The 72,089-nt window shown below is 43.6% G+C and overlaps 1 protein-coding gene across 1 annotated transcript; it reads left to right on the plus strand.

The window, feature by feature from the left end:
• Positions 1–1,256: 1,256 nt before the first annotated feature.
• Positions 1,257–54,839, plus strand: LRP4 (LDL receptor related protein 4; the record flags this gene model as incomplete). Its single annotated transcript, XM_089675918.1, has 34 exons — positions 1,257–1,373; positions 5,362–5,490; positions 5,737–5,856; positions 7,980–8,105; positions 12,187–12,312; positions 13,811–13,945; positions 14,978–15,103; positions 15,605–15,835; positions 17,534–17,690; positions 19,355–19,572; positions 19,860–20,036; positions 22,021–22,143; positions 22,855–23,063; positions 25,855–25,936; positions 27,180–27,285; positions 27,398–27,599; positions 27,688–27,877; positions 28,250–28,381; positions 28,474–28,614; positions 29,111–29,197; positions 29,294–29,465; positions 30,167–30,329; positions 30,835–31,060; positions 32,312–32,615; positions 34,194–34,412; positions 34,783–34,917; positions 35,013–35,121; positions 36,459–36,603; positions 36,743–36,856; positions 39,628–39,748; positions 41,838–41,902; positions 43,196–43,283; positions 45,093–45,234; positions 53,748–54,839. Coding segments are annotated over 34 exons (5,270 nt in total), but the record flags the coding sequence as incomplete, so codon positions are not given.
• Between the last annotated feature and the right edge of the window lie 17,250 nt (positions 54,840–72,089).

Raw genomic sequence — 72,089 nt, forward strand, 5'->3', positions numbered from 1 at the left:
ACCGACACCCAAAGACGGGCCATTGCTTATTCCCACTGATGTCAGGAGCTTTTCTACTCAATGGCTACAGTCTGGACCCCGCTAAGTCTGTACAGTAAACCATCCCTTTGTTTTGAATGTTTGGAGAACCCCTGTTCTATTAGATGAGCTCCAAATTGATATAATTGACTGATGCGCTGATGCTGTGCTAAAACCAAAGCACAATTGCAATCCATTTAAAACTCCTCACATCCCTGTGCTGCGGGTGCAGTGCATTTTGAAAATTCCTTCTTGCTTTTATCTTTTGCTGCGGTTTTCAAAACTGCACCGAAAATGCAGGTCCTCATTGTAACGAATAGCAAATATGTCAAAAACGCATTTTTTTGGTGCATTTCTTGAGTCGCCTTTAAGTTTCACAGTTGAATGCTTGGTAATAGGCACCCAGAAAATGCACTGGAAACACGGAAAAAATGCATATGCGTTTTTTTTGTTGGAGCAGCATGAAAGCAGCCCAAAGCAGACCGTCATGTAGGCGGCAAAAGGTGAAATGCATATGACAGATAACGGCTGTATCATCGATCTCTATGCTGTGAGCACAGGTCTTGTATGGAAGAAGTTTGTTGTCATGAAAAGGTGGTTTTGTTGAGTAAAACCTGAAATTTCACTATAAATGATCCTGATGATGGATGGAGGATGATGGATGGAGGATGATGGATGGAGGATGATGGATGGAGGATGATGGATGGAGGATGATGGATGGAGGATGATGGATGGAGGATGATGGATGGAGGATGATGGATGGAGGATGATGGATGGAGGATGATGGATGGAGGATGATGGATGGAGGATGATGGATGGAGGATGATGGATGGAGGATGATGGATGGAGGATGATGGATGGATGGTTGATGGATGGATGGTTGATGGATGGATGGTTGATGGTGGATGGATGGTGGATGGATGGTTGATGGAGGATGGATGGTTGATGGATGGATGGATGGTTGATGGATGGTTGATGGATGGATGGATGGTTGATGGTGGATGGATGGTTGATGGAGGATGGATGGTTGATGGATGGATGGATGGTTGATGGATGGATGGTGGATGGTGAGGGATGATGAGGGATGGATGATGATTGATGGATGATGATAAAAAATTGAATTCCATAAATGTGAGCTATAATTCTGTCCATTTGTTGTTGCACCTGTCTCTGTGCTTGCATTGGTTTAGAAGGTCATAATATGATCCAATCTTTGTATCTTGTATCTCTTCCCATAGATATGAGGAAATGCTCAGAGAAGGAGTTTGGGTGCTCTGATGGCAGCTGTATTGCAGAACACTGGTTTTGTGATGGAGACACAGACTGCAAGGACGGATCGGATGAAGAAAATTGTCGTAAGTAAATCCAAATATTCCAGAAATCGAATGGCAATTAAAGCCGTTCTTCACCCTGGAAACAAAAATGTAATAGCAGCTACTGTTGCTGCTGACTTTTTTAAAAAACAAAAAACACATGTCCATGGATCCAGCACCGCCCTCACCCAGGCCGGCTCTTCACCGCTGTTTGGGTCACCGACACCAGCATGTCAACTGTGGGAAGCCGGCTGTGACTCTGCATCCTGAATCACAGCCGGATCCCCACTGTGCATGTGCAAGCTGTGCTGTGCCCTGTGAACGGTCCCACAGCCTCCTGAGAACTGTGACTTGTCCCAAGAGGCTCTGAGTGTGAGGGAGGTGCAGATTTCCATTCCAATTGCCTAGGCAGCCTGAGCGGAAGTAGAAGCAAGTACCTCTGAAAACAAGGTATTCTCCCCCTCCCAGATAAAAATTCCAAATATTGGGGAGGAGGAAGAAAAACGGAATATCCGCTTTTGGGTGAGGTTCCACTTTAACTTTCAGAGAGCTTCTGAAGCCATAGAGAAAGAATGATGTTCTCACTAATAATAATATGGAAGATAAGGATCCATATCTAGCATCCAATTTGCCAAATTAATATCCCAGTATATATACCGCCATTTGTAGATGCTGTAACCTTCATGTAAACCCGCAGGCCAGAGTACTGGGTGTCATTCTGGACTCCAACCTATCCTTCCAGCCCCAAGTCCAATCTTTAACAAACTCATGCAGACTCCACCTCCGCAACATCGCCAAAATCTGCACGTTCCTAACCCCAGAAACCACTAAACAGCTCATCCACTCCCTCATCATATCACGACTCGACTACTGCAACTCCCTCCTCACTGGCCTGCCTCGCCGCTGGCTATCCCCGCTTCAGTCGATCCTGAATACGGCTGCCAGACTCATTCACCTTTCCAACCGCTCCGTTTCCGCCACCCCCCTCTGCCAATCCCTCCACTGGCTTCCGATTGCGCAACGGATCAAATTCAAAATCCTAACACTGACGTACAAAGCTGTCCACCATACTGCCCCGAACTACATCACTGACCTAATATCCAAGTACCGCCCAACATGCACACTCCGCTCCTCACAAGACCTCCTTCTCTCTAGTTCCCTGGTCTCCTCCTCCCATGCCCGCCTCCAAGACTTCTCCAGGGTGTCACCCATCCTCTGGAACTCCCTGCCCCAACCCATCAGATTATCACCTACTCTCCTCTCCTTTAGGTGCACCCTGAAAACCCATCTCTTCAGGGAAGTCTACCCCACCCCCTGCTAACTTGCCGACCCCCTCCACTCTTCCTACCACTCCGTCCCCCACAGCTATCTCCTCCTGTACCACCATCCCCTCCCTTCTAGATTGTAAGCTCGAAAGAGCAGGGCCCTCGATCCCCTCATGTTTTGCATTGTATTGGTATTGTTCTGTCACATGTTCTGTCCCCCTTTGTAATGTACAGCGCTGAGCGAACTATTGGCGCTTTATAAATACTGTATAATAATAATAAAAAAACAATTAATATACACTTAGTGGGATTTTTTTTTTTTTTTTTAGCAAAGACATGTAGCAGAATACATTTTGGCCTAAATTTATGAAGAAATGTTACTTTTCAATTTTTTTTTTTTACTGGATATGTTTTATAGCAAAAAGTAAAACATATAGTTTGTGTTTTTACTTATTTTTTTTGTTTTTTTGGGGTTTTTTTTTCCCCCCAAATTGTCATGGTGGTTTGTTTTATAGCACAAAAAAAAAAACAGAGGTTATCGAATACCACCGAAAGAAAGATCTATTTGTGGGGAAAAAAAATGACATAAAATTTCATTTGAGTGCAGCGTTGCATGACTGTGCAATTGTTAAAATAACACAGTACCACATCGCAAAAAAATGGCCTGGTCAGGAAAAGGGGTAAATTCTCAGGAGGGCAAGTGGTTAGAGAAGAAATGTGAGCAAAAAAAAAACATTGCATGGGTTAAATGCTCATTTTTCTTTAGGGGTTCGGAGAGTGGAGACATACTTACTTAGTCCTCTGATCCTCCGAGAGCAAGACCTGTCATTCCCCCCCTGTACACTAGAGGTCTTGTGAATGGACTGTTCCTGATGTCATAATGCCCATAGACAAGCTCTGGAAGTGAGGACTGCAGGAACAGTCCACTGCTGAACATAGGGGTGTGCTGTTTTCCAGAGGATCGAAGGATTGTGCAAGGATAGCCTTTCTGTGCACCCCTGGACAAAATGCGCCGTTAACCTGTGCACAGCAGGCACAGCCCCACTACATGGGAAAATAAAAAAAAATTAACTGGAGTTTTGCTTTTAAAGAGATTTTCAACATTTTTGTCTGTGTTTTCCCTTTCTGTCGTGCTAACCATGTTTTTTCTAGATGGGAAGTGAAGGTAACTCTCCAACAGAAAATAAATGCTTTTCTTTAGTAGAGTAGGTGAACGCTGCAGCCTCTTTCAGATTTTTTTTTTTTTTCTGTTACTCCTGTAGATTTTCCCTAATTTTCTGTCTTGTGAAATGGTTATCAGCAGAACAGGAAGTGGGAGAAAATCTCACTAATAGTGCCCCAGATAGCCGTAAAAACCCAACAAGACTTGTGATCCTTCCTGGTTGCCAAGGTATCTGTGAGTGCAGATAGGTTATCAGTACTACCACTGACAATGGGGTAGGAGCACTACCATTGACAACGGGGCAGGGGCACCACCATTGACAACGGGGCAGGGGCACCACCATTGACAACGGGGCAGGGGCACCACCATTGGCAACGGGGCAGGGGCACCACCATTGGCAACGGGACAGGGGCACCACCATTGGCAACGGGGCAGGGGCGCCACCATTGGCAACGGGGCAGGGGCGCCACCATTGGCAACGGGGCAGGGGCGCCACCATTGACAACGGGGCAGGGGCGCCACCATTGACAACGGGGCAGGGGCGCCACCATTGACAACGGGGCAGGGGCGCCACCATTGACAACGGGGGCAGGAGCGCCACCATTGACAACGGGGGCAGGAGCGCCACCATTGACAACGGGGGCAGGAGCCCCACCATTGACAACGGGGGCAGGAGCACCACCATTGACAACGGGGGCAGGAGCACCACCATTGACAACGGGGGCAGGAGCACCACCATTGACAACGGGGGCAGGAGCACCACCATTGACAACGGGGGCAGGAGCACCACCATTGACAACGGGGGCAGGAGCACCACCATTGACAACGGGGGCAGGAGCACCACCATTGACGACAAGGGGGCAGGAGCACCACCATTGACGACAAGGGGGCAGGAGCACCACCATTGACGACAAGGGGGCAGGAGCACCACCATTGACGACAAGGGGGCAGGAGCACCACCATTGGAAACATTACAGCAGAGACCAAAGTTCCACTCCCCTTCCAGGAAACCTGTACACACAGTGCACTCCTCTACCTATAAATAGCAGAAGCTTAAACAGGCCTCGTAATTTCTAACAACATTTTAAACATTTTACAGCCTACAGTTCCACTTTAAAGCTGATTTTTGTGCATACAAAGCTTTTATTTAAATATATTCCTCCATAGCCACCAATGATATCCACTAGGTGTGCACCTAATGCTTTTGCAAACCCAGACATTGCTTTGTAAAAGTAGCAGTGACATGGTCACTGTGCTGTATATGGCCTGTGCGGAGAGCAAAGCTGTAGGAGGGGCCTAGCCGATTCACCCATTGCAGACTTCCTGCAGAAAATGACAGGAGGGGTGGAGACAAGACCAGTCACCCTGCACAAGGAGAGAGAGCAGCAGTGACTGGTCTATCAGGAAACTCCTACACACTGGATTATTGCACAGATCTATGAGAAATACACCAAGACAGGAGTAAGAATACACATGACTTTGACAATATTTGCATATCCCAGATTTTGACTTGCAGTAAACTGAATTCTAATTGGTTGATGCAAGTTATAGCACTTGACTGCTCCCAGTAATGCTTATAAACCTGGTTTGGTTTCTATTTTAGCTTCTGACGTTCCTGCTCCTAGCTGCAGTGCAGAGGAGTTCCAGTGCGCCTATGGCCGCTGCATCCTGGATATCTATCACTGCGATGGGGACGATGACTGCGGAGACTGGTCTGATGAATCTGATTGCTGTAAGTGCTGCCGATACGTTTTGTCTCACCTAGTTATCAGTTCTTTGCGGCTTCCTCCGGGTTCTTTGTACCTCTTGTCTGATCTGGTCCTCAGTCAAGCCGTCACCTGCTGCCGCTGTCTGTTCTTATCACCCGGAGCCTGGATGTTCTCTGCTGTTTATGCCGCAACTACACACATTTCCTATTTGCAGTTCTTCTTAATGATATTACAGAAACATCCATTTGCCTTTTTTATTTGTACCTTAGCATCGCATCAGCCATGCCGTTCAGGAGAATTTATGTGCAATAGCGGCCTGTGTATAAATTCTGGATGGCGCTGTGACGGAGATGCGGATTGTGATGACCAGTCGGATGAAAGGAACTGCAGTAAGTACCATAAAGAAGACTTCTGCACAGTAATTCAAGTCCAGTTTGTTGGACCTCATTTACAAATGTACCAGCACTTTTACTGGATAAATAGCTATCCACATTTTGTACTGTGCTAATGGGGTAATATGGTACTAGATCAGGCCTTAAAATTTCAGGTCCTGAGCTACTAGCCAAGGCCTTAGAGTTACTCGCCACCAACAAACACACAGACATGTACATACACACACACACACCTACACACACAAAAAAAACATGTACATACACATACAGACACATGTATACACACACAGGCACGTACAGACACGCATACACAGAAATACACACGCACAGACACATGTACACACATACAGACACATGTACGTACATACAGTCACATGTACGTACGTACGTACGTACGTACGTACGTACGTACACACACACACACACATGTACATATATACACACATGTACATACAGACACACGTACATGTACATGCACACATACACGCAGACACATGTACAGCTACACACATGTACATGTACATGCACACACCCCCCTATAAAAAGTTGCAGTACTTCCTTACCTTCACTCACAGATCCGAGTGCTGCACTCTAGGGGGAGGCAGAGAGCACAGCACACACTCTTTCCTTTGCTTTCACTGCGCTCAGCTATTGAGCAGTCTGACGGCTCCCAGTGCCAATGACAGATCCGGCCTGAGCTCCGAGCCTGCTCAGCAAGACGGCCCTGGGGGACACTCGCCCCCACCATAATTTCCACTCGCCATTGGCGAACAGGCAAGTGGAAATTTCAAAGCCTGTACTAGATGATGAGTTGAAATAAATACGTATTTCCTATGATTCTTAGCTTCATCTACTGGCTATATTGTTGGATTTTTCCCAAGCCATTTTTTTTTTTTATAAATTAAAGTAGTACTAAAACGAAAACTTTTTTTTACCTTTTTGATGCATTGCTTGCATTAGGGTAAAAGTGTTTTGTATTTGTTTGTGCTCCCCCTTCCCTGTTTGAAGAAGAGAGGGAAGAAGAGATCAGCTCTGTGTCTGGCTGCATCTCCTCTCCCCCATCTTCCTCTTCACACAGGGACTCGAACAGCAGCAGGAGCCATTGGCTCTTGCTGCTATCAATCAAATGTAGTGAAGAGGAATTGGGGGGCTGGGCTTTTCCCGCTGTGTATGTCTATGGAGCGTGGCTCCCTAGATACACAGGTCGAGACCATGCATGCAGCGTGTATCCCATAGCAAATCGCTTCCTATGGAGACACACAAAGAGGAGGAGCCGAAATCGCCGGCAGGGGACCTGAGAAGGGAAGGATCAGGGCTGATCTGTGCAATACCATTGCACAGAACGGGTGATGAGTATACCATGTTTATTTTAATTGAAAGAAAAATTCAGACATTAGTAACACTTTTAATAACTTTCAACCTGTAGAGCAAATAGCCTGAGAGCATTTAAATATGCCCCAGTTAGCAGATTGAATGCATGGACGGTTTTACTGGTTGAATAGCTATGCAAATTTCAAAAGATAAAATATTAAACATATACATTATCCCCTGCTACAAAACATTCACTGTATATAGGAACTCTTGAAGTGGACTTGATCAGCCACTAACTTTGTAGCATCTGGTAGCTGACCATTGATTTTACACTTAAACTGACCAGTGGTTCCTGCTGAAATTCACTGAATGCGTCCAGGGCCGATCACTTGCGTGTAATCGCAGGGTGACAGATTACATGCCATTGGCCGAAATTGACTGCAAGAGCTAGCAGCCTTCCATTGCTTTCAGTAGGGCTTCCTCTCACAGCTAATCGTGGGAAGACACACTGGGGTTCTTCCATATAACTGCAGGCAGAGTGCATTCACAAGTGTGATTGCACCCTTTATCACCCCATTGTACATACACGTTGGGCGACCTTCCTTTGTCTCTGTAGACAGTGATGTCTAGTAGTGGCCTTCCTCTTCAGCCATTTATAGTAGAAAATGTTTAAAACTTTCCATCCTGTAGAGTGTTCAGAGTGTTTACATCAATATATAATGGATCCTAACCGGACTACCTATCAGAGATCTGTATTTTATTGCTTTAGTATCTAATGGAAGATCGTCTTGTGTGTTGTATCCCCACAGCAACTTCAGTGTGCACAGCAGACCAGTTCCGCTGCGGTACGGGCCGTTGTGTGCGCCTCTCCTGGAGGTGTGATGGAGAGGACGATTGCTCTGATAACAGTGACGAGAAGGGATGTGAGAAGACTGGTGAGTAGGAACTGTCTGAGTAGGGGGAGTAAGAAGGCAAGGAAGTAACGGAGAAGAGTACACAAGGTCAGGTCATACTAAGAATGTAAGAGATCAGGTTATACTGTGGAAAAGAATGTACAAGGCCAGGTTATATTAACAGTGCCAGGGATCGGTTATAACAGAGAATGTGCAAGGCCAAGTCATACTGAGAATATAAGGGGCTGGGTTAAAGGAAATCTATACTGAGATCGCCATGGAGGCTGCCACTTCTGACATGTCTTTTCAAAATTGCTTATTGCCAGTTTTTAATGCAACCAAAATCAGTTCCTGAAACATACATTATTTTGCCAAAAGTATTGGTCTCCCCCTCCAAATCATTGGATTCAGGTGCTCCAATCACCTCCATGGCCACAGGTGTATACAATCAAGCACCTAGGCATGCAGACTGCTTCTACAAACATTTGTGAAAGAATGGGTCGCTCTCAGGAGCTCAGTGAATTCTAGCGTGGTCCCATGATAGGTTGCCACCTGTGCAATAAGTCCATCCGTGACATTTCCTTGTTACTAAATATTCCACGCTCAACTGTTAGTGGTATTATAACAAAGTGGAAGCAACTGGGAACAGCAACTCAGCCACCAAGTGGTAGGCCACGTAAAATGACAGATCGGGGTCAGCACATGCTGAAGCGCACAGTGCGCAGAAGTCTCCAACTGTCTGCAGAGTCAATAGCTAAAGACCACCAAACTTCGTGTGGCCTTCAGATTAGAACAACAGTGCGCAGAGAGCTTCATGGAATGGGTTTCCATGGCCAAGCAGCTGCATCCAAGCCTTACATCACCAAGTGCAATGCAAAGCGCCAGATGCAGTGGTGTAAAGCATGCCGCCACTGGCCTCTAGAGCAGTGCAGACGTGTTCTCTGGATTGACCAATTGGTCTTTTTGTGGCAATCTGATGGACGTGTCTTGGTTTGGCGGTTGCCAGGAGAGCTGTACTTTCCTGACTGCATTGTGCCAAGTATAAAGTTTGGTGGAGGGGGGATTATGGTGTGGGGTTGCTTTTCAGGGGTTGGGCTTGGCCCCCTAGTTCCAGTGAAGGGAACTCTTAAGGCATCAGCATACCAAGACATTTTGGACAATTTCATGCTCCCAACTTTGTGGGAACAGTTTGGAGATGGCCTCCTCCTGTTCCAACATGACTACGCACCAGTGCACAAAGCAAGGTCCATAAAGACATGGATGAGCAAGTTTGGGGTGGAGGAACTTGACTGGCCTGCACAGAGTCCTGACCTCAACCTGATAGAACACCTTTGGGATGAATTAGAGCGGAGACTGTGAGCCAGGCCTTCTCGTCCAACATCAGTGCCGGACCTCACAAATGTGCTTCTGGAAGAATGGTCAAACCTTCCCATAGACACCGTCCTAAACCTTGTGGACGGCCTTCCCAGAAGAGTTGAAACTGTTATAGCTGCAAAGGGCGGGGCCAACTCAATATTGAACCCTACGGGCTAAGACTGGGATGCCATTAAAGGTCATGTGTGTAAAGACAGGCCGACCAATACTTTTGGCAATATAGTGTATATTCAATTGAATTTCCCATGTCTATATGGTGCCTAATTGTGTGGCCCCTTTACTCCTGGTCACAGTTGCTTTTGAGTCTGTTTGAGCCAGGTACTTGTAGTTTAGGGCAGGTTCACCAGATGTACAAACAAGAACTGTGGGGCAGCACAGTGACTAAATGGTTAGCACTTCCGCCTGACAGTAAAAGGGTCATTGGTTCAAATCCCAACCACGGCACCACCTGCCTGGAGTTTGCATATCGCCTGCGTGGGTTTCCTCCGCGTACTCAGTTTTCCTCACACACTCCAAAGACATGCTGGTAGGTTTATTGGATCCTGTCTAAATTGGCCCTAGGATGTGTATGTATGCGAGTTAGTGATCTTAGATTGTACGCCCCGTGAGGGTTGGGAACAAATGTGAATGTACAATAAAGCACTGCATAAATTGACAGCGCTATAGAAGTACCTGTAATAAATAATCATGTCTATAATGCATTCCATAATTTGCTGAATAATACAATTTTGCAAAAATCCCCGTGAGGCACTTCTCAACCTAAAACCTGAGGAAATCACAAATGCCTCTGACTAAAAGGATTCCTTTAGGGGCTGGCGGTCCTTTTTGACTACAAAACGCTCAGCCACTTTTCTACCTACCCTAATCCCATCACCCCCCCCCCCCCCCCCATTTACTTTATTTACTTTTTTATTTCATTTCCCATGTCTTACTGTATTTGAATCAAAGGATAGCCACAGGATGGTACTCATTAATGTGCTATACTACAGCAGATCCCTACATTGTCTGTATTACCTTCCCAAAGGGAACTGCCACCCAAAGTTTGAAACCTAGCTAAAATAAAGCAAAGGTGTTCCCAGCACACCTACTAGCTAACCAGCAGAAAACCCAAATTACTCAAACATTTGCAAATGTATGTGGAAGCCACACTACCTGGTCAAGGCTTCTCTGTAAAGTGCGGTCCTAGCTCTAATCTGTGGGACTCTTTGCAGGAGCATATATAGTAATAATATAGCAATGGGTACATGAAGGAATGGTCTTCCTACAGGCATGCCTACCCTTAATGTATCCATTGCTATATATTCATGTGGGGGCATTGATGATGAGCTCCATCGTCTGGCACCTGAAACCAGAGATGGGTGGATTACAGGCTATGAGCAGCAATTCCCTTTGGTAAGGTGATAGACAATCTAGGTGGCCTAGTGTATTGGAGCACAGTAATTAATACCATTTTCTAGTTGTTCAAGAAAATGCTAATTGCCTGAATGGTTTGCTGATTCTTTAGCTTCACTGTTTGTTCTTCTAGAACAAATATGCAGATCATTTGGCTCTAACTTCACTGGTTGCATGCTTGTTCTGGCAAGTGGTTCAGAGAATGTCCAAACCAGAGCCCACCAGGCAACTAGCATTTTCAGGAGTTGGGAAGTAGTGTTATCCCCCATATCTCTATCTGTACAGGTCTCCTTGAAACCGAAGGGGATAAATGTACAGGACCGGGTCATATTAAAAATGTAAGCAATTGAGTTTAACCCAGGAGGACAATACAGCAAGGGATGGTCATACAAAGAATGTAAGGGATGGAGTTCAACAGAAGAGGGTTGGATCATTGTAAGAATATATGGGATTGGGTTAAACTCGACATAGAATTTCTAGGCCTTGTAATATGAAAATTATAAAGGACCTGTTTGTGTGTAGGGGGAGAATGTACAAGGCCACGGAATACGGAGACTGGGGGGGGTTAGGTTAAGCACAGGAGGAAAGTATTCAAGGCCAGCATATAGTAAGAATATGAGGAATCCGGTTAAACTGAGGGGGAGAAAATGATAGATCCATCATACAGACAATGAAGGCGTATAGGAAAAAACTGAGGCGGGCAGTGTTCGTGAATCAAATGTTACTAGCACAGTATAGGCTTCTTAGAACACAGAATGTATTCATATGTCTCATTCCATCACACATCCCAAAACAGAGGATTATTCCTAGTTTCATGTCCATGGATGCTGCCGTGCAAATTCTTCCTTTGCACCCCAACAGTCAAATGCGCACCCAGAAACCCCGGTGTATAGTGCACATAAAGCTTCATATTCTAGAGCCATTTTAGTCCAAACTGCATACAGCTGTTTGAGGATTTCCAGTTATCATTGGGGCAGTACATGGAAACCATGACTTCTGTGGAGTTCTGTGGGACCCAAAGGTGCAAGAGAGGAGTGGGTTGTAGAAGGTCAATGAGAGAGGTCATGGCAGACCATGTGAATGGGGCCTGGTCAGAATTAGAAGGAAAAGGTGAAAGATTGGGTCAGATGGAGAAAACTAATGTGAGCAGTTTTTAGAAGTAGCAGCAGCTGGGAAAGGTCAGGCCAAACCCAGCTAATATCGAAGAAGCATGATGTGAAGGTGAGGTTGGAGTGGTTAGGCTGATGGCGGAGTCTGGAGTGTAAAAAAACAAACAAAAAAACCTAAAATGTTAAGCAGCTATTGTTTGGGTTCTGTTATCTTTACATATTATTTCTTTGTTTCTCGTCCATCACAGGGACCCCACAGTGTGCTCAGGACCAGTTCTTGTGCAGTAATGGCCGCTGCATTGGACAGAGGAAACTGTGCAATGGAGTAAATGATTGTGGTGATGGCAGTGATGAGAGCCCACACCAAAACTGCAGTTAGTATTTCTATACTATGCTATGTACAGCTGTCCCCTGATTTTTCCATATGAACAAATGGGCCAAATGATAATGTAGTGGTATGGCCTTATCACAGCCACGTGGATGAAAATTCTTTTATTCTGGTGCATTTAAAAAGCACAGTGGTGCTGTTGCATTAGGCATTCTTTACCCATGCTTCATGTATGTGCGGGCCACAATTTGTGCAGCCATGAGAGCCTATTCATTTGAATGGACTCCCATGCCCCGGGACATGCAGGGAAGAAGTCCCTGCACTACTTGGGAAATTGCAGCTCGCACGGGAACAGAGATTCCCAGTATGTTTGTGATTTCCAGTGCGGGCGGCGTGCCATTACAATTAATGGCAACCACCTGCGGGTCTCGCATTCCTCTGTGGGTGGTGCGGCTGCAGATATTTTTGCGGGTCTTTTAGCGGCACCACCTGCACAGATGTCAACCAAGAGTTAAGGAGGCTGCTTTTTTACATTGCCCATTCATAGACATGACAAATTCTCCAACCACTTGACTACAAGCCTGTAATACTTTTTTTTTTTTTTTTTTTACCAGGCCAGTTTTCAGTGCTGTGATACTGTAACTTACAATTAGACATACAACACTGTATTCAAATAAATTTTATACAATTTGTTGAGACAGATATTGCTTTTGGTGGTATTAATAACCGCTGTAATTTATTTTTTTCTTTTTAACTGGAGAAAAAGGCAAAAAAAACCCCAAAAGTTTCCCTTACTTTCTGTTAAAATTGAAATGCCAAGTATCACTCCCAAAAATACCCGTTTGGAAAGTAGACAACCCAAAGTGATCTTCTCTTTTGCCACAGGTTTTTGGAAATGAAGAAACATGCTGGTATTAAAGGGGTTAAAATATGGAGCTTGGTAATGGTGCACCAGATACAGCGCATACAGGTCATACAGAGAGGGTGGAGGAGGTGAAGGGGCACCCCTTCATCTGCCCCAATGATACGTTCCTTTCCTGTGCAACCCCCAACACGCCATTCTTCACTTGTAGTATTGTGATCATCCCCCCCGCCATGATACTTGCTTTCCTGTGTGACCCCCCTGACACCCCAAAACCCGTGTAAGCTCTGGGTTTATGACCGTCTCCTCCCTAAACATAAAAAAATTAAAACCTGGCTATTGGGTGCTAAGGTCTGAACACTGCTGCATGCTGGAAGGATGGGTTGGGGGGGGGGGTCACATGATTTCCCGTTCTCTGAAGTACTATTGATGTTTCCTGAAGGCTGGGATGGAGCATGCTGAAAAAATCAGTAGGTGAAGGGTTGTCCTTTACCCTAACTGGGCACAGTGACAGTATCTTTATTAGTGCTAAAATCCATGATGTTTAGTAACCCATAGCAGCCAGTCAGATTTCCATGTTCAACACTGAAGGTGCAGGCTTTATGGATTCTGCACAGCGAGTGCCATTGCTTCTTGTATTGTCTTGTCCGTGAGCCAACCTTGTTATAATGTCTTTCCACAGGGCCGCGCACCGGAGAAGAGAACTGCAACCACAACAATGGGGGCTGCGCCCAGAAATGCCAGACAGTGCGGGGCCTGGTACAGTGCACGTGTCAGACAGGATACAGGCTCATGGAAGATGGACGGTCATGCCAAGGTGAATGGAACTGGGGTGCACCTTTTCCAAATGTACAGATAATCTGCATTCATTTTTAGCATTAAAAGGAGAGGGTGCTTTTGCAGTCTTTTTTTTTTTTTTTTTGCAGGAATCTGAATCAGAGGGACTGTAGCACAAGTGTGGTGATGTCATTGCGCTTGTAGTCCATTGATGTCTCCTTCAGCTCTGTAACTAGAGTAGTCTGTACCCCTTTATAGACTGGGAGCTGGAGGAAGAGAGTACAGACTCTAGAGCTATGGTGACACTGTACTGCTAGGGTGACAGTATGTAAAAATAAATAAAAAATATAAAAAAAAAATAAAAATGTAAAAAAAAATGTTTAAATATTATAATTTTTGGTTATATACTAATTTGGATTTTTTTTTTTTTTTTTTACTAAAAAGATAACGGAATACATTTTGGCAAAGATTTATGATGAAATATTATTTATTTACAAAATTTTATAAAAAGAAACACTTTTTTTTCTAAATTTTTGGACTTTTTCATAGCAAAAAAAATTAAAATCCCAGCGGTGAATAAATACCACCAAAATAAAGCTTTATCTGTCTCAAAAAATGGTAAAAAATTCATTTGGGTACAGTGTTGCATGACTGCGCAATTGTCATTCAAAGTGCGATAGCGCTGAAAATTGCCCTGTCAGGAAGGGGGTAAAAGTGCCCGGACTGGAAGTGGTTAAGCTTTCTAAAGAAAGGGCCAGTTTATTGTCCTTCGGATTTTAGAGGGCCGGACTTTGGCTATTGGGAGCAGAAGAGGTCCTGATGTCAGTTGGAATAGACAATGCTCCATCTTTGGTGTCAGAGGAAGGAAGAGCACCCCATAGTTTGTGTCAGTGGGAGGACTGTGACCCATCATTGGTGTCACGGGACCCCGTTATTGTTGTTTTTTTTTTTTTTCTCAAAGACCACATCCTGCAATTTTTTTTGTACTGTGACCTTTGGTGCCCAGTTAGTGAGTTGTCTGACAGAGGACATAAATGTGACACTTTTGTAACTGTGATTCTCCTTCACCCAGATGTCAATGAGTGTGCAGAGGAGGGATATTGCAGTCAGGGATGCAGCAACATAGAAGGAGGCTTCCAGTGCTTTTGTGAGAGCGGGTACCAACTACGACCAGACAAGCGCAGCTGCAAGGCCTTGGGTAAGGTTCACATCTTACTTTCTGTCCTATAATCAATCGTGGGTACACTCCAAACCATGCCGCATCCCTACACTGTGAATACAACAAACTATTCTTCCACTAATGAGACTTTAAAGGCATACATGTCACAACATATAATGAACATTTATTTCATAACCCCATACATATATATGGCTTACAAAAAAATCATGCCAACAAAAGCAATATAGCACAACTGTTATACATAAATCATATAAATGATTATGATATGATTTTATGTATGACAGTTGTGCTATATTGCTTTTGTTGGCATGATTTTTTTTTGGTAAGCCGTACTGTATGTATGGTTTTTATAAAAAAAAGTTGTATTTTAAAGGCATACATGTCACATTTTGTCAGTCATTTTATTAAAATCCCATTAGGGGAAAAATAGTTTGCTCTGTTACTCTCCTACTGCATTTCTGTGCTATCACTGAATCATACCATATTATTATGCAACTTGTAATATGCTTTCTTCCCTAGGACCAGAACCGGTTCTGTTGTTTGCCAATAGGATTGATATTCGCCAGGTTCTGCCTCATCGTTCAGAATACACGCTGCTTCTCAATAACTTGGAAAATGCCATCGCTTTGGATTTTCACCATCGCCATGAGCTGGTGTTCTGGTCGGACGTTACTCTGGACCGTATTATGAGCGCCAACCTGAACGGCAGCAATGTGGAAGAGGTGGTGTCTACGGGTCTGGAGAGTCCAGGTGTGTTGGATTAAGAAGTGAGAGATGGATAGAATATTTCTTCGGCACAATGAGACGATTAAAATGACAGTTGCCACCTCCATCAGCTTGCTGGGCCCTGCTAGAAGGGAGAGCAAACACTAGAGTCTGTTGGTGGTATCTTTCCTCTGGTCTGTTGGAGGTTTTCTATTGCTAGTGTTGCCGGCATCCAGAGTATGATGGAAGGGGATTTTCATCCTCTCCTTATCTGCTTTTCTTGTATGGATCCCACTTCCCTGTAGATGAATGTCGCACTACTTGGTGACTTGGTGGACAGAACGCCCTAAGCCCTGTAAGAATTGACCTTGGTCTGATTTGGGAGGTGGGTGTTGATTTGGAGGCTACCTTGCTTTCCAGTCACTGCATGCAAGTAAAGGAAGCCCTTTCAGAGACGCCTACTCCATGGATATGGGGTCATGGTGCGCCTTTCCAATTTGCAAATATTGAAGTGACTTCGTCTTACCGGGCAGTGCTTCTAACAAGCAGGCTCCTTCTCTAGGCTGAATTGGCTTACCGAACAATAAAAATGCTTAAAGTAGTATCAATGTATCTGTGAACCTTCACCTTGTAAAACAACCCAGTCAATATAAAGTAGAAATGAAAGGCAAAATAAATATATATATATATATATATATATATATATATATATATATATATATATATATATATAATTTTTTTTTTTTTTTTCCTTTCGAGTGACCGCATACCCTCTGTTATCAGCTGCATAAAGAGCTTAAAATGGTAGAGGTGGAGAAATAGCAGTACAATGGTCTTCCCAGTGATTGCCTCTGCAGTAGGGGGGGAAGTTGGTTCAGCTCAAGTCTAATCAGCCAGAAAACTGACTAGCTGTGTTTTCCTGCTTTGTGTGGTCAGTTTTTAATAGGAAAGCAGAGAGGCCATCAGGAACGCCTGGGATTTCACACAAAGCAATACAAAGAGAACAGGATACTTTTTCATACAAGTACAAGGTACAGCAAGCACATATGAATATGGAATGTTGGGTTGACATTTTCTTTAAATGCTCACAGTTGTTTGGTTTAAGACAGTGAGCACAATACAATAAACATTCCCCAGTCAACTGTTTGTTAAAATTCTTACCCCAGCACTTGTAGTTTACAACTTTCAATCCTGTTGGCCCCTGCTCTCTTAGTGCAGCTTTGCTGAACTTCTGGTCTTTTGGTCTTTAAAGGAAAGACTTTACAGTGGACAGTGCAGTCTCCAGTCAGTCTGATAGCTTGGGGAAGGGGGCGGGAGCAGGAACGGAATGCCTTTTTTCCTCCTAGGCTACAGGGCTGTGTGTTTAAAGCACACAGTATAGAGAGATGCAATTCTAGTCCCTGTATGCAAGAGTGACTCCATAGGTGCTGCAAGAGAAAGGAGCCACCCTGAACCCATAAACCTGGGGCAGTGATCATGGCAGCAGATTAAACCAGAACATAGGCAGGGATTAGATAAAGAAGCTGCATAGTCAGTAAGTGATTGATTAAATCAGCTGCTGAAAGTGCCTAAAAACAGAGGGTTTAATTTTATAAACTATAACACTTGAAGTTTGCCAAAACAACAATACAAGCTGAAAATATCAACCAGGCAGCAGTGACTCCATATTGCAGCTTTGTGACTTGAGCGTTTAGCCTTAGGAAAAATATTGCTGAATTCATTGGTCTTCCTTTTCTTGTCCAGGTGGTCTGGCTATTGATTGGATCCATGATAAGCTCTTCTGGACAGACTCTGGCACATCTCGTATTGAAGTATCAAATCTAGACGGGTCCCATCGCAAAGTAATTCTGTGGGAGAACCTGGAGAAGCCACGAGCTATAGCACTAAACCCAATGGAAGGGTATGTTTGTTCTGGAAGGACAAAGGAACATGAAAGAGAGGGTTCCTCACCCTAGGTTCACATCTATGCGGGTGGTGCCACTGCGGATCGGCAAGAAAATCCGCGCAGCCGCACCACCCGCACAGAGAATTGTGGACCCTCGGGCGAGTGCCATTAGTTCTAATGGCACGCTGCTTGCACTTGGAAATGCAACCGTACTGGGAACCGAGGTTCCCGTGTGGGCTGCGTTTTCCAAAAGTGCAGGGACTTCTTTTCCTGCGTGGCACGGGAGTCCATTCAAATGAATGGGCTCTCATGCCCGAGCAAAACGTGGCCCGCACAGCTGCTTAGGTGTGAACATAGTGTTCAAAAGGTTGAGAGAGGCTGCATTATACATCTTATTGTATGATTTATGTTCAACTCTCGTTTAGCTTTACCAAAATTGTATAATATTGGGACAAACCACTCTCTCCTTTTTTTACATTTTTTTTTTTTTTTTTTTTTTTTTAATTTCGAGGTATGCGACCGTAACAATGAAATGACATGAAAATGTGGCTTCACCAACCAAATCAGATAAACAGAACATCAGTGGTACATTTAAAAAGTAAATACTGAGCTAGCTATACATAGAGAGCAACATACCCCCCCCCCCCCCACGTAGTGTGTGCGGAGTCAAAACTAGGTGGTCAAAGAGGGAAGTCCACTGCGAAACTAACTCTTAGAATCCTGAGCATGGCAGATTTTTCTTTATACACTATAGTAGAGAAAAAGAAAGAGATAGAAAGCAGAAAAAGAAAAAAAAAAGATTGGGGGGGGGGGCAAATGAGGTTAAATGCAACACTAAAAAAAATAACCAAGCAAATTGGTTTAAATGGTTTAAATATTAACCGTTGATAAATCAGATTGAAACAAAAAGTAGGCAAGTAATAGTGAAAGGGAGAAGGGGAAGAAATGGTTAATTAGGGCTGATTAGAGAAAACTAACGCAGGCCATAGATGAGTCAAAAACCGAACGTTTAGTCAATTGAAAAACAAAAATGTCATTGGATCAGGTACTGTTGTGTCGCAGCTGCCACATTAATGATGTGAAAACCTGACGATCAATAAGAATTTTCATTTGATTTTTGACTCGTCTATGACCTGATTAAGGGTAATAAAGGAGTTAAAACAAAAACTTTTTTTTTAATAAAATGGGTTTCTTTTTGTGTTTTTGGTTTGTTTGTGTGTGTGTTTTGTGTGTGTGTGTGTGTGTGTTGTGTGTGTTTTTGTTTTTAAGCCTGTCAGGTTGTCTTAACTGGCATCACATGCAGATTGAAGCTCACCCCCTTTGATCTGCAGATGAATGAAACGGACTACAAAATACCAGTGTTACTTTGTATTTCTCTAGCTCTGGTCTGTACAGTATTTAGAAGTACTGTGTTGGATGGTCCGTGAGTTGACATTAGCAGGTTCTTTAGCTGTTGTAGTTATACTCCTCTTGCTTTCATTTTTAGTAAGGGGATGCCCTGCAAGGCAAGGGGGAGAGCAGCGGCAGTGGGTGTAATACACTTGCTCCGTGTACTTTGACATTCTTTGGGGGATGTAGTGCATCCAGTGTCCTCACCTGATTCATGGGCCCTATATGGGCTTTTAAATGTTGTCATACTATAAAGGAATGAATATTAATTTTTTTGTCTTAATCTCTAGCACCATCTACTGGACAGATTGGGGTAATACACCACGTATTGAATATTCTAGCATGGACGGTTCCAACAGACGCGTCATTGCAGATACGCATCTCTTTTGGCCCAATGGACTGACTATTGACTATGCTGGAAGACGAATGTACTGGGTGGATGCCAAACACCATGTTATTGAGAGAGCCAATCTGGATGGATCTAATCGCAAGGCTGTGATCAGCCAAGGTAAGCTGAATTTACAAAATGATAATCAGCCTCACATAGTGAAACCGGAGGAAAGACAAGTCTGTGATGGTGGTTGCAATTGTTTAGACACTTGGCTTATTATCCAATTTTCAGTTGAAAATAGCAGCCAATAACTTGTCAGCTGCTCCAGGGAGAATAGCTACATTTTTGTTCTGGGTTTTAGAGAAGAGGTTCCTTACTTTTTTTTTTTTTTTCTTTTCCTATTGCCTTGCACATTTTACATCTTCTAAACGACTCACTCTCTCCTTGCTTCTCTGTCCCAACAGGTCTCCCACACCCCTTTGCAATCACTGTTTTTGAGGACAGCCTGTATTGGACCGACTGGCATACCAAAAGCATAAACAGTGCTAACAAATTCACTGGAAAAAACCAAGAGGTGATACGGAGCAAACTGCATTTTCCTATGGATATCCACACCCTGCATCCACAGAGGCAGCCAGCAGGTGAGGTGGCACCATAACGATTCTTTCTTTGAACGTGTACATATCATGGATTCCATAAGCTGCACAGAGGAGTGGTGGGTTGTATGTGTATGTGTATGTATATGTGTATATATATATATATATATATATATATATATATATATATATATATATCAATCTGATTCATAACAGCTTTGCTTCTCTTCCTGGAGAGCTGTGATTGACCCACAGATATCACATGGTACATGAGACCAATCACAGCATCCTGTACCATGTGACCGTTCAAAGCAAACATTACATTTTAGGAGCAATAGCTTTTTTTTTTTTTTTTTTTTTTTTTTTTTTGTTCCTGCAATGCAATTTCCAGGTGTGCATGTGCATTGGTATCCAGTTACTCGGCATAACATCACCTTTTATATTTTATCAAACAACTGGGCAATATATTGTGGTTTTTGTTCATTAAAATTCTAAAAAGTGTAGTTTTTCCAAACAAATTGCATTTGAAAAATCACTTCACAAATACTTTGAATTTTTGAGAGAGAATTTGAACGCTCAACCTCTTAGTCTCTCTGGACTCTACTTTAAAAAAAAGTATACCATGTTTGTGGCTTCAATGTAATTTTCTAGCAAAAAAAAAAATTTTTTCATGTAAACAAAAAGTGTCAGAAAAGGCTTGGTCTTCAAGTGGTTAGAAGAGTGGGTAATGTTTTCCCTGAAATACCAGGATAGTGGAAGCAACCCCCCCTTCCCCAAATTACCCCTTTTTGGAAAGTAGACACTCCAATGTATTTGCTAAGAGGCATGGTATTTTGAAGATCTCGTGTTATTGCTGCAAGTTTTTGGAAAACAAAACAAAAATGTATTTTTTTTCCTTTTCTTCAAAACCCTGTGACAAAAATGCTATCTGCAACATACTCAACATGCCTCTTATCAAATTCCTTGTGTTGTCTACTTTCCAAAAAGGGGTAATTTGGGAGGTGTTTGTACTATCCTGGTCATTGGATTTTCGGGACCTGTATTTAGCCAGGCTACCAAAAAGTCTCTCACATGTGGTATCCTCCTACTCTGGAGAAGTATCAGAATGTGTTTTGGGGTATTTTCCCATATACCCATGGCATGCATGAGCCATATATCATTTAAGTGACAACTTTGAGTACAAAAAAAAATTTGTCATTTTTCAAAAATTTGTGGAAAAAAATAAAATCTTCCATGGACCCAACATGCCTCTCAGCAAATTCCTTGGTGTCTACTTTCCAAAAAGGGGTCATTTGAGGGTTTTTTGTACTGTCCTGGCATTTTAGCAGCTCAAGAATTGTCAAATGTCAAAGTAAAAGCTGTTGAAATTCCAGTATCTATTCCACAATTTGTAGACGTTATAACTTTCACACAAACCAATTGGTACACAAATATTGGTATTTTTTTTTACCAAAGACATGTAGCAGAATACATTTTGGCTTAAATTTATGACTAACTTTTTGAGTTTACTGGATATTTTTATAACAGAAAGTTGAAAATAGTTATTTTTCACAATTTTCAGTCTTTTTATCATTTATCACAAAAAAATAAAAAACCCAGTGGTGATCAAATACCCCAAAAGAAAGCTCTATTTGTGTGAAAAAAAGGACATTCATTTTGTTTGGGTACAGTATTGCTGCATTGCGCAATTACCAGTTGAAATGGCGCAGTGCCCAATAGCAAAAAATGGCCTGGTCATTAAGTGGGGTAAATCTTCCGGAGGGCGAGTGGTTAATCACTGAAGATTTTTGAGGATGAATTACTTCACTGTACATGCCGATAGGGAGGTCTGTGATGGCTTGTTTTATACATTTATCTATTTCATTGTCCATAGTTTGGGGCAGAGGTGGACAGGAGAAAACCTCATTGATGCTCTGTAGATACAAAATTGAATGTAATGACATTGAATGTAATCTATACCATGAAAATCATGTCTTGTTATTTGGCAGCTGTTGGCTTACTCTTCTTTTTTTTGTTTATTTTCCATCAGGTAAAAACAGATGCGGCACTGATAATGGGGGCTGTTCCCACCTTTGCCTTCCTAGTGGTAACACATTTACTTGTGCTTGCCCAACTGGTTTCCGTAAGACTGGGCCCAAGACCTGTGCCTTGAGTAAGTGCCATTGTTTTAACGGGTGGGGAAAGCGCATGTGTGTGTGTGTGTGTGTGTGTGTGTGGGTGTGTGGTGGGGGTTGTGATGTGTATGTTGTTATAAACTGGCGGCATTTGAGAAGTATTGATTTATGTGACGTGCCAACAAAATTCTGTTTGACCACAGTGTATGAACAGTTGGAAAGAGAATTTGTTAGATGTTTAAACTGGCCATTTGCAAAGCTGTTTGAGGTGGGCCTTGCCCATAGCAGACAATTGAGATTCTACTTGTCAAGTGCAAATTTGAAAAGGAAGATGACAGTTGGATATGAATTGGCTGTGTTGGGCAGCACCCACTTTTTTTTTTTTTTTTTTTTTTTTTTTTATAAAGGCTGTATAATTAATTGCTGGATGAAAGAACAACCCGTGTTATCTAAAAATAAAGAGTCATATTCATTTTCACTTTGGGGGATGACAGTTGTAGAATGGAACATTGAATGTAATGGTTTGCTAGAGGGCAATACAAAACTGTTACTGTATTTAAAACTATTTTTAAACGATTGACTTACTGTTTAGCTCCATGATATACTGTATAGGTAAGCGAATGGAGAGCAGCCAGTAATTATTGTAATGACCCCCTTCCTATTAAAGAAAAAAAAAAACTCCTGCAATTACTCTTTGTGCCATTTTGAACCCGAAAGAATTAAGATGATGACCTTTGACCTTCGATCAGGTCTTGACAAGTTCCTGCTTTTTGCTCGAAGGACGGACATCCGAAGGATTAGCTTTGACACCAGTGACCTCTCCGATTTTGTCATCCCATTGTCCAATGTTCGTAGTGCTGTGGCACTGGATTGGGATTCTGCTGACGACTATATGTATTGGAGCGACACCACCACAGACTCCATCAACCGTGCAAAATCAGATGGCAGTGGGCAGGAGGTAAGAGAATGGCTGAACAATAAAATAGTCTCCCAACACAAATCATGTTGTAGCTTAATGATATTTAACCTGACCCTTTTTTTTTTTTTTTTCTTACTCTAATTTCCACCTTTTGCAAGACCGATTCTGGGTTTATTTCTAACCGTGCAGAAGTTTCAGTTCTCTCACACTGTAGTTTTTGTTCTGTTAAGGGCAATAAAAATATATAAGATGCCTTGTACACCCTTTTTGGTCAAAATGTTTACCAGAAAGTGAGGTGCACTGCTCTCAGGCCTATAACTGGGTCATCTTCCGAGGATACCGATTGCCAGAGCTCAGGCCGGGGCTTATTATGTGCCCCATGCGCCAACCACATCGAAGAAAAAAAAAAAAATCTGGTGGCACCCTGATTCAACGCTGTCAACTTTGTTACTCCAGACAAATGGACAAGGAGCCTCCTCCTACTGACGCGTTTCATCCACAAAACTAGGTTTAATTGACTAAACTAAGTCTTATGGGTGAAGCACATTAGAACCAAGGAGGAGGTCCTAGACAGGCACTCTGTCTGTTTTTGTCCAGAGTAATAAAGTTGCCAGCATTTTCAATTATATGGAGCACCGTTGGTTTTCTTCTTCTTTCTTTTTGCCCTCTCTTTTCTTCTTTTTGCCCTCTTTTTCTTCCTTTCCCCTCTCTCTCTCTTTTTCTTCCCCCCCTCTCTCTCTTTTTCTTCCTTTTCCCTCTCTCTTTCCCCCCCCTCTCTTTTTCTTCCCCCCCTCTCTTTTTCTTCCCCCCCCTCTCTTTTTCTTCCCCCCCCTCTCTTTTTCTTCCCCCCCCTCTCTTTTTCTCCCCCCCCTCTCTTTTTCTTCCTTTTCCCCCCTCTCTCTCTTATTATTCCTTTCTTCCCTCTCTTTTTCTTCCTTCCCCCCCTCTCTCTTTTTCTTCCTTTCCCTCTTTTTCTTTTCCCTCTCTTTTTCTTCCTTTTCCCCCCTCTCTTTTTCTTCCTTTTCCCCCCTCTCTCTCTTTTTCTTCCCCCCCCCTCTCTTTTTCTTCCCCCCCTCTCTCTCTTTTTCTTCCCCCCCCCCCTCTCTCTTTTTCTCCCCCCCCCTCTCTCTTTTTCTTCCCCCCTCTCTCTCTCTCTTTTTCTTCCCCCCTCTCTCTCTTTTTCTCCCCCCCTCTCTCTTTTTCTCCCCCCCTCTCTCTTTTTCTCCCCCCCCCCTCTCTTTTTCTTCCCCCCCTCTCTTTTTTTTTTCTCCCCCCCTCTCTCTTTTTCTTCCCCCCCCTCTCTCTTTTTCTTCCCCCCCCCTCTCTCTTTTTCTTCCCCCCCTTCTCTGTCTTTTTCTTCCCCCCCTTCTCTGTCTTTTTCTTCCCCCCTCTCTCTCTCTTTTTCTTCCCCCCCTCTCTCTCTCTTTTTCTTCCCCCCCTCTCTCTCTCTTTTTCTTCCCCCCCTCTCTCTTTTTCTTCCCCCCCTCTCTCTCTTTTTCTTCCTTTCCCCCCCTCTCTCTCTTTTTCTCCCCCCCCCCCCTCTCTTTTTCTCCCCCCCTCTCTTCCCCCCCCCTCTCTCCCCCCCCTCTCTCCCCCCCTCTCTCTCTCTCTTTTTCTTCCCCCCTCTCTCTTTTTCTTCCCCCCCTCTCTCTCTTTTTCTTCCCCCTCTCTCTCTTTTTCTCCCCCCTCTCTCTTTTTCTCCCCCCTCTCTCTTTTTCTCCCCCCTCTCTTTTTCTTCCCCCCTCTCTCTTTTTCTTCCCCCCTCTCTCTCTCTCTTTTTCTTCCTTTCCCCCCCCCCTCTCTTGTTCTTCCTTCCCCCCCCTCTCTTTTTCTTCCTTCCCCCCTCTCTCTCTTTTTCTTCCTTCCCCCCTCTCTCTCTTTTTCTTCCTTCCCCCCTCTCTCTCTTTTTCTTCCTTCCCCCCCCTCTCTCTTTTTCTTCCTTCCCCCCCCCCTCTCTTTTTCTTCCTTCCCCCCCCCCTCTCTTTTTCTTCCTTCCCCCCCCTCTCTTTTTCGTCCCCCCCTCTCTCTTTTTCGTCCCCCCTCTCTCTCTTTTTCGTCCCCCCTCTCTCTCTTTTTCGTCCCCCCTCTCTCTTTTTCGTCCCCCCTCTCTCTCTTTTTCGTCCCCCCTCTCTCTCTTTTTCGTCCCCCCTCTCTCTCTTTTTCGTCCCCCCTCTCTCTCTTTTTCGTCCCCTCTCTCTCTTTTTCGTCCCCCCTCCTCTCTTTTTTTTTTTTTTTTTTTTTTTTTTTTCCCCCCCTCTCTTTTTTTTCTCCCCCCCCTCTCTCTTTTTCTCCCCCCCCTCTCTCTTTTTCTCCCCCCCCCTCTCTTTTCTTCCTTTTTCCCCCCCTCTCTCTTTTCTTCCTTTTCTTCCTTTTCCCCCCTCCTTTTTCTTCCTTTCCCCCCCTCGCTCTTTTTCTTCCTTTCCCCCCCCCCTCTCTCTCTCTCTTTTCCCATGTCACGCATCTCTCCAAGGCTAGGTATTCTAAAGGTCACTGTAATAGACTACTGGTCTGTGAAATTTTGCAGACCAATAACCAAAAGCTAGATGTGGTTTTTGCGCTTTTGATTGAGAAGAGCTGTACAGACATGGGGAGGCATGCCTCCTAACAGCTGTAACAACAGACTGGGTTTACTCCAGTTAAGATGCATAGAGTTCAATTGTAGGTACGCGATCTGACTGATTTTATAACAGGTAAACATAACAAATTCTGCAAGCTGTCCTACAATTGTGAGAAATCTAGGGAAAAAAAGCTAAGTGTAAACATGCAGAACTTTTATATGTAATAAAATAGGTGTCTTTTTTTTTTTTTTTTTTTCTTTTTTTGTCACTAGGTCATCATTGATACCAGCTTGGAGAGTCCTGCAGGACTGGCTATAGACTGGGTTACAAAGAAGATATACTGGACAGATGCAGGTAATGTACTTAGTGCTCAATACTTTTGAACACTGCATGGGGCATACTGATGGCTACAGTGTAGCTCATGAAAGAGAGCCTGTCACTATTTAAAAAAAAAAAAGAAAGAAATTGCAGGTAAAAACACAGAAAAATCATGCATTTTTTAAAATTCTGTTTTATGAACATTTTAAATAGTACAACAAAATGCCCACACGGGGGCTGGTGGTGGCCAAACCAATGGGCGGGAGCCGTAGTCAAACTGGTTAGAGATAAAATATAATCAAAGACAAAACCCAGTGTGTGTGTGTTATCTATCGCAACCATAACATAATTACAAGGAGAAGCTTATGATTCCCAATGGAGACCCACAGCTTCGGCCTTCCCCACCTCACCGAGAGATACTAAACCCTAAAAGGTATAATTACTTTCTCAAGGGGTATTAGACATCAATGCAGTAGAATCATTGTCAAGCCATTTTGACCATACTTTATCGAATTTCTTGGGATAACCTCTATTATATTGGGTATCTTTTTTAAATTCTTTTTTTTTTTTTTTTCCTTTCCATAAACTATCTTTATTACCTCACAATGTTCTCTGAACTTGCTAGCAAATTTGACTGCCTCAGAAAAGTCTGGGCACTAGCATGCATAAAATGTATTAAATGCTCATTTAAGCTTCTGGAAAGGTGGTTGTTGAACGAAGGGTTAATGGCCTCTTCAAATCTGATTTATGACCATTCAGCAAAAGTGTTACTCAGAGAAACTAACAAGATACTAGCTGTCAATTTTCAAAATCCTATTCGAGGCCATCGGAATGTAACTGATGGATTACTACAAACCTTATACTTTCCTATAGTTATTTACTGTCAGCCCTATACAGGTTTAGTAGGTCAGAGAACAATATTCAATGCTCTAAAGGGCATCTTGCTCCTCATTGCTTCTCTTTGGTTAATAAAGCCCCACTCTAGGATACTTGCTCTCCTAAGTACAAACGCCACCCCTCAGTTCTGTATAACATAAGGGGAAGGTGTCCTATAGTACTGAAGAGAACTGGAACGGCTGATGATACTGGATTTCTTTCAAGTTCAATGGGTTGTTTTCTGTACTTGCAGATAATGTACTGAGACTGAAGTCCTGCCAGTAGGAAATGTAGCTGTGTTTTTGTGTAGTTATGTAAAATTGGAATGCTGATCAACCATCCAATATCTTCTTCTATATTTTACATATTTTATAATTTGTTGCTCTTCTGTGTTTTTCTTTAGGGACCGACCGGATTGAAGTTTCCAACACGGATGGTTCCATGCGCAGTGTGCTGATTTGGGAGAACCTGGACCGGCCTAGGGACATTGTCGTGGATCCTGTAGGAGGGTGAGAATAGTTTTGGGATTTCTGCTCCCATCTCTGTGTGTTGCCTGTAAAACCAGAGAGTTGTGTTCTTCCTCCTTAGTTTTTGGATTATAAGATACAAGCTCTTTTCCAGATTCATGTACTGGACAGACTGGGGTGCAAATCCAAAGATAGAACGCGCTGGCATGGATGCTTCTGGACGGATGGTCATCATCTCCTCCAATCTCACTTGGCCCAATGGCTTAGCTATTGATTATGAATTAGAGAGGCTGTACTGGGCTGATGCTGGCATGAAAACCATAGAAACTGCCAAGCTTGATGGTGCTGACCGAATGGTAAGATGCCACAGCACAACATTGTTTTTCAGTTCTATATACAGGTCAGGGACAAGACCAAACCTCACTAGTTACTGGGATCTTCTAGGTGCTAATCGGTACAGACCTACCCCACCCCTTTGGTCTGACCTTGTATGAAGATCGTATTTACTGGACAGACTGGCAGTCGAAAAGCATTGAGAGTGCAGATCGGAAAACCGGACTTGACCGCAAGCCTGTGCGAGAGAACCTGGAAAACCTGATGGATCTTCATGTCTTTCACAGACGACGGCCGCAAGGTATGAAACTTCTGCAAACTCTACAGTTGCTACCTGAGTCAAACACAACATTTTAAATGAAAGTAGTTGAGTGAAGCTCATACTGAAATTTTCCTGTGGATGATTGTTCGCTTTACAGCTGGTTCTATGGTGGCCTAGTGTCCTCTCAAGTCTTTTAAATGCTTTCTGTATATAATATTGATGCTAGAATAAGTAATATGTGAGTGAAATTATTTTGTTTGCTTGTTGAGAACGGTGTGAGTTCAGTTCACCTTACTGCTGATGCTCATGTGCAACCTTGGTTTGTCTAGTTGTGAGTACATAGCTATGTAGTAACAGAACATATTCACTTTTGTGCAGCATCAGAAGGTCACTCTTGTCTTCTTTCCACAGTTAAATCTGCCTGTTCCGTCAATAATGGAGAGTGCAGCCACATTTGCCTTCTTTCTCCCCACCCAAAAGGCCATAGCTGTGCTTGCCCTACTGGGGTCAATCTGCTTGGCGATGGCAGGACCTGTTCTTCAGGTATGTTCAGTCCATTTTGTCATTTTGGAATTATATTTTTCAGCCTGTTCAGGGTTGTGACCCTTGTTCTCTGTTTTGTCCTCCACACCTAGGAATGGACCGCTTTCTTATTTTTGCCCGAAGGACTGATATCCGCTCAGTGTCTTTGGATATCCCATACTTTGCAGATGTAGTTGTCCCCATCAATCTGACCATGAAGAACACCATAGCAGTCAGTGTGGATTCCTTAAAGGGTGAGTAAGGGTAAATGTAACTGGCTACTTGTTTCTGAGTAGGTATGGCTGACCTTCAGTCCTCCAGGTATTAAGGATCTACAAGATCCTGCATTCCCTAACCCACGTCCAATTGCTCATTCAGTGAGATACTTACCCCCTTCCTTGCTCCCCAGACAGCCAGTTCAATTATTTGCTCTCCAACGTTCCTAGAATGTGGACAGGCCTTCAATGTCCTCACATACAATGCATTGTATATGATGACTTTGCAGAGCTGTGGCTGGTTGAGTGGAAAATAAAAGTTGTTTTGGAGGTCCAGTCATACGGGGTGGAGGAAGCCTGCTATAATGAGGAAAAAAGTAAGTATAGGGGGCACTACAACATGAATTTCCAAGCGCAGCATAACTGGAGTTCAAATTTGAAGGAATCTCGCTCATCCGGAACTTAAACAATTCATGAATATTCTGGGAATGATTACTGCATCTCATGTATGTGTTTTTTCTTTTTCCCCTTTCAGGTTTGGTGTATTGGGCTGACAGTACCCTTCGGAAAATTAGCAGAGCAGGTCTGGATGGCTCCAATTACCAGGATGTAATAACCACAGGTGATCAAACACTTGAAATTACTCTATTTAATTATGCAGCTTTCCTGTGTTGTAAGACTATATGAACTATTTTATGCTTGTGTTGCATTATTACAGGCTTGGTGACCACTGATGGTTTGGCAGTGGATGCAATTGGTCGCAAAATATATTGGACAGACACTGGGACCAATCGAATCGAAGTGGGGAATTTGGATGGCTCCATGAGGAAGGTTCTGGTGTGGCAGAATTTAGGAAGCCCACGAGCGATTGCTCTTTATCACGAGATGGGGTGAGCAATAATGAATACTAATGGATGTAGGTGAAATGGTATCTTTCCAATTTAATCATCAAAGGGCATATGTCATGTTAGTACTGCAAAGGAAGAGGAATTGGAGGGAAGGCATTGTTCTTATTTGTTTTAAATTTTGATCTATACTTCTTGGGTCCAGGGGCGGACTGACAACACATGGGGCCCCCGGGCAATAGGGGATCATGGGGCCCCTGTGTCCTTGCCCAAACTCAAAAACGCCTATGAAAAAGGTACCAGGAGCATCTCATGGTGCCCCCTACTGACCCTGGGCCCTCGGGCAGTGCCTGAGTTTCCAACTGGTCAGTCCACCCCTTATTACTGGGACAGTGCTTGGAAGTGCCTGTTGGATTTTGGCAATGAGGATCTTGGCAACTGGGAAAGATGAGAGATTCAGAGAAAAAAACTGGAAAAGCTAGTAGCCCAACCAGCATCACTTCCTTTAGTTTTCTGGTGGTCTTTAGGTCTCTCCTAAGGCTTCTACAACCTAACTCCCTTATGCTACCATGGTAACATGCTGGCCAAGTGGGACTTAAAAAGAACATAGTTGGATCTCAAACACAACATATGAAAATGTTCATTACTGAAATAGCAAAGTACGTAGTTTACCTGTTCTTGGCTACCTCTTCTAAACGACAGGTGAAAAGCAGAAACAGCCAGACTTAAATGGTTTCTTTCTTTAGATGCATGTACTGGTCGGACTGGGGAGAGAATGCCAAGCTTGAAAGGGCGGGAATGGATGGCTCCGACCGTAAAGTTCTGATAAACATGAACCTTGGTTGGCCCAATGGACTGGCGGTGGATAAAGCAGGTTCTCAGCTCTTGTGGGCAGACGCGCATACAGAGGTAATGTTGGCAATAAATGTACACATTGGCGGAGATTTACTAAAACTGGAGAGTGCAAAATCTGGTGCAGCTCTGCATAGATGCCAATCAGGTTCCAGGTTTTTTTTTTTTTGTCAAAGCCTAATTGAACATCCTGAAATTAGAAGCTGGCTGGCTATCATGCACAGCTGCACCAGATTTTGCACTCTCCAACCCGTTTGTCTTTGGTTTGTGGAAGAGCATGTTTGGCTTATGAATGGGGAAAACACCCTTTTACCTTTGTGGGAGCTCAGCAGATGATTGGGTACTGTTCTGCCTCACGTTTTCCTTTTTATGTGTTTTTATAACTAGTTTGACACTTAGTTTTTCATGTTTGATGTCCTTTGCTTTGACTCTCCTATGTTTTTGTGCATTTTTATCTTTTCTGATCGGAGTATGGATGCACCTAATAGAACATCTCCATATCTGCTCTGCTTTTATATTTTTTTTTTGTCTCTATGTTTGACTTTTGTCCTTTCCTCTGTAGAGAATAGAGGCCTCTGATCTTATGGGAAGAAACAGGCGGATCTTGGTGTCACCTGTGCAGCATCCGTATGGTCTGACCCTTCTCGGCGCACACATATATTGGACCGACTGGCAGACACGCAAAATTCAGAGGGCGGACAAAGACACTGGAGCAAATGTCATAGTGGTCAGAGACAACCTGCCCGGCCTTATGGACATTCAGGCTGTGGATAGGACTCATGCCCTTGGTAGGTACTACTTGTGCAGTCTAGAATCACTTCTAACCATTAGTGCCTAAATGTCCATTTAAATCTGCCCATATAATTGCTTTATAATCTGACAAATGTAACCTTTCCCAACTATATTCAAAGTTTATCTGTTCAAGTAGACCTTTTGTAGCACTTGGTGATCTGGCCGATTTAAAAAAAAAAAAAAAAACCTAGCCTGTAAAATGTTGTAGTTATCTTGGTTGAATGTACCCATATACATTTTAAGTGTGTGTGGAGGTAGAACATATGGGAAATGTTCTCTCATTCCACATTATTTGCTATTCACAGCAAATCTAAAAAAAAAAATCATCATTTCACCCGTAGCCATGCTTCTTTCATTTAATGTCTATGTTAATACTAGTACAAAAGATTAGATACCACCCTTGCTAGAGTTTTCTCATTATCTATCTAACCAACCAGGTAGTCAGTAGTAAACTACAAAAGTGAGAAAGCGGACTGTCCAGGGAGCGAGTAGGGCAAGAAAGAGAAGGGTGAAGGAAAGAATAGGTAAGGAAGACCAGAGACATCGTATGTGCTGGGTTAGGAGGACATGGGATCTCAATTGGGGTCTCGGAGTTCAACCCTTAGAATATATATTCATAAGAACCTGTGAGCTCTATCCAGTTTGAGAGGCTGTTGGGTCTTCCATATGTCTGATCTTGTTTATTTTAGAAAGCCATACGCTAAATAGCAGGGGAAACTCCTGCCTCCATAGGATTGGTATACATATTTGTTGGGTCTCACTGTAGTTTTTATCATTTTAATTACAGTTGCATTTTATAGATCCATTATCCTTTTATTGAAGGTTTTATGAAGTGTTAGAGTAGCAAAAATCCTTCCTATGACTTTCTATTAGAGTGGAGATTAATATACAATGTCCTCTATCTAGGTCTTTTTTTTTTTTTTTTTTTTTTTATAAAAATGCATGAAGATAGGTGGGCTACAGCTCATATATGAAACTATTCTGTATTGCAAATTTTTAAGTAATCTACAGTAGCTTTGCTAGGTTGTGTTAAAAAAAAAAAAAAATCATTAATAAAAGAAGCAACATAAGAAAAGAAAGGGGAATAACGTAGAACTGGGTTCGGACACATTTGGTAATTACCAGTCTACTCTCTTTAGAAGGAGGCTATAATCTTTGAATTTTAGCTGTCCCTTAATAGTTATACCTTTTATGTATGAATGCAGTCTTCTGGAAATGCTTTGAACTTCCTTTCTTCTGCCCGATAGGATTCAACAAGTGTGGTAACAATAATGGCGGCTGCTCTCATCTGTGCCTGCCGAACCCCGTCAGTTACTCCTGTGCCTGTCCCACCGGCATCCTGCTGAAGGAGGATGGCAGGACTTGTGACCCGTCTCCTGACACCTATCTGCTGTTCTCCAGTCGTGACTCCATTCGCAGGATATCCCTGGATACAGATGACTACACAGATGTCTATGTGCCCATTAAGGAGCTCAACAATGTAATCTCTTTGGACTACGACAGTGTGGAAAGCCAAATCTACTACACGGATGTTTTCCTGGATGTGATCAGGTGTGCGGCTGATTAGTCAATGAGGGGGTTAAAAAAACAAATTCAGTAATGAATTAAACTGTTTTACAATGAAATGTTTCCTTCAATGCAACTATATTAAGTACCTGAATATCTTTTATATTAGTTTCTTGTATTCCTCTAACAGTACTCAGACTGGTAGGAGTGCCATGTCAGCCTAGTGGGGGCAGTGTCAGGCTCCTGCAGACACTGCCCACAGCTCTGTGCCCGTACCTTTTGTAGGGTTGCAAGTTTCAGCTCTGTAGGGGGTTGTAGGTTTCGGCTCTGTAGGGGGTTGTAGGTTTCGGCTCTGTAGGGGGTTGTAGGTTTCGGCTCTGTAGGGGGTTGTAGGTTTCAAAGCTGCAGGAGGTGTCAGTGGGCTTTGAGGACGCTGATAAGCGTGCTTTCAACCTGTTTAAACGAAAGGTCCATCTGCTGCAGTGGCAGATGGGACTTGTATTTTATTAATTCACAGGTCCCTGTAAATGAATGACGTGGTAGTTCTGACATGTTCCAAAGTAAACTTGTCCTTTTAAGCAGTTTTACATTCAGCACACCTGATTGGTTCCTAGTGCTGCTCTTCCCTCTCCCAGTCTGATTGCTGCTGGACAGAGGATTAAAAAGCTGATTTGTCAGATTCATGTACTTGCGCTTATGTTGCATTAAAAAAATACTTTTAATGATATGTTAAAGTAATTTTAAACTTTTTTTTTTTTGTAATTAAAATAACAAACCTGTTATACTTACCTGCTTTATGCAGTAGTTTAGAACAGAGCAGCCCCAATCCTTCTCTTCTGGGGTCCCCCGCTAGTGCTCCTAGCCCCTCCTCTTTGGCAGGTGCCCACACGGAAATCCCCTTTCTGCGGGGGCACCCATGCGTGCTTGCTCCCGAGCTACCGTCTGCATCCATTGACACAGAGTGGATATGCTCCCGCTGCCATGAATCTGCCCAGTGAGGAGGGAGACGGTGGCTACAGCTGCAGTTCTTGTGCACATCGCTGGATCGGATCGGACTCAGGTAAGAAAAAGGGTGGGGGATGGGGGGGAGCTGCAGCACAGAAAGTTTTTCACGTTAGTGCATTAATGTGGAAAAGCTTAAGGCTTTAGAACCACTTTAAGGAATAAAGAGCTTCAGTTATGTGTGTCTTTTAGATCTGCCTGGAGCAGGGGCGGACTGACAACTCATGGGGCCCCTGTGTTCTTGCCCAAACTCAAAAAAGCCTATGAAAAAGGTCCCGGGGGCATCTCATGGGGCCCCCTACTGACCCCGGGCCCTCGTGTCCAAATGGTCAGCCCTCCCCTGGCCTGGAGTTCAGATTTTAAAATACAAATGGTAGGGTGTTCCTACACACAGCCACCTTTCTGTCAAGTAATCCCAGGGAAATGTAAGAGCTGGCAATGATGAGCCTCCTTTAGGCTAAAATCTCACATCTGTACAGATACTTTGTATTGATATTTGTGAACGTTTACGCCAATCCTTTTATGACACTTTTTTTCTTGAAGATTTACTGCTTGATAAATTGAATAAAAAAACAGGTTGAGTTTTTCTTTCTTTGCTGAAAACTTATGATGCCTTTTTAGGAGGGTAAACCTCGATGGTACGGGTATTGAGACGATCATTGGTGAAGGACTGAAGACCACAGATGGGCTGGCAGTAGACTGGGTAGCCAGGAATCTGTACTGGACGGACACTGGGGCAAACACTATCGAGGTGTCTCGGTTGGATGGGAGATACCGTAAGGTGCTCATTAATAACAGTCTGGATGAGCCTCGCGCCATTGCAGTGTTTCCAAGGAAAGGGTAAGAGCAAAATTCCTAAATTTGGCAAGACATGTTCTATTTCCTGATGGTTGTGCCCATTATGACAAACTAGTCTGGATTAGGTGTATTATTGGCTCTCAACCAAAGATTATTGTATCGTACTGATACCTCCTGGTTCTTCTAACTACAATTGAATATTTTTTCTTTAGTTTTGTATAGACTTGGAAGAAATAAATACCCTGTTGGGCTGCTTGATGCAACTTAGTAGGTCAATGACAGTTCAGCAGGGGGTTAAATGCATATTTTATATGTACCCATCAGTAAACTTTTTGATTTTTCTCAAAGCATCTCAAACTGAACTCAAATGCAGGCCTGGTAGCAACAGTCCCTAATTGCGTTCTCTTTACAGTTACCTGTTCTGGACAGACTGGGGCCACGTAGCCAAAATTGAGAGGGCACACTTAGATGGTTCTGATCGAAAGGTCATCATTAATACAGATCTTGGGTGGCCCAATGGCTTGACATTAGACTATGACACTCGCAGGTCAGTGAGCACACATGTATGTGTTTGTGTGTTTGTACTGAGTGACTTTAATTTTTATTTCTATAAAACACGATTGTTGTCCTGTCTTCCCACAGGATCTACTGGGTAGACGCTCACTTGGACCGCATAGAAAATGCCGACCTGAATGGTAGAACCCGTCAAATACTCGTTAGTCAAGTCTCTCACCCCTTCGCTCTCACACAGGTGAGAATTCTGGGTAATTGTTTTATCTATAAATCTACATAAAATAGGCACAGTCTTTATTTTCTGTAGCTTAACTTCAGGAAACCAGTTAAGTACACAGTTGGAAAAACGTATTCGTGAGCCAGACAATACAGCCATTCTGGTGACCTGATTTTTCCCCACTGCAGTTAAGGAATACAGCTCCCTGTCCCTCAGCCTGTGATTGGACAGTAAAGAAGTAATAGCAGATGGATGAGGTCATCTTTCTGCTCTCTCCTTCTGTCGGCAAACTTCTTAGGAGCACATCGGACTGTAGCAATACAGCTTAGGCACCTCTCTGCCTCCAGCTTGTGATTGGAAAGTGTAGGAGCAGCAGTAGACTGGTGAGGTCATCTCTCTACTCCTCCCGTTAGCATTTTCCTTGCAAGCACATGTGAATGTAACACTACATTCGTTCATCTCCCTGCCCCCAGCCTGTGATTGAACAGAGAAGGAGCAGCAACAGACTGATGAAGTCAACTCTCTGCTCTATCCTCCTGTCAGCATATTCTTTGTGAGCACATGTGGATGCAGCACATCTGATTGGCCCCAAGCACTACCCTTTCTTTTCTCAGTCTGAGTGCTGCTATACAGGGGATTACAAATGGGCTAACATAAAGCCTAACTCATGTATTTATACTGCTTTCAGTTAAAATGCATTTAAAGTGGGACTAAAGTCTTGTGGGGTTTTTTTTTTTGGTCATACTTACCTGCTCTATGCAGTGGTTTTGCACAGAGCAGCCTGGATCCTATAGGAGCACCTAAGCAGGTGTGCTCCCAAGCCGCGGCTCTGTGTGTCCATTCACACACAGAGCCGCTGCTCAGCCTTGCCCCTCCTTCCTTTCTGGAATGGCTCACTTGCTGTGATTGACAACAGCGGGAGCCAATGGCCCCCGCTGCTGCCTCAGCCAATCAGGAGTGAGAGTCCCCAGAGAACCGAGGCTCTTGTGGACATGGCTGGATCGAGAGGGGGCTTGGGTAAGTGTTAGGGGGGGCTGAGGGGCTGCTATACACAGGTTTTTCACCTTCACGAACAATGCATGAAGTTAAAAAACCTTGAGACTTTATAATCACTTTACCTATTTTTAAATACATATGTATTCATTAGTACCTTTTTTTATTAACTGCTTGGAGTTCAGCTTTACAGAATTGTGATTTGATAATGGTGAATGAAGTATTGAACCAAATTACGGTTCAGTTACATTATTGAACACGTTAGACCACTCATTGAAGGGATCATCTTTCTGCCAGCACAATGTGTATGAAAAATGAATTTGCCAACTTCATTTTTATTGAGCCAATGATCTTGTTTTTAACAGGAAGGTCGCTGGATATATTGGACAGATTGGCAAACCAAGTCTATTCAGAGAGTGGACAAATACTCTGGGAGGAGCCAGGAAACCATATTGGGCAATATGGAAGGGCTGATGGACATCATTGTTGTATCTCCTATGCGGCAGTCGGGTAATAATAAATAGGTTCCTTTTTTATTCTTCTCTTTTGTATCTGGTATATTGGGCTGTTATTTATTTCCTGAGATTTTCATCAGGACTAATTAGAGAACGTCTCTTGCTATATCTGGAACTCTCGATCTACTTTGCAGGTAGCAATCCTTGTGCAGTTAATAATGGCGGCTGTTCCCACCTGTGCTTTGCCCGAAGTTATGATTTTGTGTGCGCCTGTCCGGATGACCTGGAAACAGAACTCTGCTCTACAAGTGAGTGGTCATTTTCTGCTCCTCCTTGTTTTTGGTTTAAGTTTAGAACATTTGAACTGATACTGTATCTTGTGTAATTACTTTATATAAAATCTTGATTTCCCAAATAAACATTTGTGTCCCAGAGCGTTATAAAGTCTCTGAGTACAGCAGAAGCTGGTTGCCTTTACACCAGGGGTCTCCAAACTTTCTAAACAAAGGGCCAGTTTACTGTCCTCCAGACTTTTTGGCGTGGACTGCAGCCAGTGGGAGTAGAAAAGGTCCCAATTCAGTGGAAAAATGATGTCATTGGACCCTACCATTTGTGTCACTGGGAGGCATTGTGCCCCATCATTGATGTCATTGGACCCTATCAATAGTGTCATTGGGAGGAATTGTGCCCCATCGTTTGTGTCATTTGGAAGGAGTTGTGCCTCCTTCATAGGTGTAAGTGGGGGGAATTATACCCAATTGTTGGTATCCGTAGATGAAATGGTGCCCCAAGCAAAGGGCCACATGTGGTCCCCGGGCCACAGGGTGGAGACCACTGTTTTAGACTATCTACATTTGAAAAGTCTTTATGGCCATCTAACCCCAGTGGGCATTGAGGGGGAGGAGGAGGAGATTCTCTACAGTTGAAGAGACCCTCAGTGCTACAGGTCTAAATATTGGCCCAGGAACAGCTCCTCTTCTTTCTTGTGGAAGCCAATATAAGACAGTCACCAAAGAGAGCCTAGACTTGGCCTTGCTGCCCACTTCAGGTCGGAGAGAGACAAACTGAAACAAAAGCCAAAAGGAGGCACACTAGCCTAGTGCATTATCATAAGACTTTGTATTAGAAAAACAAATTCCAATGTACTCACAAAGTTATGGTAAGCTCTGATGAAGAGGGCCTGACCCTTGAAACATGTAAACAACATCCCTGTGGGTGGACACGATTACTGCGTTGGAACGGTCTGGACTGTGCTACATGCGTTCTATCCTATACCTTTTGTGAGTTTATAGAATTTGTTTTTTTAATAAAAGGTCCTCTGATTATAGCATTTGGATGGTGTGCCTCCTTTTTGCTTTTGTTTCATACACCATGCAGTGTACGCTCCCTTTCCATTCTGGAAGATCCATGAGACTGGAGATGGGTGCTGGGATGATGAAACTACTGCTGACATGCCCAGGAGTTCCATTATCAGTGGCCACCCAATACAGAAGAGAAGTGAAAAGAACCCGGGAGAAGTCAGGAAATGATTGCAGTGGCAGACAGAGCAGCAAGGGACAGCTCTGATTGGTTAGTGCTAGGTGGGCAAACATAATGGCAGAGTATTCTTTCTATACTTTCATATTATGGCAAGAGCAGCAGAACAATAGTTCCACTTTAACTGACCATCTGATATAGCAGGCAGGTTAAATCGAGAGGGATGACTCTCTATAGTGGAGACACAGACACCATTAAAAACTTGAGAGGTTATAATCTTTCACTGCTCTAGCCAAACTTTTAAAAATGATTTTGGTGTGTGTATGTATGTATGTATATGTATGTATGTATGTATATATATATGTATGTATGTATGTATATATGTATGTATGTATGTATATATATATATATATATATGTATATATGTATGTGTGTATGTGTATATATATATATATATATAAAATGTGTGTATATATAATAAAGAAGGGTTGTTTATGTTGACTATAGCAGCTATTAAATTTCTCACTTGCATTCCCTCTTTACAATATTGGGAAATAAAAAGGAAACATTTTGTTTCTTTGGCTACATGAAATGATCTTCTTCCCTTTTATGAACTTCACACAATACTTTGCTGGGTTTTTTTTTTGCCTTCCTCTGGATACAGTGTGTGTATAGGATTATAACTTTTTTTTTTCTTAATGGTTGAACTGGATGGACTTTTGTCTTTTTTTCAGCCAGACTAACTATGTCACTTAAAGGATAAGTTCATCTTTCCACAAAAAATAATAAATGCACTTTTTTTTTTCAGGTAAAAAAAGTGCATGTGTTATTTTTTTTTTTGTGTTATGAGCCTGTAAAGCAATGCACTAGTGATCAGTAGATCGCTGATGCCATGCAGGTCTTCTGCACACTGTCAGTGTATCTGCTTGCTTGTACATCCTGGGTGGGCAAACCCATACTTGCTGAAGTCTCAATGAACTACCACGGTGCTCACAGCGCTGTGGTAATTCATTGACAACTACAAGCCAACAGTCGCTAAGGCTGTCGGGATTTGTAGTCCATTCATTCACTGAACACTGTGAATGATTGATGCCGCCGTGTGGGTGGAGCCCTGCTCGTCCGCACTGTTTTTGAAATCTGACAGCTAGCACGGGGAACTTCTCCCCATACTTCTGTCACAGGGAGGGGTGGCAGCAGGGAGTGGCTGCGGGATCAGGAACGTGATGGGTGTTTCACCCTAAAAGCTGATAGAACATGTAACCTGTTCCCAAAGGTGTACTTATCCTTTAATTTATGCTTCTCTTCTTTTTAAGCTGGCCATGCACATTAGACTGATTTGTAAAATGTTTAGAAAATCTCCATGATATCTACCAGAACTATAGAATAAAGGGCCTGTCTTAACAGTCCTGTAGCGAATCAGGCAGACCCTTGAACTAAATGGTTTTGGTAGATTGTACAATCACATTGTCATGTGTGGCCAGCTAGCATCTGCTGTGCAGTAGTGAAGGCAGCATGACTGCTTTTGCAGCTCCTACTTTAAAAAAAAAAAACAAAACTTATTTTTCTCTAACAAACTTTCCTTCTCCTCTTCCTCCCAATTCAGTTCCTGGATTTTTACCTTCAGCTCCTATTCCAACAAACAATAGCGAAAAGATGTCTGGCCCCTTCAATCCCGACACCCAGAATGAGGGAGGGGAAGGCACTCCCGGAGTGACCGCGGGAAGGTAGAAAAGCTGGGATTGGTTGGGATTTGCTGCTTCTCAAGGCAATGGGGTTGATTTACTAAAACAGGAGAGTGCAAAATCTGGTGCAGCTGTGCATGGTAGCCAAACTGCTTCTAGCCTCAGCTTGTTCAATCAAGCTTTGACAAAAAAAAAGAAAAAGGAAGCGGATTGGTTTCTATTAATGGTATTGGGTCCTCCTGCTCATATAAGGATCTCCCTAACCTGCTGACACTTAAACCTAAAACCAAGATATAGGTGACTAAACAAAATACAATATAGTGTAGCGCTATATAATAATAAAATGAATAACGAAATTAATAAGTGCTAAGATCCTACATGGATCTTTAAGTGAATATTAGTGACAAAGTGAAAAAAACTCTATACATGTGAAAATATAAATCTCCACAGTCCCTCTAACACTTGAGGGATCACAAACTCAGAAATCCAATGGTGCAAATAAATATGTGAATCCCTTGATAGGGATAAGATACTATGTATAGGTGATCAGTGCCACACACTTAACCACATAAATAAAAATCCTTATTAAAAAATATTAAATAAATCATGAACACACAAAGAAATGATGAACAGTATTTCAAAAGTCCAAAAACTTCACACGTAAGATCCTGCTCCAATTTCAAAATCATGCAGGTGATGTGTAAACGTGGTCACAACACAGGTGCAAATCCTCCAGTGGCCAAAATGCCCCCTCACCTCCTTACAGTGACCACACATGCCAGCTCGCTTTTAGGATCACACCACGATCCTCGCAGGTATTAATCGTCACAGGTCAGTCCCCTCACTCGATAGCATCAATAGTGGCACTATTGATAGTGGCACTCACTCCTCTCCTTAAGGTCTCCTCCAGCCACTGGTATCAGTAGTACCGCTCACTCTCCAAATAGGCTCATAATAATAAAGCATAAAGATCCTCCGTAGTGTAAACTTGTTTATTTAAGCCAAAATACCACAATAAAAAAATGCCCACTCACATGTACAATGTTAAATATTTGCTTTTCACCACACACTATGGGTGTACTTGCATGGGTAGAAAAGGTGCACCAAGATGACGCCCACGCCGGAAATTACGTCACCGCGTACTAGAGGTTGATACCCTGATGAAATCACGTGGTAGCGTGACTCAACGTGTTGGTACCTGGGGAGGAACTTCCGGTACGCGGTGATGTAATTTCCGGCGTGGGCGCCATCTTGGTGCACCTTTTCTACCCATGCAAGTACACCTATAGTGTGTGGTGAAAAGCGAATATTTAACATTGTACATGTGAGTGGGAATTTTTTTTATTGTGGTATTTTGGCTTAAATAAGCAAGTTTACGCTATGGAGGATCTGTATGCTTTATTATTATGAGCCTATCTGGAGAGTGAGCGGTACTACTGATACCAGTGGCTGGAGGAGACCTTAAGGAGAGGAGCGAGTGCCACTATTGATATCAAGTGAGGGGATTGACCTGTGACGATTAATACCTGTGAGGATCGTGGTGTGATCCTAAAAGCGAGCTGGCCCATATGGTCACTGTAAGGAAGTGAGGGGGCATTTTGGCCACTGGAGGATTTGCACCTGTGTTATGACCACGTTTACACATCACCTGCATGATTTTGAAATTGGAGCACGATCTTATTTGTGAAGTTTTTAGACTTTTGCAATACTGTTCATTTATTTGTGTGGTCATGATTTATTTAATATTTTTTAATGAGGATTTTTATTTATGTGGTTAAGTGTGTGGCACTGATCACCTATACATAGTATCTTCTCCCTATCAAGGGATTCACATATTTATGTGCACCATTGGATTTATGAGTTTGTGATCCCTCAAGTGTTAGAGGGACTGTGGAGATTTATATTTTCACATGTAGAGTTTTTTTCACTTTGTCACTAATATTCACTTAAAGATCCATGTAGGATCTTCGCACTTATTAGTTTTGTTATTTAGTTTTATTATTATATAGCGCTACACTATATTGTATTTTGGATTGGTTTCTATGCAGATGTGCATCAGATTTTGCACCCTCTAGTTTTAATCCTATGTGTATAAATGTATACTAACTTTTACTATCAATCCCTTTTGTAGCTGCTCAGATGAAGAAGCATCAAGGGGACTCTGTACCCCGATTGGGGCCGTGCCAGCCAGTGCAGGTAAAGCTGTGGCTATATTTATGAATATGTTAGTATTGTTACATATGTTTGTATATCCAGGGAGGATTCCACATGAAGCACAGAATATTTTAAGTTAGAACTAAACTAAAATCAGATATAAAACACAAAGTATACTTTTACATACAGCATAGCTACTGTCAGTACCTAAATATGTCTAGATCAGCCTCCTGTGCAGTGGGTCAGCATTCTACATCAACCAGGCCCTACTGCATTGTACGATGTTGTCGCTTTTCTTCCTGAATAGGAAGGGGAGAGCAGAGGGATCACTTCATCATTGTCCTGCTACTCCTCCCTGTCCAGACAATAGAAAGGTGACCAAAGTTTTATTGCTTAAAGTGTAAGTTAACCTTTTCACAAAAAAATTAAAAGGTGAACCAATTACTGCACCCTTCCACCTCTCTAGTGCCCGCTGCATTTACCTCCTGTGGATGATTAGCTTCCATGCTTACACAGCTAGTGTAGTGGTCCAGGGATTTGAAAGTTGTGATCTTTTTCCCCTTCTTTCCTAAGGGATGTTGGAATGGATCAAAGCGATTCTAGTTTGGTCAGAGTGGTCACATGCCAGCAATGACCAATCAGAATTTTCCCTGATCCATCCCAAAGGAAAGAAGGGGAGGAAGACCCTGTCGGACAGGGCTATGCTATGTGGCAAAGCTGTATAAGCTCCAGTTCACACTTCTGCGATGTGGTACATCGCTTGTGATTCGCACAGAAATAGCACCACAATCGTGTGCAAATCACATGCGAATTCTGTGTGGTGCAATTTGAGCCATACATTTTGTATGGCTCAAATTGCACTGCATCCGCACCAAAATAGTGCAGGACCCTTTTTTTTGGTCGCGCTAGAATCAGATCGCATGGGTGTTCTTACCCATGCTAGCCGATTCTGCACATCGCACCGCATTTTTCATTTTGTTAACATATACACCCACAGCGGTTTGCATGAACTGGGTGCGATTTATGATGTGGTGTGGAATTCTCTCAGAAACCAGTGCATATTTAGCACCACATCCGTGTGAACTCAGGGTTAATCTCAATTCTGGATGCACACTTTTCAAATTTATTGGTGGGTAAAACAACTCCCTTATATTTATTTTATTGGTGTATTTTGCAGTTTGCATTCAGTTCATTTTGAATACTCTTCTTATGCAGTGTCTTTTCCATAACGTTTTTTTTTCTTCGTAGTAGAATCACTAAAAGAGTTTGTTCAATAAATATGTGTTGTTTTTTTTTTTTTCTTCTTATTTTCTTTTTATTAATCTTTTCGCTTAGGGGACAGACTACGTGTGGCACACATTATTGCTGGATCTCTGTCTCTTTTGTGCTTGCTGCTTCTCATCTGTGCTCTGTTAATCTACAGGTGAGTGGAAGGACGTTATCGGGAGAATATAGAAGTATGATGGTTGGAACATTAAACCTCATGAGACGTATGAGAATGTCTATAATTGGCCAAATCCTATACCTAATCAAAGGCCTAACCCAAAGTGGGGTGATAATGAACATTTTATAATCTCTATAAAATTGACTGGTATTGCACACAGATTTCAGCTCATTGGGGGATCTCTGTGTGACGGGCTGATTTTTCTCTCTGAGGTTAGGCTCTCTACATTTTACATTCTGACTGTACAATCTCCTTGAGACCTACCAAGATGTATGTAGTGCCAGGCCTTGTCTGAGTGGATACAAATTGATTGGATAATTCAGGTGGGTCTGCATAGTTTTGGTAGATCTAAAGTTGATTGTACAGAGATAGTATGGTCCGATTGTTGCAGGAGCTTAAGGGGCCATTCACACCCAGGGGCGTATTTACCACAAGGCAAACAAGGCATTCGCCTAGGGCAGCATTTTTCAGGGGGGTATCGCCTCCCCCAAAGAAGGGACATATTTGGCATGGGGACCAGGTGGGATCTGAAAGAGGCTGTGGGCTGCTTGGTGTATGCAGAGCCTGTCTCTCGTTACCAGGGATGTCTGGAGCTGTGAAGGTGAGTGTCTTTCTCACTCTTGCTGCCAAAGGGGGGGGGTGTTAGTGGGAAAACTCTCTCGGGTGTGGGGGGGGCTGGGGTTTTGATGGTCCAACGGGATAGCAAAAAACTTAAATACACCACTGTTCACACCAGGTGCAGTAGGACTGTGTTGGGCAGCTATTTCCACGTAGATCCACTGCTGGAAAAGGCAAAATGCCTTCTCTTCTACCTAGCTTTATTCACACTGCTGCATTGCAGTGGTGTGCGCTGATGCTGAAGTTACAGCATGCACAACTTTTTTCACACCACACTGTGGCCAATAGAACTTAATAAAATGTTTACAGTGTGACATTTTCAATAGTTTGCCAAAAAGAAAAAAAAAAGTGCGATGAGCCACGATCCGTGCATTAGTACTGCTTTCCTCCTCCTATGCACCAGCAGCTGCATTCTACCTCCCACGCACCTGCAGCTGCATTCTACCTCCCACGCACCAGCAGCTGCATTCTACCTCCCACGCACCAGCAGCTGCATTCTACCTCCCACGCACCAGCAGCTGCATTCTACCTCCCACGCACCAGCAGCTGCATTCTACCTCCCACGCACCAGCAGCTGCATTCTACCTCCCACGCACCAGCAGCTGCATTCTACCTCCCACGCACCAGCAGCTGCATTCTAACATTCAAGAGAAAATTTACAGACCTCCAGTAGCCGCTTTAAACCACTGGAGCACCCGCCAGTGTTTCAGTAGCCAGTGTAGAGCGAAACGGATTTTGGTCACTAATAGGACCTCATAAATTGTGGAAGTACGTGGTATGGTATGACTCCAGAGACTCGGCCATAGAGGTGTGGGGGTGGCTGTGTAGAAGAGTTATGGGTAGTTGGAGAAGTTGAAGAGGATAAAGGTTGCCGAATTGGAGACTGGTGGCATATTCATGGAGCCTCTGATCAGGCGACATAAATTGTGGTGATGGTACATGATTTACTAAAGGCTGGGAAACGCCAACAGCCTATGTTTTATTCATTTATGTGGGTGCCTTTGGATGTTTGGGTAGGTATATCCATGCTGAGTTACGGTGAGTAAAACCATTTTTAGCTAAGTACAGTAACAAGATTCTACCTTACCAAAGGTAAGTGTGACCTACTATAGTAAGATGAACAACCCAAGGTAAATGTGTAATGCTGAATGTTTCGCCTTACATTCACAGACATCGTCGTGCTAAGCTGTCCGACCCAGCACTGGGGACCCTCACTTACAGCAACCCGTCTTACCGCACGTCGACCCAAGAGGTGAAAATTGAAGCGGTGCACAGGCCTTCCGTTTGTCATCTACAGCGACATCGTAAAGAGGTGAGGACCGGGTGTTGGATTTTCTGTACTGGTTGGATGGTATGTCTGCTACAGATGAAAGATTTGTCTAGCTGTAAGTCGTGAGTATGAAAGGATTTAGCGCCATGTGTGCCCCCTCCATAGAAGGCATCATTTAGGATGTTAAAGCTGAACTCCAGACAGATATAAAACATACAATATAATGCTTTTTTTTTTTTTTTTTTTTTTTTTAAATGTAAGCCATTTAAGTCCCTGAAATTGACCTGGTATCCGCCTCTGGCTGTCCCTACAGCTGGGCTGGAGCTTGAGAGGAAGAAGCAGCACAAGAAGCCAATCTATTAATGTGCTGACACAGAGCATGCCAATGGTGACAGGTGAGCTCATCACTGTGCTGCTTCCCCTTTCACAGCCCAGTCATGCTGTTGCAGAACATCCTGGGCTCAGAGGAAGTGGGTTGAATGATGTTGGCTATTGGACCAAGGGCATCTTGAGGCAGAAAAAAGTAGTGTAGAGTAGAGCTCTGGATTGAAAGTGATTTTTTTTTTTTTTTTTTTTTTTTTTTTTTAATTTAGTTTAATTTTTTATTTGGTTTGGAGTTCTGTTTGATTAAATGCTAGTGCAAACAAGCTATTTTTTTTTTTTTTTTTTAAGATTTTCGAACCAATCCCAATGATTTTATGCTGCAGTCTTATGAATATATAATAACTGTAACTGAGAACAACAGGTGTATGAAAATTAAAGAGCAGAATAGAGGTAGTGTCGTTACTACACAGAGCAATCAATTAGGTATCCTCATTCTTTGGGCAACAAAACCGGTTCTGACTTCTGACAGCCCCACTTTTGCTCCATTTAATATTTCCATCCCCACCCAGATTTTGATGTTTGCAGCTTCCTCGTGTCAGTAGTATGGTCATAGGGCAATGAGTGGGCATCATCACATTTAAGTCTTTTCTGTTATCACCCAGTGCCTGAAAGCTAGTAAGCCTGACAGCATTGTAAAGTGTAATAAAGCTGGATTGGCTCAGAGTGCATAACCTACCTTTTAGTCTCTGTTGTGCAGAATATTATAGGAATGATAGTAAGAAAGATTTTAAGTAATTATGCTAGGAATATTTGAAAACCTATTTAAAGTGGAATTAAATCCTGCAATACTTCTTCCTCTTAAGCAAGCAACATCCACAAGTTTCCTCACCAACACTGACCTCTTTCACCTGGTTCAGAACATAGAAATGCCAAAAGGTGCTTCAAACCAAAGACCCGTCAAAGAGTCCAAGATAATTTGAATCACTACTTTATTAAGTCCTTTAAAAACAGTTGACACGTTTCAGGGGCAATGTCACTACCCTTCATCAGGGCTGAACAAAGGATCATAGGATAAAAATCAGATGAACTCAAACAGTGACCCCAGAGATCTATGTGAGTCAGTATTAAACACTCTTTCTGGAATAACCATGTTACAGCCCAGAACTTTCCTCTAGTTTGCCCCAAGTTCAGCCATCTTGATTTGGCTGGGCCGGAAGGATGGAACTCTCATGCATGTGGGAGTTTGTTCATTCTGGCACTGAAGCATGCCTAGAATGTACACTGAGCTGTGCATGCACATATCCTTGTACATTCTAAAGCGTCTTGGGAGGAGGAAGGTATGAAGCCTTTATTGCAGAAGAGACCTAGTATATCTCTTCTGGAATTAAATCCTCCCTGCCTTCAGGTTTTTCATATCAGATCGAAGTTGTATTATTGGGGGGAGACCGGTTTTGTTTGCCTGGGGTTCCCTCTTAAAGTGGCTGTAAACCCTTACATATACCCAGTGAGGTGACAGTTTTCATGTCATGCACAAAGAGGAAACTAATCCTCCTACATAAGTTGTACCTCTTTATCTGTAGCACTCTTCTCTACAGCATTCTAAAACACACAAATCAAAGGCTATTTCTCGGCTCCAGGAAGTAGGGAACAGAATCTGACTTTGCATAATGCTAAAGCAATGAAAGGATAACTAATTGTAATCTGAGACCTGAGGGAGGGAAAGGACCCCCCTATATGTGGAAACACCCTCTTTATGATGGGATTTTTATGGCACAAACAAAGCAAAAAATGTTAAATTCATCAAAATTTGTAAAACCATCCTATATTAAACACAGAATGTATTAATATTTCCAGACATAAAAAACGTGGCGGTTATACGTTGCAATTTTCTGTTACAATGAATGTTCAGGCAGGAAAGATGGAATACGGATCATGAAATAGCACTTGACGTGTCTGGAAATGATAGAGTATCTCTTCCTCAGACGTGCTTAAATAGGACATGATACCTATGATATAGATACACAAGTAGGATCATATCACTGTAATACATCGATTCCCAATTTCTTTTACAAATATATAAAGAAGCGCTTCCATAACCCAACATGGGACAAAGGATAGAAGGCCGCCACTTGTTATAAAACCAAAAGTCGTATATGTAGCCACTGTGCCTCAAATCCTCCCAGATAGGTGTTGGGAAAAGGGAAGCACGCTGCCCTTGTTGCCTTAAAGAGTGGCACCCCAAGGGCACCAGCAGAGGGATAGGCAAATGTTTAAAAAATTCAGATTGATCTCTAAAAAAAAACACATTAATAATAGTAAAAGGAGTAGTTGGCTGACAACCTGACACCCCCCCCCCCCCCTATACAGTCCCATAGGGAAACATACACAGCTGAGACTGTCACTGTGTGTTGGGGAGCTGACATCTCTGGTTGTTGGGATAGCCTGTCAGAAGTGACTAATGGCAGAAAGCAGAGGAAAGAGGAGACAAGTCACACTAGGTGCTTTGGATTGAAGCTGGTACACACTATAGACAAATATGCTCTGTTCATTTGTAATTTCTGAAGTTTACAACCACTTTAAATCGACACAAGTACCCATTAAAGCCTCTGATGCAGGTGCAAAGGCTAGGCTGGTGTGAAGATAAAGTAGATGTGTGTATTTGCCTTTTTGTCCTGATGTCAGCAGTTCAGCATGTGTGGAGTAATGAGAGAATGTGTTGCTGTGGATTACTGCACACTCTTGCTGTTTGCACCATGTTTTTTCACAAGTCCGTGTATTGCCTTGTTTGAAACCACTGACTCACTATGACTTTTCTGGCATCTTTGGAGTGTTGTCACCTGACCGATTCTTGTCACACTGTCTCATCCACTGCAGCACTCTGTCCCTTCTGACAGTCTCTCTCCTTTCCTGTTCTGAGTCCTCTCCCTACCTGCAGGTATTGGTTGTTGCTGCATGTGAGTGACTGCCCATTAAGTCCCACTCTCATTGCTTTTGAAATGTGTGTCCCCACTTCCCGCTTTGGGTATGTTTTCCAGCTGCAACAAGCCCTTGGGTATCATCAAGTTCCTATCCTGTTAACATGGCTGACTTACCATTTATCGCAGTCGGTCTCATTGGCCTAATATGGCTGATACATGGGGCAGAAGGCGTCCCAACACTTGTAAAGCACAGACGTTTAGTTCTTTGTAGGAAACAAATAGTATAGCCTACAGCATCTCTATCAGGGGGTTGAAAACAAGAAAAGGTGGGTGTGGAGTCTTATGTCCGCCAGTCATGGAGTATTGGTTGGGTTTGAAATCCTCAAACCCAACCAATGCTCCATGACTGGCGGACATGCAGTATCCTGTAAAAGTAGCTTTGTACTTTTCAAGAGAGTGAAGGTTCCCTGGAAAGTAGAGTTGTGGGTGCTGCCGCTATCCAACACTTTGGGGTTTCTCATATAGAATATCCCCTGCTGCAGTTCCATCCTCCAATCGCTGTCACTACAGGACTCAGCAATGTTTCAAGGGCTGCAGAAAGGTACCAGCATATGGTTGAAGACCTATGCCTCGCTCACACAGACGTACTATAGCGTACACCTGTGCAAGGTCTGTGTTCACCCCCCCATGGGGATGCACAGGTGTTCTGTCCAGGTAGTCCCATTCATGACAGTTCAAACGTAGTTGCTGCATGGACGCAACCGCTGCTCCTAATTTGTCAGCCGTGTTGGTGCGCAGTTCGAATGCAGATAGTGTGAATTTGGGAATTTGCACCTGCAGACATCAAATTGGGAGCATCAGCTATGTCCGTGCAACCACTACATCCCAACTGACATGAAGAGGATTGCCTGCACAGGGATGCACGAAACCCCTGTGTATCCTCATGTGGGTAAACGTGGCCCTTGCATAGGTGTTCGCTGTGGTACATCTGTGTGAACGAGGCCTTAGGCATCCCACCCTCCCAGAGGTGTTGAATGCTGAAAGGTCTGATGAAGCTGTAGCACTAGAATGGGGGGGATGGGGATAAAAGACACAGCCTGGTGGAAATAATACCTCTTCTATTGCATGGACCTGCCTTTGTTACAAAACAGATTGGGTCGTTTAAGAGTTAAGCTGACCGTACATGGCTCAAATTTTTATGGATTGCTGCAAATCAATCAAAATTTGAGCCATAGGTGGCCCTGCGGACACCAACCAGTTTGACAAATTTCCATTAAGAAATCAAAAGAAATCTGTAGAAACAAAGTCATCTGGATAGTGATTTCAGCCAACCAGCTATGTTGAATATACAACCGCTGACAGCAGGAGATTCGTCCATCCAGGCTATTTAGTATAGATGGGGGAGGGCTCTATGGACTTTATTTGTGTATGGCCAGGATCATTAATAGGTTCAAGTAAGGGGTTAGGTCAAGGGGTAAGTTTGGGTCAGCTGAGTGTGATAAACATATTTTTCAGGTTAGTCAGGTGTGCTGATTTTTTTTTTTGCCGGTAAAAGTGCCACACCACTTTTATTGCAAAAAAAGTATGCAAGATGGGCAGTTGAATCCATCACCATTGAGATGTGTTCATGCGCAAGTATAATTTTTTATTGGCCTTTCCATGGCCCAAGCATAAGATATACATATACCTATGATGTTCTTCATATGGCACACCCAGCTTGCATGCTTGCCAAATGTAAGAATGAGGAAGAGAGTAGAGGGTTAGTCAATGCAAGCAATACACTCTGCAAGAGGAATCTATGGGACCATGTAAATAAAAAAAAAAATAAAAATCTAGTACTACGTAAATCCTTTCACGGAGTAAAGGCACAAGCCAATTTGGTTCCTTGAAAGCCTGGATCATTTTCCGTTTCTGTTTTATCTCATACAAGGGTCTGTGAGGCATCTGGAAAACATATTACAATGAGCTGCCAAGGATATCCCTTTTGGAATCTGGGTCCTCTTTTCTAACTGTGTGAGCATGTGGTATACTTATCAAACATAAGCTCAATTTGCTGTTGATTTTCTGCAGACTCGATGGTCATGTGTATCACTTGTCTCTGTGCTAATGTATCAGTTCTTGACCATAGAAGTATAACTGTAAAAATAAAATGGAAACCATTAAGTGAGGTTCACAATATTCACATTTCCCATTGTGGGAAAACCATCAGGCTTATGTAACCAGGTGGTATAAAGGGCAGAAACTATGTGCAATGTATTGTAATTTTCAGCAACCAATATAATTCCGATTGACAGACATGGAATACTCATTGGTTGCTTTTAGTCAGCACACTTTGCTTTGGCAATGATCACCGGGACAAATAAAGGGTTCAATCTCCCCAATGGGGACACAAACAACAATTAAAATTTCACAGAGGGCCCAACCCTTCCCCAGTCTATTTAAAATTTGAAAGTAGAGTTCCCGGCTTTCCTTTCACTTTCAATAGTAGGTTTTGGCCAAGCTGGCCCAAACCAACTCTTTCCATTACAGAATGATGTGGCGACTGCGTGTGCTTTAATATACTGAAGTAAAGCTAGCTATGTACAATAAGTGGTGCAATGTTTCAGAGCAGTACAGGCAGCTTCCCATCTGCTGCTGAAATTCAAGAGTCAGGCTGAGTTCTTCTCTGCTATTCAGGATAAGCCTTGTATTTTTATTAATGAATACAAAGCTTCTTTTGATTGGCCCACGTGGAGAGGCAGATGGATGATTTCACAATTTCCTCCTTGTGGCAGAGTAGACAGCACAGACTGACAGTCACGTCTCACTGCTCAGAGTGGCAAGGAAAACTGAGCGATCGGCGGAGCTTGATCACTCAGTTCTCAGCCTTAGAGCTGGAGGGGGACATATGCAGCATCGGATTGATGTTGCGTCCACCTAGGTAAGTATGAGTAAAAAAAAAACTACTTTAACATTCAGTTAACCTTTGCACTGTTGGATGGGGGGCTACTACAAGGGTCTCTTTGTCAAATTTTTGGAGTTTGGGCTTTAAAGAATAAATTCACCCCCTGTAACATGTTACACCCATATTTACAGTCTGACCAGCATCCTGGTAATTCACAAACAGTACCTGAATCTGAGTAACTCTCTGTACAGGGATAGGGACAGACCGCTCTCAGCAGCTTCTGCAGGAACCTGAAATTGCACCTGCGAATCACTGTTCGTGGGTGCAATTCTCTCCAAGTTCAACTGTAAAATAAATAAATAAAAATATTAAATGCACATTTTTTCTTCTTAAAAAAAAATAAATAAATAAATTCACATTGTTTTGAACGGTGAACCTATCCTTTAATTTGAAAAGCGCTCACCATTTGCTGCCATTGGCTAAGGATGATGGCCCAACAGCAATGACAGCTTCCCGCAATCTCAGCAAGAGATCTGATGTCAGTAGATAATTCTATACATTTCCTAGTCTGCAGGCAAGCAAACTTTTTCTAGCCCTAAATGGCTGATCTGCAAGTTGTCATGCTCCTCTCTGATCCACACATGCTCCTTTATCAGATGTGAATGATCATTTGTGCCTTTGTGTGGGTAGCTTTACATCTGTGGTTTCTCTTGTTGAGCTCTCAGCACATTATGCTTTTGTGTCCATTTTCTGCATTTGGTTGTGACTTTTCTTTACTGCTGACCAAGAAAAAAATGTCTTCATTTGTCACACTCTTCTTGGGCTGCAACGTTGCTATACGGTCTTTACAATGGAACTCCAGGAATAAGACAATCTACCTTTGCAGTGCAAGCGTAATTGAACCCTTTGCAGTGCCCCTCACGTCCCCACACTGCAAGGGTTCAATGGGATGAATAGATCGGGTGTAATACTTACCCTTTCCTGCAGTCTCCAGTGCTGTTCTTTTGCCTAAAGTTGCAGGCTGTGTAGTCCCTTGGCATCGTCATAGTGCACGGCTATTAAAGTGGTAGTAAATGTTCTCCATTATTTTGTTTTTAATAGGGCTACTGCAGGTTTGTGCCATATTGTGGTTGTATGTACTACATTGGCACTTCCATCTATGCCTGGTTTTCCTTCTGGGTTCGCACTCTCAGGCCGTTTGAATGATTGTGATGACGTCACTCTAACGCATGTGCACAGGAGTCACTATCTTGGCACAGTACTTGCTGCACTACTTGTGCCCTGAATGAAGAGCGTACTACGCATGCGCAGTGACATATTCAGCTGGAGCCGATGGCTCTGCAGGTTTAGTAGATAATCACAATACAGTACTTACATTTTTTATTTTGCCCTACAGGTAAGCATATAGTAAGTCTAAGTTTATCACCACTTTAACCCTGCACTGTACATGGTGGAAGTGAGCATGCAACTACTACCCAAAGTGCCTTAGCGGAGTAGCAGCACTGGAGCAGTCTCATTATTATTATTATAATACAGGATTTATATATCGCCAACAGTTTGCTCAGCGCTTTACAGTATAACGGGAGACAATACAGCAACAATACAGTTCAATACAAGAGGGAAAGGAGGGTCCTGCTCCTTGGAGCTTACAATCTAAGAGGGAGGGGCTAGTGGTACAAAAGGTAATAACTGTGGGGGATGGAGTGGTAGGAGGAGTAGAAGATTCCATTATTAGCTGAAGGCAGGATAGGCTTCCCTGAAGAGATAGGTATTCAGAGATCGCCTAAAAGTAAGCAGAGTAGGCGATAGTCTGATAAATTGGGGTAGAGAGTTCTAGAGGATGGGGGGAAGCTCTGGAGAAGTCCTGGAGACGAGCATGGGAGGAGGAGACTAGAGAGCAGGAGGTCGTGCGAGGAGCGGAGAGGACGGTTTGGGTGATATTTGGAGACAAGATCGGTGATGTAATTTGGGGCAGAGTTATAAATGGCTTTATATGTTATTGTTAATGTTTTGAATTTTATCCATTGGGCAGTGGGAAGCCAGTGGAGGGATTGGCAGAGAGGGATGGCAGATACGGAATGGTTAGTAAGGTGGATGAGTCTGGCAGCAGCATTCATGATAGACTGAAGAGGGGATAGCCTGCGATGAGGTCGGCCAATGAGGAGGGAGTTACAATAGTCAAGGCGAGAGATAACAAGGGAGTGAATAAGTCTCATGGATGCACAAAATTTGCAGTTATTAGGCAAGTAATGCACCTGATCTCTGCACCCCCCCGACTTCACAAACAGGCAGAGGGGAAGTCCACTGCGGAGGTAGAATTGTCCAATTCCCAGAGTTTGGCTTTAACATTGTTGGTTTCTCTACACCGCACTTCGGTGGGTGCACTGCATTGGTCACCCCAACCACCTAATGTCTACTTCCCGTTACAGGCTGTTTCTGACAACGGCTTCACCAAGGAGAAGATCAGAATCTTGGAGGGTTTCGGTTTACTGTCTGGGGATGAAAGCGAATGGGATGACCTCAAGCAGGTGAAGCCATCCCGAGCCAGCATCCTTCGGGACCACGTGTGCATTAAGACGGACACTGTGTCTTTACAAGCCAGCACCGCCTCGCTCGACCTGACTGAAACGCAACAGCTGCTACAGGAAGAGCAGTCAGAGACGGGCAGTGTCACACTGCCACCAAGCCCCGAACGTCGGGTCTCTTTACCGGATACCGGCTGGAGAGGGAAGCACATGCCTGCCACCGAGAGTGAAGTGTGAGGGACAAGAGGACATGTAAGAGGCGCAGGTGGTGTACCCTCCTGCCCAGTATTACTAATAAGGGGTCTCTATATCTTCCTTGATGATCTGGCTTCCTTACCCTTGGACAAAACTGGACATTTCAAAGGTTGCTGACCGTTTACGCTCAATTGGATTCTCTGTGCTTTTATTGGTACACGTTCTCCTGTGTGTCACGTTTTTAGCTGCTGTCGTCATCTCATAAAGCGAAGAGAAGTGACTCCACAAGCTGACCTTGTTCACGTATCGGTGGCATACCATACTCTTCAGCTACATCACTTTCCTAGGTACGGACTAAGAACATTCAATGTTCAACAAAGAAGAATTGATAGCTAATGATTTACAGGCGCCAATGGAACTGCCTTGTGTTACTGATGTGGATGTTCATTTGGAGTGGATACATAATGACTGATGTATACCAGCCTGCAGTATCTGTGCCAAGACATCAAAGAATAATGACTAACTCAATGCTCACACTCCTCTCATGTTACCTTCTCAATGTCCATAGCCCTGCAGGCCCTGGATGGGTTCAGCACTGATTCGTGAGGCGTTAAAAAAAAAAGAATTCTAATTTTTATACTAAGCCGGAGCAAAAAAAACTGTCCGCAGCGAGTTGTTTATTTTATAATTTTTTTTTTTTTTTAACAAGGATTTCTGGATATGTTTTTTTTTTTTCTATTTTATTTAACCAATGTATTTTAGACTTGTTGTGATAACTTAATATAAAAATAGATTTTCGTAGTTTGGTCTCATTTTTGTCTTTTGGATTTAGATACATATTTTGGTTGCTACCCTACAATGCAAGTCAGAAAACTGGAGTGGGAATTCAATTTTATCCAGTATCAGTCATTCTAAAATAGTTCATTTGGACCAAACTGGTGCAAATGAATGATTACCTTCACTAACAAGTGCAGCTATAGGTGCGGTGTAGCATCAGCTCCATACAGTATACAATGCTGGGTTCTAGCAGCAGGACGGGGACTTCCCATTCCACTCCTGGAACAAAAATCAAGTCTGGCTGAGTTCATAGGAAGCTTTCTATTTTCTGAACGAGTACAAGGGCTTCCTTTGACTGGTTGAGGTGGAGTGGCGGGCAGGTGACATCACGATCGCCACCTCAGCCAATCAGAGGCAGCCTTGTATTCACTCATAAAATACAAGGCTTCCTGGGAGTGGCCTGACCTAAATTTCTTCTGGGAGCTGATGCTACATGCTGTTTATATAGCACTCACAGCAGGCGCATCTGTTATTGAAGGTAACTTACTAGTCCTTGCTGTGGTGGCTGCAGTTGTTTTTTTTTTTTTTTCTCTTCAAACTTCTTTTCTTTTTCACCTGGTAATCCTGTAAATAACACACTTTTTTTCCTGATTGGCTACATCACTCCTCCACTGTATCTATGGAAGGAGTCATGATTGTCACCCAAGGATTCTTTCTTCCTGGACTACAAACACCTCCATATCTCTTCATCACTATTACATGGGTAGCAGAGCAATTGGTGGTTTACAGAAGATAGCTAGAAAGGAAGATATTGTCAGAAATGCAATGTCCTTGTTACTTCCTGTGAGCTTCACTGAAGAATATCAACCATTATATTCTTCATTCGCTGAAAATAGAAAACCAAGGCAGCCACCACATCTAAGAACTGTAAGCTTCAAGGTATTACATTGTTGTTCTTGGGTTTAGTTCTCCTTTAGCTGTCCCATGTTGGGTCCCTGGGCAGGCTGATGTAAACAAACATGCATCTGGTAACATCCTTTTATCGAAGATCCATCGTGCTTATTACTGAAAAACATGGCAGAGGACGCAGACCACTTGCCCATAAGCTAACATGGAGCTTACTTTCAGATCCACCTGAAGAACAGATAAATGGATCTGATCAGACGGTCTGTTGAAAGCACCTTTATTAATCCTTTGATGTATATTGCTCTTTGAAAACCATGATATAATAAAGATGCAGTGGCCCTTTAAAAAGCCCCCTTTTTTCTGATTAAAAGCTATATATAATAGAACACTTCAGACTGGCCAAGTTAGGTTAGTTCTTGGAAAGAAAACCCCAGCTTTAAAGTCCTTTTCACACTCAGAAATCATGATGACATCATTGAGCATCACTCATGTGCCATGTTTCTATGGAGAAAATATCATCCCACTAGGACAGTAAATATATTGGGACTATAGGACACCTCCACTCTCCTCTCCATAATATAGGGGGAGTTTTGTAGTTCAGGGATAAACCTGGGTAGAAAGATAAAACTACTTGAGATAAAACTGCAGAGGGAAAAGGCCAGTTTATTTTACTTTGGATGCTTCAATCAACACTTCACTATTTTCTAATATAACAGTAGAAGCGGTGCAACCCATGACACCAACGATGCGGCACTATTCCTCCCCCTAAGAAAAATGTTTACTCCAACTGATGCTAGAAAAAAAAAAAAACACTCCCACTGGCCACAGTCTGACCCCCCCCCCCTAAAGTCTGAAGAACAATAAACCGGCCCCTTGTTTTGAAAGTTTTGGAGACCCCTGTTCTAGAAGAGAAGGAACCTGTGATTTTCATTGCACCAAACTGACCCAGAAGAACCTGATACATAAGACATACTCAGACTTCTGGGACACAACCCCTGGGGTCTTCCAACCAAGCCAGACCTTTTGTCTCAAGAGCCCCTGTTCCTCCATGCTTCCATCACTGGCTCTAGCAGCATGGCTGTTGAAACTCAGGTCTTGAAGGTCCGGGGTATCTCTAACTCTGTCATTCCCAACTTGCTCAGAGCCACAAAGGCCTAATTTGGTAAACAAGCAATAGTACTGAACCTGAAAATTATTTTCTGCCCGGTGTGAACAATGGCTTTTCAACCCCACAGATCACTTCATACCTCATATACCTCACATTGTGGACTTCTTACAGTCAGGACTTGACCAGAATTTGGCCTTAAGTACTCTTACAGGACAGGTTACAGCGTTATCTGTTCTATTCCAGAAACCTTTTGGCTTTTTTTTTTTTTTTCCTTGGCAGAAAATTTATTCAAGATGTCTCTCAGATCAAACCACTATTTGCAGCACCCTGTTAAATCCAATACCTACACATGCTCCTCCAGATTGGTTGGTTTTCTGGGCCTTCCAATGTCATCTGTTGGCCCAGCTTTGTAAAGCTATCGTTTGGTCTTCATACTATTTCCATGTTTAACCAAGTAGAAGTCCAGGCAGGGGCGGACTGACAACTCATGGGGCCCCTGTGTCCTTGCCCAAACTCGAAAAAGGTACCAGGGACATCTCGTGGGACCCCCTACTGACCCCAGGCCCTCGGGCAGTGCCCGAGTTTCCAAATGGTCAGTCCGCCCCTGAGTCCAGGTCTCTTTGAAAGGCAATATTCAGCCACAAGGTTCTTCCAGCTTTACTCTGACTTTGTTTTGTTGCGACTGCGGGCACAGTTCTATATGCCTTGTTGTTGCCCACCCCTCCATTGCTTGGGTACGTCCCGGGTCTATGAATACTGAGTCAATGTTCTGCCCAGGGGAAAGTGGCCAGCAAAGCTATGCCAGTGTCCAATCACCTGAGTCTATAACCCAGGGTAATGGAATACTTTCCCTTTGTCCTGTACTGTCCAAGATACAGAATTTACAGGTAAGTCAAAATTTCTCTTCCAAATGTCCATGCGCCTTTTTTCTTTCTGGTTATCCTTCTGTATGTGCCTCTGTGCTGCCTGTGCCCCTCCTACTACACCACCATTTGGAGGTCTCCAGCGTATGTGCTACCTAAAGCGTATGACCACATTTACCGTATGTTACAATCCTCTATTGGGGAAGGAAAAACATCCACAAGATCTCAGGGGGAAAGTTTTATTTTACTAATAATGTGTAATATTGTGATGCATTTGCATGAAACGCTTGCACATGATGTCACGCACATCAGCTAGCACATGCGCAGTAGGAGGACACTGCGAGATCTTGCAATTTAGAAATGAGATTTCCCCAAAGGCAATAATGACATTTCCTTCCCAGGGGGCATTTGTGTGGGCGGGGCTACGTCACCACTGCCTTCAGGAAAAACCAGGAACTAGACAAAACGGTAAGTAAAAAACAACAAAAAAAAAAAAAATATTATTATTACACACCATGTATCAACATACACTCTCCAAACGACGCTCCATGCACTCTCGTGAACCCCGTAACGCACTCCATGCGTCCCCCATACACTCTCTTATACACCATAACACACTCCATATTGTATTCCATGAGTTCTCCATAACACACTCCATGCGTCCGCCTTACAGCCTACATAAAACACTGAGTCCCCCATACACTCTCCAAAACACACTCCATGCATCCCTCATACACTGTCCTATACCCCATAACACACTCCATGCATCCGCTTATACTCCATAACACACTTCATTCTCCATGCGTCCTCATACACTCTCTTATACTCCATAACACACTCCATGAGTCCCCCATACATTCTCCTATACCCCATCACATACTCCATACGTCCCCCATACACTCTCCATGCATTTCCTATACACTCTCCATAACCCTCTCCATGCGTCCCCCATACATTCTCCTATACCCCGTAGCACACTCCATGCATCCCCCCATACTCTCCTATACCCAGCACTGCACTCTAATGCGTCCCCCATGCACTCTCCTATATCCCATAGTGCACTTCATGCGTCCCCCATACACTCGCCATAACACACTCCATAATGTCCTCCATACACTCTTCATAACACACTCCATGCGTCCCCCATACACTTCTCCATAACATATTCCATGCATCTAGCGTAGTACACTCTCCAAAACACACTCCATGCGTCCCCCATACACACTATATAACACTCTCCATGTATCAACATGCACTTTCCAAAAAACACTCCATGCATCCAGTGTACTCTCCAAAACGCACTCCATGTGTCCTCCATACACTCGTCTTTACCCCGTAACGCACTCCTTGCATCCCCCATACACTCTTATACTCCATAACACACTCCATGTGTCCATCATACAGTCTACATAACACACTCTATGTATCCCCCATACAATCTCCTATACCCCATAGCACACTCCATGCATCCCCATACACTCTCCTATACCCCATAACACACTCCATGCATCCCCTTATAACAAAAATAAACATCAGTTATTTGGAAGAGCATCAACCCCTCGGCACAACCTTCATTCTCCGCACTGATCACATACTCTACGATGGACAGAAATACAATTAGTTTGGTTTGAAATCTCAATTGAGAACTACAAGCGTCAGCCGCACTTGTAGTCTGCACAGGAAGCTGTAAATGACGGACATGGAGGTGGAGCCCCGAACGGCCACGCTGGTTTTAAGTTGTGACAACGGACGTGGGGAGAAGCCCGCTGTCAGGGAGGAGCGCTGGTGGTGAGAGGTGAGCAAATAGATGGCATGTTACGTGATACACCCCAAATATGTGTGTGACATGTTCCACAAAGGTGGTCGTATCCTTTAATTTCAAGATTGGTTTTGTTCAACCAGAGTGGATCCAGGCCGAAAAGCACAACCTGAAGATCAAGTGCTGAAAAACAAGCTGGGATACAGATAAGGGAGCCATTTTACCTGCCAAAGGTTTTCTGTTTGTCTAGTCCTGAGAATTTTTGAAGCTCTGTCACGCTGCACAGCTCTGTCTAGCAGGGCTATAGACTTGATTTTTCTTCTTCCTCCCTCAGTGTGAAGGGATAGTGAAACAAGCGGCAGACTGATGAGTTCACGCCTGTCCCTGATCTCTCCTCCTAACAGCATGCCCCACACACAAGTACGAGCTTCGCTCTGGCCATATCTTAACTCTGCTATACAGGGATTTTAAGAGGTAGATATCAACTCGAAATGTAGCAGGGGTGTGGAAAATTTTGAAAATACTACTTGTCCAGGGACTAAAATCAATGTCCCAATCTACTTGTCCCCAGGGGCGGACTGACCATTTGGAAACTCGGGCTCTGCCTGAGGGCCCGGGGTCAGTAGGGGGCCCCATAAGATGCCCCTGGTACCTTTTTCATAGGCTTTTTTGAGTTTGGGCAAGGACATGGGCCCCATGATCCCCTATTGCCCGGGGGCCCCATGAGTTGTCAGTCCGCCCCTGCTTGTCCCACATGACAATCTACTTGTCCTGATAAAAAAAAGAAATACATTTTAACCAAAACCATATTTAAATCTAAGGTGCTGTTAGGAATGTCTGGGACTCTCTTTAACCACTTCAAGTCACCCCCTTCCTGTCCAGGCCAATTTTCAGCTTTCAGCGCTATCACACTTTGAATGACAATTGCGCGGTCATGCAACACTGTACCCATATGAATGTTTTAGAATTTTTTTGAGACAGATAAAGCTTTATTTTGGTGGTATTTTTTCACCACTGGGATTTTTATTTTTTTGCTATATAAATAGAACAGTGCAAACATTTTTTATAAAATGTGGAAAAACACTTTTTTTTATTTCTGATATGTGCCCGTTGTACCAGGTACTTGTGTTAAAAAGTATCCTGCTCTCTTTACAATGCTTCCTTGTGTGAAATACCTGGTGATCCTGCCAGTACTCCTGCTTTCCTAAGGCAAACTGTCCACGCTAGGCTTTGAAGAACATCCATCCGTGTGGTCAGTATTCTGGCTGTGCTGGGAGCACAGCCTGCCTGTCCTCCAATGGCCAAGAATTGTGCAGATACCCCCAGCACAGCTTTTCACTGGGAAGATCAGTGTGTTGCTGTTTCTCCGCCGCTTACTGACAACCCCCGTCCCCGCAGTCTCCACCCCCAGCTCTCTAAGCCCCTTATGCAGCTGAGAACAGAGGTAATGTGATCAATTCTAAAAAAGAAAAAATGTTTTATATAATGGCACACACACACCTGTTGCCTAGCTATTCCTATTTTAACTACTTTCCGACCGCAGATAGTCGAATGACAGCTACACTGTGGCCGGCCAGTTCTGGGAGGGCGTCATATCACGTTGTCCCAAAACGCGCTCTCCTGCGCGCCACCGGCGATCTCCATGATTGCTGTGTCCTATGGACGCAGCTGATCACGTGATGTGGTAAAAGGCCAATCACAGCGGCCTTTTACCATGTGATCAACCGTGTCCAATGACACGCTGATCACCGGGAAATGCAATTGCCGGTTCTCTGCTGCACTTTCCTTGCGCTGTCAGAGCGCGAGGAAAGTACTGCCAAGAACCAGCAGTTCAGAGCAGGGATCGGCACTGATGATCTGTGCCCACCAGTGCCACCCACCTGTGCCCATCAGTGCTGCCAGTCAGTGTCCAGCGGTTGTGCCTGTCAATGCCTAGCAGTGCCCAGCAGTGATGCCCGTCAGTGCCACCTATCAGTGCTGTCCATCAGTGCTGCCTATCCGTGCCACCTCATTAGTGCTGCCTATCAGTGCCTCCTATCAGTGCTGCCTCATCAACGCACACCAGTGAAGGAGAAAAATTACCTGTTTGAAAAATGTTATAATAGAAACAAAGACATTTTTTTTTATCAAATTTTTTGCACTTTTTTTTGTTTATAGCGCAAAAAGTAAAGCGCCCAGCGGCAATTAAATACCAAAAGAAAGCTCTATCTGTCAGAAAAAAATGATAAAAATTTCATATGGGTACAATCTTGCATAACCGCGCAATTGTCATTCAAAGTGCAACAGCGCTGAAAATTGACCTGGTAAAGAAGGGGGTATAAGTGCCCGGTAGGCAAGTGGTTAAACTGAATGTTGTTTTAACAGGTAAGGCATCACATATCTCTTAAGAACTCCACTGATAAAGTCTGGAAAAAATCAATCTAGAAACTAAACATTTTTTCATACAATAGCTGAAAAAGTTGGGCGCTGATTGCAGTTTGTCAGCCCCATTGACACTGCTTTACATACCCACCCATAACTGGTACCTGAAGTCTAAACTCCGAGGCCTACGCAGCAATAGAGCAGACGCCTGAATTCCTTTCAGCTGTGGAATCCAAGAGGTTCAAACACAACTGTACAATTTCCAGTGCTTGTTCTGCCTTTCCATTAACAGCTTCCGCACCGCCTTATAGCAGAAATACTGCTACAGGGTGGCATGGGTGCGAAAAATCTACATACACACACATATATATGTGATTTTTCAGTTCTGGGTGGGGGGGGGGGGGGCATGCGCGCCCTACCCGTGCTGCCATTCGTGGCCTCGGCTGTCAATAACGGGGTCCCAGCCGGTGATTCCCCCGGCGATCTCCAAGGATTTCCGACGGGGGAGAGACCTGTAGGTAAACAATACAGATCTCTCCCCTGTCAGCTCCTGCACACTGCTTTGTATGGCTCAGCCATACAAAGCAGAGTGCTTACAGTGAAACACACAGCCCACATAGTAAAGCAGCACACAGTTAACCCTTTTTATTGCCCCACATTAACCCCTTCCTGCCCAGTGTCATTAGCAGTGTCCGTGCTTTTTATTAGCACTGATCACTGTATTGGTGTCACTGGGGATGTCAGTGACACCATGTCAGTTCCCCCCAGTGTCAGAATGCCCGCCGCAGTCCCGCTATAAGTCGCTGATCGCCATCATTACTAGTATATATAAAAAACAATTCCAGTATATATACCGCCGTTTGTAAATGCTATAACTCTCACGTAAACCAATTAATTTACATGAATTGGGATTTTATGTTTATCAAAGACATGGAGCAGAATACATTTTGGCCTAAATTTGACAATTTGATTTTTGAAATTTTTTTACTGAACATGTTTAATAGCAAAAAGTCATAAATATTGTTTTTTTCTCAAAATTGTCGGTCTTTTTTTTTATAGTGCAAAAAAATTAAACGCACACAGGTGAACAAATACTACCAAAAGAAAGCTCTATTTGTTGGGAAAAAAGGATGTCAATTTCATTTGGGTGCAGCGTTGCATGACCGCGCAATTGTCAGTTAAAGTAACGCAATGCCGTAACGAAAAAAAATGGCCTGGTCAGGAAAGGGGGTTAATACTCAGGAGGGCAAGTGGTTAAACAAAAATACAAAATAAAAATTTGATCCTCCCCACATAGGCAGACATTTCGGTTTTTGGCCACATGCATTCTGAATTTTCGGTATCATTTCAACACCAGAATTTTCATTTCGGGGAGTTACTAATTGGCACCTTTGGGGAGCAGGAGGGGGTACTCGAATTTGACAGGCGCCCGCTCCCACTTCCGGTGTGATTGCCTAAGGCAGGCATGTCCAAAGTCCGGCCCGCGGGCCATTTACGGCCCGGGGGTCGGTTTAATACGGCCCTCCAACAGCCCTCCCTGCTCTGTGTAATGTGGCCCTCCCTTCTATGGCAGACAGTCTTCTGCTTGAGAGCAGAGGGCAGTGCGCATGCCTGACTGCGGCGAGTTCTCCCTGGTCTGTGTAAATGCGGCTGTCGCACGGCCCTCCCTTCTGTGGCAGACAGTCTTCTGCTTGAGAGCAGTGCGCATGCGTGACTGCGCCACACTGGGAGCCACAGAGGGCGGTGACGTCAGGGCCGGGCTTCCAGCGTGAAGTGTGTTTCTCTTCCCCTCCCGGCTGCCGAGCAGAGACTTCAGCTCCACCTACCTTTTTCACCCTTCACATTAGTGCAGGTAAGTTTTTTTTAAATTTATTTTCAATACATTGTGAAAACTCAGCTGTCAGTTGATCTTAATGTTATGAAATGAAAAGTATGTCGTTTGCAATTAACTTGGCATAAAATAATTTATTTGCATTTAATTGTAATGGTTCAAAGAATGTTCGGAAAAATGTTCGGCCCTCCACCATGTTCACTTCATCCAATCTGGCCCTCTTTGAAAAAAGTTTGGACACCCCTGGCCTAAGGCGATCGGAAGCAGAAGAGGTCCTCCATCCCCGTAGTCTTCTGGGACATGTGACAGACTATAGGGCCGTTCACAAAGCACAGCGCTACTCACGCATGTGCAGCGGGCACCCGGCTGTGAAGCCGCAAGCAGTCACAGCCGGTGCCCACACTGAAGATGCCAGGGAGAGAAGATGGCCGGTGAAACCAGCCGTGGTGAGGACATCGCTGGACAGAGGGACAGGTAACGGTCTGTATTTTACAAGTCAGCAGATACAGTTTTTGTAGCTGATGACTTTTATTTTTTATTCAACTAGACCTCCACTTTAAGTGTGTTAGACCCAACCCAAGGGGGTTCATATCTGGCGAGCTCCTTCAGGAACACGGGTGAGGTACAGGACAAGGGAAGAGTGTTGTGGAGCTCTTTGTTTATGGATAGAAACACTCCAGGAACAAGTGTGAACATTGCAGCACTCTGATACAAGTCGAGGCACTTTGACACTGGTGCGGCTTGTCATGTGATTTAAAAGCTCCAAAATTGCATGACAAATTGCACCCCATTGCCAGCAATGGAGCTGTTCATATTGCAGAGACTCATATTGCAGCGATTATGAAAAAGGTTCCTGAACGACTTTTTGCTGATTTCATTGCGACTTGCATAGACTTCTGTTATATGAGGCTGCAAGCCGCAATGAAATCGGCGGTGCAAATCGCACTGATATGCGGCTCTGGAATGGCGCTGAAGTAGTGTGATTTCAGTGCCGCACCAGTGTGAACCGGGGCTCACTGGATGCTTGTGCAGCACTGGGACACAATTTGGACATCATTGTAAAGCAGAATTCTGGGTACAAATGACTTTTCCCCGTTCAGTGGGGCTGTGCGGGTCAGCCGAGTATGAGCTTTGTGCTCCCCCCGAGAAAAAACAAGCAGCTGATCCATGCAGTGGGGGGCAAACATTTGTGAGCGCAATTCTGCTTTCATGTAGAAGTATAGGCCACATGTTTGGGGGGTTTAGAACCCTGGCACAGCTGCTGGGGGGGGTTATTGGGGGGCTTTCTGCACAGTACCGTGTTACTATGGACAGGTGGGGGGGGGGGACAAGTGATGGTGGAGCTCCAGCTGTCTGTCCCTCACCCCCCCCCCATCACCTATCAGCCTCTCCATACATAATATACCCCCCAACCTCCTTCACCTTCCCCCAACCGCCTCCATGCAGTTCCCCCCGACCATCTGCCCCCCCCCCCTCACCTCCTCACCTGGGCTCTCCCGGTCGCCATCACCTCAGAGACGGTATCTCTAGCCCTCCCTCACTCTCAGCTTCTTCTCTCCTCTCCCCCGTACATTAGATAGAATAAAATGGCCTCCGTAGGGCAGAAAGCCCAACTCTATGATGTGTATTGGAGCTGACTGGGAAGGGAGACATCTATGGCGGGAGGCGGTATTACCGCTACGGCACAATCACACCTACTGACCTCTTGTGGCCGCTTTTATGAATAACCATTAAACTCACCAAAAGACTGTCAAATTTCTGTCAAATCAATAAAATGATATCAAATGTATTTGGGTACAAGCGTCAATCAAAATAGGTAGGCCTGAAAAATTACAGCTGGTGTTAGGTGGCAGAGTGTGATTGGCAGGAAGTCCGGTTAGCTCCGCCCCCAGGCTGCAGCTCACCTCAATGCTGCCCTGGTATCCGAGCCATAAGCAGCATCAGAGCTTGTCTCCTGCGACTGACAGAGATTATCGCCATTTATACGGATTTCCATTCCCATTATCACTACTATATAATTCCTTATATTATTAGTGGTAATATTTCATATTTTTAGCCATTTACAGGTCATCCAGCACCACCAGGATGCCTCGGCCTTCACGACGCCCATCCCGTGGGAGGCCTTCACATCAGGAGGACGGAGAGTCTCCGATCGCCCATCGGACTAGGTCCAGAGTCCAGCGTCATCGGAGACGGGCGGAGGCCTCCAGCCACCGAAGCCGTTCACCAAGAGAACGAGCCAGGGCCCCTGAGCACTACCCACCTCCGGCCATGCAGCAGCATGCCAGGGCCCCTGAGAACGATCCTCCACTGGCCATGGAGCAGCACGACAGGGCCCCTGAGAACCACCCACCACCGGCCATGGAGCAGCGCGCCGAGGAGGAGGTAAGTGTGTGTCCCATTTGTTTGGCAGGTTGTGAAGATGGAGAGAACACGACCATCCTGGCCTGCAATCACAAGTTCCACACCAGCTGCATCTGGAGATGGTTTGAAGAGAACCCCACCTGTCCACTCTGCCGGACTGATTTTTCCAACCAGCTACTCCTGCTTCACAACATACACCAACACGTCAATGGAGACCTGCGGATTGGAGACATGCGGATTGGTTATGTAATTGGTGATGATGGTGCTATTACCTTTCCTTATATTGTGCTCCATAATTTGATCATCTTGCTTCAAATGCCTGGATGACATCAGCTGTGTTGGTAATGTATATGACAACTGTTGTTGTGTATGTAATATTTTTTTTCCAAGATATATATTACTATTAGTATTATTATATATTATACATGTTTACCTGTTTTAACCATTCTTGTAGTAGTTATAGATTAATGCTTTGAAAAAAAAAAAATTAAAAAACCCAAAAAAACAAAAAAAGCCAAAAAAAGCCAAAAAAAACCAAAAAATTCTTCTTCTTCTTCGTATTCTTCTTCCTCTTCTTCTTCGTATTATTCTTCTTCTTCTTCTTCGTATTAGTATTCTTCTTCTTCTTTGTATTAGTATTATTATTATATATATTAGCTGTTTTATGATTGTATTATTATATATTATACATGTTTACCTGTTTTAACCATGCTTGTAGTAGTTATAGTTTAATGCTTTGAAAGAAAACAAAAAAAAAAAAAAATTAAAAAAGCCAAAAAAACAAAAAAAAAATTCTTTTTTTTATTAGTATTATTATTATATATATTCTTAGCCGTTTTATGATTGTAATAGTTATAGTATTTAATGCTCTGAAAAAAAAACGAAAAAAATTTAAAACTACACAAAATGAAATATTATTATTAATATGATTAATATTATTAGCAGTTTTATGATTGTAGTAGTTATAATATTTAATACTTTGAAAAATAAAAAAATAATTATTATTAGTATTTTTATTATTAATATTATTAGTCATTTTATGATTGTTATAGTATTTAATGCTTTGAAAAAAATGGTCGGATCTAGGGGATGCTGGGGTGGGCTGCACCCCCCTAGATTTCACTTGTGCCCCCCCCAGATTATTGAGCTCCTTCCCCCCCATCCCCACACTTAGAGGCGGGACAAAGGAAAGGAAGCCTGGAGTTAAGTCCTGAAAGTGAGGATAGAGCAAGGAGTAGCGGTTCTGTGCTCTGCCCCCTCCTCCTGTCAGAACAGCGCTGCTCCATATAGCTGATGACACAGGATCGCTCCGTCCATCGGACTGTACACAGTTTCAATACCTGCCCCTATCTCCTCCAAGGACCGCTTATCTCCCACAGCAGTAAATGTAGATCGGGGCGGGTAATGAAATTGTGTACAGCCCCATGGTCAGAGCGATCCTGTGTCATCAGCTATATGGAGCAGCTCTGTTCTGACAGGAGGAGGGGGCAGAGCACAGCACCGCTCTTCCAGACTGTAAGTTGGGGGGGGGGGCTTACAGGAAAATTGTACATAATGAGGGGGGAGGTGTGGGGGGAAACAGTCATTTGTGCTTGGGATGAGGAGGGGCTGTGCTGGAAACGGAAATGGCGGTTGGGGGGGGGGGGGATTTCTGTTAGGAGAAGGATTTGAGGGAATTTAAGCCAGGAGGGGGCATGGGGGAAATGTTTGTGCCTATTTGTGCTAAGAGGAAAGTGGGGGCAGAGGATTTGGAAAGGGAGAGGATCTGTGCTGGGAGGGTACTTTGGAAGGGGTTGTGCTAGGAGTAGGAATTTAGAGGAATTTGTCATAAAGAGGGGATTGGAGGATGGGGATTTGGGGGAGGGGGGATTTGTGCTAGAAGGGGGAGGGGGGATATGTGCTAGGAGGGGGATTAGCGTGGAGATTTGTGCTAGAAGGGGGGATGGGGGCGATTGCGCTAAGAGAGGGGATTGGAGGGATTTGTGCTAGGAGGGGGGATTGGGGGGATATGTGCTTGAAAGAGGAATTAGGGGGGGGGGGTTGTGCTAGGAGGTGGTGAGGAAATTTGGGTTAAGGGGGGACTGGGGGGGGGGGGGTTGAATTTGGAGATTTGTGCTTGGATGGGAAATTTGAGAGGAAGGTGGATGTGTGCATGGAGGGATGATTTTTTGGGTGAGGGAGATTTGTGCTAGGATGAGGGAATTGGGGGCATTGGAGGCAGGAATGGGTTGCAAAGATTTGTGCTGGGAAAGGGTTTTTTTACTGGGATGCTGACCCCTATCCTGTGCCCTACTGAACCTCTGTATACTGCCCCACTGACTCTTCTACACTCCCCTGCTGATCTCCCATCCAGAGGAGTCCCTAGGCTTAGTGTCACCGGGTGCGCTAACACTTGGTGACACTCCCTCCGACGATCCCCGCAGAATGGATTGGATCTGCAGATTGAGCATAATAGATCGGACTCCGATCCATTATGCTCAATCTGCAGATCCGATCCATCCTGCGGGGATTGTCGGCTTTCTTTACAACGTACCTTTTTTCTGGTGTCACTCCGTATAGGTTGCATGCCGACGATCCACGCAGGATGCGGGATCGCCGGCATGCAACCTATACTGGGTGACACTGGACTCGCTCCAATAAAAGGTACGTTGTAAAGAAAGCAGACGATCCCCACAGGATGGATCGGATCCATCCTGCGGGGATTGTCGGTTTGCTTTGCAACTTTATTGTACTAGTTTACTTTATTGTAATAGTTATAGTAGTTGATTCTTTAAAAAAAAATACACTGGTATTGTTTGTATTATTATTATTATTAACCGGTTGCCGACCAGCCACAGTACATATACGGCGGCAGGGCGGCACCGCTGCACAAAATCACATTTATAAACATCATTCACACTCCCGATGTTTTCGCGGGCAGGTGGGGCGCGCATGCGCCTCCGCCGACCCGCGGGTGTCACGATTCGATTCCTGAGGGATCAATCATTCAATTTCAGCCAGTGATGTCCGGCTGAAGTTGAATGATCGGTCTCTGTCCTATCCTATCCTGTGTTGACAGTTACACAGGACAGGATATGATGTAAATCTTCTCTGCCTGGGCACATTCCATCCCAGAGAGAGAAGAAGACACAGAAAACGTGAGTACAAAGCACTACACTAACAGTTAGAACACACCTAGGTCACATTTAACCCATTGATCGCCCCCCCCCTCCAATTAACCCCTTCACTGCCCTGTTACCAGTGTCATTGTTTACAGTGCATAGATTTTTACTGATTACTGTATTAGTGTCACTGGCGACTTCTGATAGTGTTAGCGTCAGTTAGCGCCCATCCCAGAAAGCATCAGATTGCCCGCTAGTACACCAGTAATCATATTTAACCCCTTGATTGCCAGGAACACGCTCACTTGCACACTAAACCTCCATTGCTAGTATAGTGTCTGATTGGATCAATATCTTTGATCAGATCAGCGATATACCAGCGTTCACATTAGTATAGTGTCCCCAAAAATGCAGCGTTAGCGGGATCAGCCCCGACACCTGCGTTTAGCCCCTACGACCCCCCCTTCTTCCCCAGCAAGTGCAGTGTCAGTAGATAACTGTCACTTGATACTTTACACACAAAACCGCAGTGTTCACAGAATCAGACCTGATCTCTGTTAGCACGTGTCGGTAAATTTTCTGTAGCGGTTCAAGCAGTCCCTGACAGCCAGGCGCTCTTTTTCCCGTGAGTCGCACTAGGTACCTATAAATTTAGTGGCCAAAATGTCCAACCAAAGGTACTCTAGTGAAGAGGCCTACAGGATTCGGAGCATGTCAGGTGAGAGCGAAGGTGAAGACTCACTAAAAATTAAAAATACAAATCCCCCCAAAAAAATAAAAAAATTTAAAAACCAAAAATAATTATAGTTTTTTTTGTTGTTGTCATTTTTTGTGATTGTTCTACTTTTACTGTTTTATTGTTACTGTTTTATTGTTAATCATTTCTGTTTGTAGGAATGCTTTCAGCTGCAACACTGACCTGTTTATTCTGACAGCAACAGGAACTTGCTCTCAGAATAGACATAAATCAATGTGGGCAGGGCTGTTGGATGAGATTTTTCCTCTGCAGTTAAAAAAAGAGCATATATGCCGAAGCATGGGGGTCTGGGGTGGCCAGTCGGTGGATGGCCCCTATGCTTCGGCATATATATTTTATATTTGTTGGCACATTTCATGTGTGCCCACCATTAGAAGTGGGTGGATGCAGGGAGGTTTTCTAATGGTGGGCATACCACCACACACTTTTCCTTATAAAGTTGTTTTTATTGAGTTTGTTTTATTGTTAACCATTGTTGATTTCTTTGCAGGAATGTCAAACTGCAGCACTGACCTGTTTATTCTGACAGCAACAGGGTCTTGCTTTCAGAATAGACATAAGTAGGTGTGTGCAGTGCTGTCGGATGAGATTTTTCATCCACAGTTAAAAAAAAGAGAATATATGCCAAAGCATGGGGGCCTGGGGTGGCCAGTGGGTGGATGGCCCCTATGCTTCGGCATATATATTTTATATTTGTTGGCACATTTCATGTGTGCCCACCATTGGAAGTGGGTGGATGCAGGGAGGTTTTCTAATGGTGGGCATACCACCACACACTTTTCCTTAAAAAGTTGTTTTATTGACTTTGTTTTCTTGTTAACCATTGTTGATTTCTTTGCAGGAATGTCAAACTGCAGCACTGACCTGTTTATTCTGACAGCAACAGGGTCTTGCTTTCAGAATAGACATAAGTAGGTGTGTGCAGTGCTGTCGGATGAGATTTTTCATCCGCAGTTAATAAAAAGAGAATATATGCCAAAGCATGGGGGTCTGGGGTGGCCAGTGGGTGGATGGCCCCTATGCTTCAGCATATATATTTTATATTTGTTGGCACATTTCATGTGTGCCCACCATTAGAAGTGGGTGGATGCGGGGAGGTTTTCTAATGGTGGGCATACCACGCACTTTTTCTGGCAGAGATTTCTTCTCTTTTTTTTCATTCAGCCCACAGGCTGCATAAAGAAAAAAAAAACATAGCATATACACCCAACAAGGACCAGCGACGTACTGGTACATCACTGGACTTTGAATGGTTATACCAGGGTGATGCCTGCAGCTGCAGGCATCATCCTGGTATCATTTTTTTCAGCCGGCAATGGGCTTTCATGTAAAAGCATTTCTAGTGGCTAATTAGCTGCAGGATTGCTTTTACAAGCAGCGGGAGAAAATGCCGCCCCTCTCCCCCTCCCTGAGATAGCATTAAAAGTGATAAAAAAAAAAAATTTAAGGGGACAGTGTAAAAATAATTAAATAAATCAGAAAAAGAAAAAAAAAAAGTACCCTCGCCCATCCGCACACACCTGCGGTTGTGAGCGTTGACCCTGTGCCAGTATGGAAACAGCGATTGCACCATGCATGTGAGGTATCGTCATGAACGTCAGATCAAGGGCAGTAATTATAGCTCTAGACCTCCTCTGTAAATTTAAAATGGTAGCTTGTAAAGGCTTTTAAAGCGTTGCCTATAGATATTAAAACTGTATGCAGTTTGTCGCCATTGCACAGGGCATGCGCAAGTTTAAAGCATGTCATGTTTGGTATCTATTTACTCAGCATAGCATCATCTTTTATATCATACCAAATTGGCCAATATATTGTGTTTTTGTGCATTAAAATTAAAAAAAAGTGTATATTTTTCAAACAAATTGTGTTTGAAAAATCGCTGTGCAAGTAATATGTGAGATAAAAATTGCAGCACCCACCATTTAATTTACTAGGGTGTCTGCTCTAAAAAAAATATATAATGTTTGGGGGTTCACTTTAATTTCCTAGCAAAAATACTGATTTTTTAATGTGAACAAAAAGTGTCAAAAAGGGCTTGGTCTTCAGGTGGTTAGAAGAGTGAATGATGTGTGGCATAAACTTCTAATTCTGGGCATAAAATGCCCCCACCCCCCAAAATGACCCCTTTTTGGAAAATTGACACCCCAAACTATTTGCTGAGAGGCATGTTGAATCAATAGAATAATTTATTTTTTTACCACAAGTTTTTGGAAAATGACAAAAA

This window comes from Staurois parvus, unplaced genomic scaffold, assembly GCF_062004578.1.
Source record: "Staurois parvus isolate SC_StPar_1 unplaced genomic scaffold, SC_StPar_1.0 ptg000159l, whole genome shotgun sequence".
NCBI classification, from domain to species: domain Eukaryota; kingdom Metazoa; phylum Chordata; class Amphibia; order Anura; family Ranidae; genus Staurois; species Staurois parvus.